Source organism: Trachemys scripta, chromosome 4, assembly GCF_013100865.1.
Source record: "Trachemys scripta elegans isolate TJP31775 chromosome 4, CAS_Tse_1.0, whole genome shotgun sequence".
NCBI lineage: Eukaryota > Metazoa > Chordata > Testudines > Emydidae > Trachemys > Trachemys scripta.
The window spans coordinates 124,469,278-124,540,372 of record NC_048301.1 but is presented as its reverse complement, the minus strand read 5'-3'; the positions used below and the strand labels follow the sequence as shown (position 1 = coordinate 124,540,372).

General features: G+C 46.0%; 2 protein-coding genes and 2 non-coding genes across 10 annotated transcripts in view; 2 read left to right on the top strand and 2 right to left on the bottom strand.

Moving 5' to 3' along the window:
- Positions 1-21,153, bottom strand: part of PIK3C2B (phosphatidylinositol-4-phosphate 3-kinase catalytic subunit type 2 beta) — a 95,328-nt gene extending 74,175 nt beyond the window's left edge. Inside the window, exon 1 of one of the 2 annotated variants that reach the window (XM_034767241.1) lies at positions 20,761-21,153. The gene's annotated coding sequence lies outside the window, so the exon portion shown is untranslated. Of the gene's footprint in view, positions 1-20,459; positions 20,554-20,760 lie in introns of those variants that run through there. The other variant, XM_034767242.1, reaches the window with a different exon arrangement.
- Positions 21,154-27,021: 5,868 nt separating this feature from the next.
- Positions 27,022-27,094, top strand: TRNAK-UUU. The gene has a single exon. It is a non-coding gene; the product is annotated as a tRNA-Lys (tRNA).
- A 290-nt stretch (positions 27,095-27,384) lies between these two features.
- TRNAK-UUU lies at positions 27,385-27,457 on the bottom strand. Its single transcript has one exon. It is a non-coding gene; the product is annotated as a tRNA-Lys (tRNA).
- A 1,025-nt stretch (positions 27,458-28,482) lies between these two features.
- MDM4 (MDM4 regulator of p53) lies at positions 28,483-63,209 on the top strand. Of its 6 annotated transcripts, XM_034767236.1 has the most exons (12): positions 28,486-28,648; positions 35,584-35,690; positions 40,103-40,177; positions 45,009-45,142; positions 47,386-47,435; positions 50,427-50,494; positions 51,243-51,342; positions 53,117-53,277; positions 53,920-54,057; positions 54,932-55,012; positions 56,830-57,419; positions 60,607-63,209. In XM_034767236.1, exons 2-11 carry the CDS (start codon positions 35,616-35,618, stop codon positions 57,382-57,384), a joined length of 1,437 nt encoding a protein of 478 aa, XP_034623127.1. In that variant the 5' UTR covers positions 28,486-28,648; positions 35,584-35,615; the 3' UTR covers positions 57,385-57,419; positions 60,607-63,209. The 6 variants fall into 6 exon arrangements, 5 of the variants coding, with proteins under 5 accessions (XP_034623131.1, XP_034623130.1, XP_034623127.1 ...); XM_034767235.1 differs by lacking the exon at positions 60,607-63,209 and having other exon boundaries at positions 56,830-57,749; XM_034767237.1 differs by lacking the exon at positions 60,607-63,209 and having other exon boundaries at positions 28,487-28,648; positions 51,246-51,342; positions 56,830-57,749.
- The last annotated feature ends 7,886 nt before the right edge of the window (positions 63,210-71,095 follow it).

Genomic DNA, 71,095 nt, shown 5'->3' with positions numbered 1-71,095 from the left:
CAGCAATGGGAAGGGGGGGCCAAACATCAGCAGGAGACAAAACCAATGAAAAATATAAGGCAGAGACTGAAATGATCTCACACCCCGCGTCAGACGGGGAGGACGAGGTTAGGAGAAGTCTCCCTCTGGACGCCCCAGTGCAGCAGTGAAGTCACATCTTGGAAATATTCCCCTTAGAGCTCCTGAAAAGCAACCAGAGGTGGAGGAGGGGAAATCTGGCAATGCCTGCGACCATATGCCAAAGGTATCAAGGACACTTGGGAGCAGTCCGGGGATATAGTCTGAATTTCAGGCGCTGCAAACTCTGGTCAGGGGGAAGCTTGGAATGAAGAGAGCTGCAGCAAAGAAAGTGGAATGGGCGTGGGGGGTGCGGGGAGAACCTGTCGTGGTGGCAGTTCAGTGTAGTCTGTGCTGTCCTAGGAGGCAGGCAGGTGCACCAAGATGAGAGAAGAGAAAGAGAGAAGAGCTATAAAGAGAGGGAGAAAGAAAAGAAAGAGCGTGTGTACACTCATAGGTAAAATACACACACACACCCCCTCATTCCCCTTCCTGGACCCGGCTTCTCAGTGCCCTGTGACTGACACGGACAGAGCAAAGCAGCTTCCTGGGCATGTGGTTAAGCCTTCCCTGGGAGGCAGACAAGCCTGCCCTGTCCCCACAAGATTCCTTGCTGTGGTTAGTGACGCTCTGGCAGGATTTCCACCGAGTTACTGGTGGCCGGCCGGCATCGCGCTGAGCTGACCCCGGTTGGCCAGGCTTCCCTGTGGCCTAAACAAAGAAACCCACAGACGCACGACTACAGAACGAGAGGCTTCAGCGACGCTGTGAAGCCCTGCCTGGGCTGCCGTTCGCAGGTCACTCCTACTGTGGAGACAGCTAAGGGGTGCCGAGGGGCAGTCAGCCACCGCTGGTGTCATTTATCCAGAGTGTAGGTACTGCAAGCCTCCCCGACATGTGGGGCCTGTCGTGTGCGGCTCAGCCCTGAACCGGAATAGGGTGACCAGACAGCAAGTGTGAAAAATCGGGATGGGGGTAGGGGGTAATAGGAGCCCATATTTAAAAAAGCCCCAAATATCGGGACTGTCCCTATAAAATCGGGACATCTGGTCACCCTAAACCGGCAGGACCCCCTCAGGGTGTCAGAGAGGAGTTCAGTCTCCATAGCCTGCCCAGGCTTTGGTCCTCTGCTGAGACGATGGGATTGGCTTTTCTGAGGTGGGCACCTGGCCTCTAAGAACTGGACCAAGACCTGCCATTCTCATTCCATACAACCATCAGAGGGAAATGACTTTTGGACACCACCAACCTGAGCTTGATTCAGACCAGTGACAGAGGGCTGAAGGGCTCCATAGCTCCTTCCCACCCAGCCCCCACAAGTCAGCCAGAATGAATTAGTCTGCAGGCAGCCACAGCCTATACTTCCAGCCTGCGGTAATGCCATGGCACTGAAGAGGTGTATCAAAGTCAGCTGGGTAATGAGAACTGATGACAACAGTGATATTGAAACCCCAACACCTTTGCCAGCGTGGGAATGGGCGGCCCAGGCGAAGCAAGCTAGTCAGTGACATGGAGCATGGCACCGCCTGGTCCTGACTGAGGGCTTGTTTCCTGACACACAGGCGCTAGATTATCCCATCGCTGCATGTGTTTCAGAGAGTCTGTTTGTTCCCTCTGCCGCCCACGTGCCAGGGTCCTTTCTTTCCATAACGTGCCGCTGAGTGCAGAGCTGCTCAGACATTTTCTGTCATATTGTTTTTAAATGGAAAATGGCTTTTCCACAAAACAAATGTTCACTATGAAAATTTTCCATTTCTGTCCCCAATTTGGGGGTGGAGGGGGTTGTCGAAAAACCGAAATCCCAGATTCCTAAATGCCAAGGCCAGCAGGGACCATTGTGATCATCTAGTCTGACCTCCTGTAGGACCCAGGCCAGAGAACTGCCCCCACAATAATTCCTAGAGCAGAACTTTTAGAAAAACCTCCAATCTTGATTTAAAAATTGCCAGCAAGGGAGAATCCACCACAACTCTTTGTAAATTGTTTCAATGGTTAATTACTCTCCCCGTTTAAAATGTATGCCTTAGTTCCAGTCTGTACTTGTCTAGCTTCCATTTCCTGCCACCGGCTCAGGTTATACTTTCTTCTGCTAGATCGAAGAGCCCATTAAAAAATATTTGTTCCCCAGGCAGGTATTTATAGACTAATCAAGTCACTCCTTAAACCTTCTTTTTGTTAAGCTAAACTTGTTTGTGCGCTCAGAGTCTATCACTGTAAGGCAGGTTTTCTAATCATGTGATCATTCTCATGGCTCTTCTCTGACCCCTCTCTCATTTATCAACCCCCTTCTTCAATTGTGGGCTCCAGAACTGGACACAGGAGTCCAGCCACCGTTGTACTACTGCCAGCTCCTGAGTCCGGAATATTCTGGGGCTTTGGCAACTGAAACGTTTTCAATTTTATAGCAAAGAACAATTCGGTTTTTGGGTGAAAACCTGAAAAAAATGCCAAGAAAACTATTGACCAAAAAAAGTCTGTTTTGTCCCTGTTTTTCACAGGAAAAAATATCGTCCCTACCAACTATAGTTGAACATTTCTGAAACAATAAGTGGGCCAGGCTCAGCAGTGTCAAATGAGCAGCCAGGAATCTGGATGCTGAATAATAAATAGCAATTGTACCCATGGTGAGTGGGGAGGTAAAGGAACCATCATAATTGGCGTGCAGCGGCGAAGGAGATGTTATACTATCAAGAATGCCTCATTTGTGCCAGGGGCTGATCCCCAACACCTCTAGGCTTGGCAGTTCAGAGCCCCGGCACCTCTGGGCTTGGCAGTTCAGAGCCCCTGCACCTCTGGGCTTGGCAGGTCAGAGCCCCGGCACCTCTGGGCTTGGCAGGTCAGAGCCCCGGCACCTCTGGGCTTGGCAGTTCAGAGCCCCGGCACCTCTGGGCTTGCAGCATCAGTTATGAATGTAAAAAAATGACTTGAGTCCCAGCACCTAATTGCTTGAGCCCTGGTACCCCTTTCGTTACAAATTAAGCAGACTACAGGTAGTCTCTTCATGCAAATTAGTTGGAGAGCTGTCAGGTAAGAGCTCCTGGAGGACAAGCATGATCTCATTACACATGCTGCCTGCCCTCCTTCCAGGCTGTGGGGTGGCACCAATCAGGCACATACGCTTCAGACGAAGCACAGTGTGAATGAATATGTAGGGGAGAGTGGGATACGGTGGTCAGAAAGACGGGGCTAAAACCTGCCTGGAGCAGACCTCTGAGTCACAGCCAGGTGCAGCGATGAACTGCCTGCACTCAGACTTGGTGTTGAAGCAGGGGAGAGAACAGCAACCGCTCGAGAAATCCACTTGAAATCACAGAGCTAGGCCATGCCACATGCATGAGGACTGGAGAATCAACTCCCTCCTGCAGCCAGTTACCTGGCCATGAAGAGGATGATTTAGTTGGGAATTGGTCCTGCTTTGAGCAGGGGGTTGGACTAGATGACCTCCTGAGGTCCCTTCCAACCCTGATATTCTATGATTCTATGATCGTGTGAGCAAGGCCGGCTCCAGGGTTTTGGCCACCCCAAGCAGCCAAAACCAAAAAAAAAAAAAAAAAAAACACCCCAAAAAACAGCCACGATCGCGATCTAAAAAAAGCTGCGATCGCGATCTGCGGCGGCAATTCCCAGGCGGAGTGACGGACCCTCCGCTGAATTGCCGCCGAATACCTGGAACTGCCGCCCCAAGCACCTGCTTGAGAAGCTGGTGCCTGGAGCCGGCCCTGCATGTGAGATGCAAGTGACATAACCAAGAGAGTGGGGCAGACCGTACCCCCCAGCTCCCCAGACTCCAGTGGCTTTCTACACATGCCTTCTTAAAATAGTTTATGTAGCAATTTCCCTCTGCTGCCGAGTCATAAGCAAATGCAGAGCCGGGTTAGTAAGATCAGAGTAAGAGTGACGGCCTTTCGGTGGGAGGCAGGAGCCCTTTACATGCACATGTGTGTGGGCAACAGCAGAGGATAAAGGGAACTGAAAAGCCACATAAAAAACTGTTCTAACGCCATCTGTGTTCTGGGTGCCCCAGCATCTCTCCTGGTTACCTTCCAGACCGCAGCTAAAGCAGCGCTTAGTATTTATCTGACAACGCCCTGTACAGGCCCAGCAGCATGGGACAAAACTGGGGGGACTGATCCAAAGCCCACTGCGCACAGTGGAAAAAACTCCCAGTGGCTTCAGTGGCCTTCAGATCAGGCCCAGTGAGATCTCACAAAACCAATCAAGAGAGGAGATGCTCTTGAAAGAAGCAAGGGGGGATCAACCCAGTCACACCTGCCTTCACAGAAGAAATGTATGGCCCCATCTCCTGTTTCACTACATTGCTCTGGGGTAGAGCTAGTTGGGAATTTTTTGACAAAACGTTTTTCATCCGAAAATGCCAATTCATCAAAACTGAAACTTTTCACAGGAAAGGGTCAGTTCTGGTGAATTTTTTGACTGGAAAATGTTTTTGCAAAACATTTTTAAATTGTCCAAGTGTTTCAATACGGAATTATTTAGCTCAAAAGGGATTGTTTTGAGCAAGTCCCCTGGCCTGTGTTCTACAGGGAATCAGACAAGATTGTCACACCAGTCCCCTCCGGGCCCTGGAATCTAGGAACAGAATGAAAAAGTCCAGGCTTCTGGTTCCAAACAACTTTTTGTTTTGAAATTTAAGGTCATTATAACATCCAAAAGAACTAAATAAAAAGTTATCAAATGAAATGAAACATTTCAAAATTACGGAAACATTTCTACGGACCCAAACTGAAGGATTTGGGTTTTTTTTCAGATTTTCAGTTCATGAACATTTTCAAGATTTTGACTTGTAGTCCTGATTTAAGAAAGGACAATTTTTCCATGTCTCAGAAATTTTCACAGGATGAGAAAACCATTTCCTGTCGCCTGGACTCTGGTGGCATTTCCAAAGCACAGGCAGCAGACTGAGGTATTTGAGGGCTGCTTTCAAAAGCTAACCATGCACAGGTGAAATTCACCCCTGCACGGAGGGCCAGAGCGAGGCCTAACTACCAATAAAGTGTTCAGCATAGTGGTGCTTCAGCCCTGTGCAGGCAAAGCCCTCTGCCTAGGGATAGAGCTCATCTTTTAAAAGAAGGGGGCTCTAGACAGGTAACCATTAGACATGGGAACTAGCTCCTCCTCCACTAACTCCCCTGCTTGCCCCCCATGGAAAGCCAATGCCTAAGAGATTCAAGCAAGTTTTGCACTGCCGCAGGGATGGACTAGAAAATCCAATGGGTCTTTTTCCACCTCCCATTTCTTCTCTCCAAGTCTCAGCTCTGCTGAAAACGCCTGTCATTTGCCGTGCTCATTCTTTGCCAGTTAGGTAAGCATCCATCTGCATTTCCATTAGAAACTCCCTCTCCTCTCAAAAATCTATTACAAAAATTACATAGGTCCGAAATTTGGCTGGTGAGGTCTCAGTCTAGGAGTGAAAGGAGCTGGAACCAAATTGTAAAGGAACAGAGAAGAACAATTTTTTCCTCCATAAAAAATAACACTAAAGGAATAGATTTCTGACTTTGAATTTCCTGGCATTTGTCAGGGTCACGTCAGATCTAGGAGAGCCTTTAAATCAACACTTTCTGTGCCCCCCTCTCAAAGAATTACTTCCCAGTGCCTGCATATTACCATGCAGGCCTGTGGCGTGGCTGAGAAGGGATAGATACTTAGGGTGAAATTCACTCCTGTGCACTGAAATCCCTTGCAAGCCCTCTGGTTAAAGTTTAACCCCATTTCCTATTTGGCATCCCGGCAGCTCAGAGCGCAAAAGAGACCAAGCCCAACAACGTACATTTGAATCTCATGTCAGTAGCACAAGCACAGCGTTATTGAGATGCCCCATGAGGGTCTATTCCTAAACTTTCACTGACCGACAACTATTGGGAAATAAAGACAAAATGGCCCATGCTACTAACCAGCTCTTTACATGATCAAAGCATGTTGCAAATATTCATTAAGATGGTGTGGGACAAACCAAACCTGTTAACGGGAGCAAGGCCCTGAGCCCACAAAGCATAGCAATGAGGAGTCAGATTGGGCTTCAGTAGAATTACTCGCATGCTTAAAGTTAAGCACACGCCCAAGTGTTTTGGAAATTCAGCATTTTAGGACCCCAGTCTAAGGTCTCCAAATTTAGTGTGGCCAACTCTCACAATTTTCTCATGACTCCTGCAATAGTTGGTGTTTCTCATAAATCCCCAGTGCCCGGAGTCATGTGATTTAGATGAGACTCTCAGCTATCATTTAGGGGAAGAAGTAGCTCCTAGCCCTCCTGGGTGTGAGGAAGATCTTGAAAACATGAACCCTGAAGGCTCAAAGCCCAGAAGGCCAATAATAAGAGCTTAAAATGTATAATTTAAAACAAAGCAACACAACACCTCATGATTTTTAAGCCAATGTAATGATTTTGGACCATCGTGAGTTGGCAATAATGCAAGTCCTTGCTATTTAAAACACCAGCCAGGGCTAGGCGGGTAATGGCAAATATACCCTTTGTTTCCAGGAACTGGAGAAACTTTTTCATCTCACAGCTGTAGTTTTCTTTTGACAAAGTTTGGGCTTTAAGTCCCATTTTCGTCTGGTGTGTATATACACAATTAGCATAATTACACGTAATTGCACAATCCCTGCTAGCACTTCCCTGTGTAACCATGTCAGAGTGGCCAATGGCATTTTTAAAGAGACCCACAGGTAAATTTAACCCCTGGAAAGATACATGGTTAAACAGACAGGCTCAGGAAAAGGGAGAGGAATGGGAGACTTTAGTGTGGGGTTTCTAAATCCCATCTTTCAAGGCCTGGATTTTGGTGATTTTCACCAAATTTATTTTTCAAATACCAGAGCAGCCGTATCCACCCATAACCTTCCATGGCTGAAAACAATCAACAGCAGCATTTAGTCTGAAAACAAACATATGGGATTTTAATTGAACAACAATAACAATAAAACCCTTCTGAAAAATTGTAAAACATGATTACGTTGATTTGGATTTTAAACATTTTGGATCAAATCCAATCCTGATGTGAACTGGTGCAACTCCAGGGACATCAATGGAGTTCTGTTCTTTTGTAGCTAGGATGAATTTGGCCCTTCATGTTTAGTATTCGTATTGCAATTCAAATGCAATTCTCTGGGCCACCGGGGAGGGGAGGGGGGATTATCATTGGAGCTTTAAACTAAGTCTATCTAAGCTTGTCGGCACGCAAAAGTTGTACAGCTTTAACTACACTGGTATAGTTAAAGCAATACAACTCCTTGAGTGTGGACGCAATTTTACTGGCATAAAAATGCGTATACCAGTATAACTTATTCTTGTACAGGAAGGAAAATGAGCTATGCGGGTATGAGGCATCTTTATAATAGTATAGCTGCATCCTCCCTACGGGTTGAACTGATAACTATTCAAGTTAAAAAACTAACTACATAAATAAAAATCAACCTTGCCAATAGTTCTACCAGTACAAAATCTGTATAGAGAGCAGGTGGAATGCTCTTATTTATGTTATAAGAGGCAGTTGTTTACTAAGTACCAGCTGATCATGAAGAAAAACATGTTTACTGAGGTTTCAAAGCTACTGAACATGTATATTTATGAGCGGGTTGTTAAACTGGAATGAATTGGTGTCATTTACAATTCCCTGATTGACTGCAATACTAAATAACACGTAACAAACACTCCACTCAGCACTGGGGCACCATCACGCTAGGACCAGTCAGTGTCCGGAAGCGCTTACAGCTAATTTCCCCAGTTATACAATGGGGATATTGATACTAACATGCTTTGAGATCTGTGGATGAAAAATGTTCAGTAAGCAGTAGGTATTATTATTATTTCATATACAATAACTGAAACACACTAAGCGCTGGGCTGATAACTGTACCTGGTACCCTTCGGATGAAACGCACCTGCTGCCAGGCTAGAAAAACGGGGGCTTGATCCTCATCTCATTTGAGTCAATGGGAAAAAACAACCAACCCTCTCACTGGTTTTAATAGAGAAGGATCAAGTCCTAAGTGTTTTAAGGTTTTTTGCCCAAGGGAAGGGAAATTTCATTTCCAGCACCAGCCTCTGTTGAACACAACAGGTTGAGAGGCAAAAACCAAGGGCATTGAAAGGAAAATGGATGCTGCTGCTGAAGTGCAGTTAATGGGGACTTTTCCTTTCCAGCCCAGGGGATCCCCTAAAAATGAGAGAATACAAACTCAACCCTCCCATCTGGCCCATTACAGGCCTGCCACAGAATGCACAGGGCAGGGATGGGTTTATTATTATTGGCCTTTCTATTACAAGTGAACTTCCCCCAACAGGGCTGCTACATAAATAGGACCCGATTAAATGCTCCAATGCTTCCATTAACATCAACAAGCTTTGGATCCGGCCCATAACGTTGCCATGCTGGATCAGGCCCATGGTTCATGCAGTCCAGTATCTGCCTCTGACAGTGCCCAGCATCAGCTGTTCATGAAACCTCTTCATGGAGCATTAGGGAGAAGACTACCCCAATGGGAAGTTTCTTCCTGACCCCCCTCAGTGACTGGTCAGTTTAGCCCTGAAGCATGAGGGTATATATACTTTTTATCCTATCCAGTGCAACTGGGGAGGTTGCTATTATTGGTAGAAATGTCTAATCCAGGGAGCAGAGACTATACCATGTGATTTAGGCAGCGAAGAGCGACTCAGAGACTGAAACCCATCGGCATGAACCATTCGTGGCATCAAAATCAAGTGGCTAGATTTTCCAAAGAGCTCAGTCCCCAGCAGCCTGCATTGTTCCCACTGTGCATGGGTCAGGGGGTGGGCAGATTCTCCATTATTCTCAGCAGGAGCTGCTGGGGGGTGAGCCCTTTTGAAAATCTGGCCCTAAGTCTGTTTGTAGATAATTAGCGAATGGAGCAAGGGGCTGCTGAATTGTCTAATGAACTGTTCACTGCTCATAGTTCACCCAGATCTACAACTATGTTTGGCCACACAGCTCCCCGTCACAGAGGACCATCCAGACACCACCCCCATCCCCTTGCGTGCAGATGGATTCCTCCTAACACACATGATACTGTAAATTAACAGACAGATACCCTCAAGGGTTGACCAAGGTCATAGGCAGAGGGGCTTGGTGGGGAGGCAGTGAGGCAGACAGAACCATGCTGAAAATCTAAGCGGGGAGGGGGGAGAGAGGCCCAGCCCTCTTTTCTCTTTGCTACGCATGGCTGAACTGATTGCTTTGCACAGCTGGTGTGATGCACAAGGGGGCAGCCCTATGGCTTGGAGCAGTGGGCCTTTCAGACACACAGAGGGGAAAGTTCACCACCACACACCCCACTCCTCTCTCTCTCTGACACACACACACACACTCGAACAGAAGCATTTCCTTTCTACATCTTGGGTGTCTCAAAAGAGTCGGTCCTCTCCCACACGTCCTGCAAGGAGATTTACAGAGAGATCATTTCATGCTGATTAAAGGTCCCAGATCTGCAGCCCTGGGTACCAACATCCTCTAGATCAGTGGCTCTCAACCTTTCCAGATGACTGTACCCCTTTCTGGAGTCTGATTTATCTTGCGTGCCTCCAAGTTTCACCTCACATAAAAACTACTTGCTTACAAAATCAGACATAAAAATACAAAAGTGTCACAGCCACTAGTACTGAAAAATTGCTGACTTGCTCATTTTTACCATATAATTACAAAATAAATCCACTGGAATATAAATATTGTACTTACATTGCAGTGTTTAGTATACAGAGCAGTATAAACAAGTCAGTATGAAATGTTTGTTTGTACTGACTTCTCTAGTGCTTTTTACATAGCCTGTCGTAAAACTAGGCCAATATCTAGATGAGGAGTTGATGTACCCCCGGAAGACCTCTGCGTACCCCAGGGGTACACGTACCACTGGTTGAGAACCACTGCTTAGCTATCCTCAGATACAGCACAGATGGCTGCAAGGCAAACTACCCTCACACCACCTTCTGCCAATACCCCTGCGCCTTGCACTGCAGGGGAAAATGACCAAGAGGGACGTGTCCCCTCCGTGGCCAGCAGTCATGGCAGTGGCTTTGTTTGCACAATGTACTTATTAGAAATTTGGGGAGGGGGGAGGGAGGGTTGTGAAGTTGGGAATTGGACCGACACCTGCCCAGCTCATTCCAGGCGGCTCACCCCCCAGTTATTCGATGGAAATAATTTTGCTTGCCACCCACATGAGCCTCGAGTCACACCAGCGACCTACCAGTAAATGGCTCTAAATCCCCATCACCAAAGTCCAGAATCACCCCTTTCCTTTGGACCTATGGCCTGTTCAACATTCACTTTGATTTTCCTCTCATACCCCCTTTCGCTAGCAAGCAGCCCAGCCAGGAGCCACTTTTCCCCCTCAGAGTTGCTGTCTGTGGTCAGAATGTGGTTGGATCGTAACAAAGCATTAGGAGCTGTTATCCCACCAAAGATATTGTGTTCACTCTCTGTATTTTAGGACTTTCTATTCCCCCCCCCTACCTATAGTATCCAAGCGCATGGGGCCAGGTCAATGGCAGGTAGAATTTTAAAAGGACTGGAGAGACACTTTTGTTCTCTTTCAGGCCTTTATTTACACCCTGCTAGTTGCACCTGCTGCATTAGTGATCCCATTGTATGCCATGGCATGTCTGCCTTCCAGCGGGGATTACGGCCATGCCGCGCGGAGGGCGGGGGGCGGGGGCACATAGCTGCATCCCTGGAATGGCAGCAAAGCCAGAAGGGCAGAGGTGGGGTCGCAACCGGAGTGACATTATCCGGTTTACCAAGCAACCCAGCTCCTGGTCAGACAGTATAGAACTGGGGAGGATGAGTTTAACCCTGTCTAAAGAGATGAGCAACAGAGAGGGTGGGGGATGAGGATGGGTGTGACCCATCTGGTATAGAGCCATGCATCTGCCCACATTAAGGGTTAAACCAGCCCAAATGTGAACAGCCTGCTGTGTGCACGCTCCGCTCCCAGCAGCTGAGCACCACCTGCTCCACTCTGGGGAGGGACAAGGGAAGCCAAGCAGAAAATTGTGCGAAAGTCTGTGGGAATTCACAGCAGAGTGAACCCTCTAGCAAGTCCCTACCCCCCTGGCTCAGCCCTGGAGCAGATGCAGCACACACAGCGGATGCAGGGACAGGCTCTGGTGCAGGGACTGGGAGATGATCCTAAAGTCGGCTTAGCTAGGAAGGGGGAGTCAATGCAGGCACATCTGCCTGGAGAGGGCCCCTGGATGCTGGCAGAGAGCTGTGCAACGTGGGCTTTCCCCTCCCCCCAGCTGCTTTTCAGAGGCAGATAGAAACGTTTGAAGCATCTGAGAAGGCATCAGACATCCAAGGTCAAGGAGACAGAGCAGGCCCCGGAGGAAGGCCTGTGGGAGCCAGGGAGATGGAGGCCATGCCTATAAAGGGGGGACAATTCACACCCGTTTATAATCAGACAGAGGGAGGAGCAAGCCTGAAAAAGGTGAAGGCCGGTGCCTTTTCCGTCAGGCTCCAGCTTCCATCCATCCTAAAACACCCGCCTGAACTGCATCCGCGCAGCCTCGTTCCCAGCCAGCAGCTTGGAGCTGGCTGCGTTCTGCTTTGACTACTGCATCTATAAGGGTCGTTCCCAGGGCAGGCCTCTCGCAGGCAGTATGGCCCAGTGGATAGAGCACCAAGCTGGGAGGCAGGAGAGCTACGTTCTAGTCCCCGCTCTGCCACTTGCTCACTGTGTGACCTTGGGCAAGTCACTTCACCTCTCAGTATCTAACCTGTTCCATCGTGTGTGTGCGCAGAGGGAATGCTTCCTTGGTCTGGCTCGTTTATTTAGATTGTAAGCTGTTCAGAGCAGGGACTGCCTCTTACTGTATGCATATACAGCATCTTGCACAATGGGGCTCCAGTCTCTAGGGTCTCCTGTAATATGAATAACTGGAGAATGGTGTAGGAGCAGAGCAAGCTGCCTCTCCACCAGCCAGAGAACCCTGACGTGGGATGGAGACCCAGATTTAGTGACGGGGCTCTAAGCCAAAGAGCAGCTCCAAACTCCCTCTAAGGAGGAGGGTATTTGGATTCATGGCCATCTGTACTCGAAGTGAAGGACACAGCTAAACCTACTGGGATTCGCTCCTTTAGCATAGGCAGCATTTCCCATGCCCTCCTGCTCCTGATCTGATTCAGCATTTCTGGGGACCGGAAATGTGAGATAACCTTAGGTTCACGTGGGACAGACACCAGTGCTAGGCGCTGCACAAACACATAGTAAGAAGCAGTCCCTGTCCCACAGCTTAAAATTAAACTAGACAAAGGCTGGGAGAAAAGGAGGATAATTCTTTCCATTCTGCAAATGGGGAACTGAAGCACAGAAAGACTAACTGGCCAACGTCACACAGACAGAGCCAGGAACTGACCACAGATTTCCTGAGTCCTAGCCTGGTGAATTAAGTGTGGATCAAAGATGAAGCCCAGTGGGAAAAGCCACAGGACAGGGACAGCACCTTGAGAGGGGGGATCTGACTTGTACAGAGCAGCCTGCAACAGCCGGAGCAGCTGGAACGTCCCCTCAAGCAAGGAAATAAATAAATAAATAGCAGGCGCTTCCGAGAAAGAGCTGTATCCAGGCCCGCTGTTTCACAGGAGTGTGGTTTAGCAGGGCAAGCACTCAGTGCCCAGGAGGCCTTTGCTTACGTACTCCCTGCATTTCGTCAACGACCGGGAGTGGGATACATGTATTGGTAACACCTGGAAAAGTTGTACCACTGGCTCAACAAGAGGCGTACCGTGAGGGTGGGATGGGAGGGAGAGAGACAGAGGGAGTCGGGTGGGGGGCGGGAGAGAGAGAGGAAACGGGGGCCTGATTCAAAACCCATGGAAGGCAAAAGAAAAATTCCCATTGATGGGCTTTGGGTCAGGCCCTGAATGGGGAGAGCAAAGAGAGGGAGTCTAAGGAATGTCCAGGGTAAGGACTGATTGGCAATGCCTGGAGAATAACAACAGCATCTGGAGGACTTGGGGGTGGAGCTGGTCAAAAATTCTCCATCTGAATACTGGACAGAAAACGGCTTTTGCAACAAAAGGGAGAATTTCACCCTAAAAATTGTCCATTCTTGGGTTTTCACTGACATTTTTCAAGTTTGGGGCTTTGTTTTAAAAAACGAAAACCCAAATACAGAAACATTTCAGCTTCTGGCAAGCAAAATTTTAAACAAAGAATACACATCAGTTTTCGATGAAAAGAGAAAAATGTCAGTGGAGAGGAGAGAGTTTTCCTTTCTGTCCAGATTTTTGGCAGCAAAAAGAAATTCCGAGCAGCATTCCTCCCAGCAAACTGTACACTCCTGACCACCCTCCGGGGCCAGCTACACCCCAGAACATCTCAGTGGTAAGCCCCTGTTCAAAACTGGGTCAGAGACGGGCCTGCCTACAGCTGGGGTTAAGTAGGATTGTTGCTAACGGGCTTTGCTGCACAAAGCTATTTTTCTGAGATGAGCGCCGTTACACTGAAAATGCATTGGATGGCTGTTGGTACATACAATAGAACTTAGATTTTACTAACCCCAATGACCAGCTGTACAAACCATTTTTCTCCAATTGGTGTGTGGGGCCCATGGTACTGGACAGTGCTTTGACGCCAATTATTCTGACTGTGTCCACTGGTCAGTGCATGGTTGTAGATTTCTCATGGCCCTGCCCAGCACAATCCCTCCCCAACCGTGAAACTAACAGAATCTGCAACAGGGCCACCTGCCTCATGTCAGTTTCTATCAGAGCTATTTAAACAGCACTGATCACTGCAGCTATCTAGGTGCTAATTGCCAGTGTGACAACATCTCTCTGCGGACTACAGGAAATGTTCTGAATCGATGAACGACGATGACATTTCAGAGGCTCACATGAGTGCAGAATGGATCCAGCCTTAGCAGCCGTCCCCAGACCCACCTGTGTCCCTGACACCTTTTCCCTCTGCCCTACATACTCTGGCCTACTTTTCAAAAGTGACCAGGGATTTTCAGGGCCCCATTTGTGACACCTTTCAACAGACCTGATTTGCAGAGGGCAGGTTCTCAGCACCTTGAAAATCAGGCTCCTTTAAATGGTCTCAGGTGGAGCACCCAACATCACTAGCTGTCCTTTGGTAATCTTGGCGCATGGCATTAGTTTCCCCTGCCATGAGCCAGAAGCCTTTGTGTGCTATCCGGCAAGGTGTAGAGCTCCCTCTGAAGCCAAGAGGCATTGTGGGTGCTGACATCGAGCAGAATCAGACCTTTCTGTTGGGAACAGCGCTATGCTAAAGCCATCCGGATATTCTCCTGCATTGCACTATATATGCACACTGACAGGAAGGGCCCTCAAAACAGAGAGCAGTTTGCCTCCAACCTGTAAGATTATGTGTTTCTTCCTCTTTAAGGCACTATGTTTCCTATTAATAGCGGTGCTGAGTCCAGTTCAGTCCGAGGCCCTCTGGAGCAGGCAGGCAGGATGTGGAGCTGCTGATGACACAGGCTCTTCAATCATTTCTCTACGCATTTCCACCCTCAGGAGGAAATCCTGCTGCGGGAAGGTGGGTGGCTGATGAAGAGAGGTCGGGAAACCCCTGAGCGATGGATAGACAGACATGGGAGGCTTCCAGCGCATCTGGATTGGATTCTGCATCGCCCAGTGACCTTGCAACTGAGCAGCTCCCTGTGATCAAAGCCAAACAAGCCTGAAGGCAGAGTGAGGGGGAATTGTAACTGGGCAGGTGGAGCAGGGTTTATATTTAAATATAACCCCACGTTCGGCCACTTTTTAGATGGGCCCCAAGTCTCCCACCTCCTGCTGTGGTGAGGTTCCATCACATGGTTTAGGTCAGTCTACTCAGGAGAGACCCTACTAAGTTTTAACTATGCGGTCTCTCAATTTTGTAGCACAGATGGGGGCTTATGCCACCTACCACTGTAACTAATAGAAGATACAACTTCAGGGCCCCATCGCTTGAAGGCTTTCAGTCAAGACAAGATGCCTTTCTCAAAAAACATGCTCTTGCTCAATCACAAGGTATGGGCTGGATGTGGGAGTCACTGCGGGAGGTTCTCTGGCCCGGGTTATGCAGGAAGTCAGATTAGATGATCAGAAAGGTCCCTTCTGGCCTTCAAACCTAGGCATCTAAACAGAGGGCCATCTCACCTCCTGTTCGGTGGCGGAAGGGCTTCCTGGGAATGTTCGATGTTCTGCCCACCCACTCAGCCCCGGTAAGGGCTCAGTTCTGTGCTGCACAGGTGCCGAATGCTGCAGAGAGAGGTGCAAGGTACAATGTGCTGAGCAGGACGGGAAGCACGGGGGAACCTAATCTTGCATTAGGGAGATGCTGCTGCATAGCTATCAGGTTACTGCAGCCTAGGAGAGAGGCCTAGGAGGGGACCATTCGCCAAGTGCCTCATTAGTACGATGGGGATCAGGCTAAGCCCCTTTGCCCTCTGCACCTCCCTTCCCCCCAGTTGGACCCTGCACTCTTGCAAGGAAGGGAGCAAGTGCAATAGAGGAGCCATGACTTGCTAGGTCTAGAGCTTCACCTTAACTTATGTAGCCTCCACTTACACTGGGGTGCATCAGTCTCAGGAGCCTGGCGGCACATTGTGCAAACTCGGCAGGGCAAAGACCTCAGAGGCGCCCGATCCAGCACGGGGCAGGCCTGGCTAGACTCAGCAGAAACGGGGCAGTTTCTATACATCGGCGATCTCTCATCTCTGTCCTCAAGTGCGCTGGTGCTGCAATGCCACTTGGTGTCTGAAGGCCCACGATACGCAGGAACCTTCTGCAACGCACCCACTTCCATTTCCTGTGCAAGGGTTTCAGTTTGGTTTGTAGCTCCACCGTATGTGTCAATTCATACAGCTGGGGAAGGCCCCTTCCCTCGACCGGGGCCTCAGGCAAAGGGCACATACAGGGGGCAGTGGCTCAAAAGAGCTCCGGGCCAGATTCACAAGTGATATGCACTCCAAATGAGGTCGGGATTTTCACAACAGCTCAGCTGTGATTGTGATGTGTATGGACAGATTGTCAGAGGAGCTCAGCACGTTGGTTCTGATCCATCAAGAGTCACCCTTACCCCTAACTACTCTTAATACATCCAATCTGCGTGTGGCTATCTGCACAGATACACAAACACCAACGGTATTTCCGTCCTCAGTAGTCTTGTACCCCTTCTCAGAGCCCCTCTGGATTTTGATAGAGCCGAGTCCTTGAACGTTCAGGAGGTGCTTACGACAGAAAGGCTATTAGCCGTTGAACTGTAAGCAGCTCCCAAGCAGTTGCATTAGCTATCTGGGCTACACCCCTCTCCAGAAGCATGTTTACAAAGCTGATCCAGCACCAGGCTGTACCAGATGCCAGTTAAGAACAGGCCTCAAGGAAGAACCAGACCAGCTCACCTGACGCAAGCAGCAGCTGCAAACGGGGTGCACCTTGCAGGCCGGTTCCCTCCCCTACAAGGGGTTTGAAATCTTGGCAGCTCTGAGCAAGACGGGACTGACTCATGCCTGGACTCTGCTGCACTTGCAGCTATTGACCCTCCCAGTACCAGGCCCGGGGGACAGCGTTTACTGTCTGCTGCTGGGAATGAGGCTACTCAGACTCGGTGCGGTAGGATGGACGGAACCTGCAGCCTACCAGGTGAAGGCTGGTGCTTTATGCTTCTCAGGCCTGCTCATCCCTTGCCCCGAGTACAAATGGGAGTGAATTCTCTCTACTTTATAAACATAACCTCTATCTCCCTGGCTCCCCTCTGGAGCTCGCGGTGCCTCCATGCCTTTGGATGTCTGATCCTTTCCTACACACTTCTAGCAAGGACGATGTATCCTGCAAAGGGAGCTTGCATTGGAAGTCACTATCTGGTGAATCCTCCTGGATCACCTCCATAAGGTGAATCTACAGCTGCAGACCTTGTGCAGGTGGAGGTCTTTCTCCCCACCTAGAGCATCCCTCATCCCTTGAAGAAAGAGATAGCTGCAAAATCTCACCCGCCCCCCCAGTAACACAAGCCCATTGCCAATGCAATTATTGTTTTATTCTCTCTGCCTGGGTTATAGAGTCACCTCACAGAGCAGTCTGCGACATCACACGGAGGAACTACCGCTGGGCAGCACTGAAAGTGATGTAGGAGTTGGCCAGTACTCCTTCCTCCCCGCCTCTCTCCAAGTGTCTGCAAATACCATCGCCCCTCTGCAGCCCTGGGGAAAGGTTAGCACGGTGCCAGGGAAAGGGCCTGGGAAAGGGAATTACGAAGCTGGGTGGCACAGTCAGACCCAGACAGAACTAGTCACGGCAAGAGTGTGAGAAAAATCAGCGGAAGCCAAGTTTAAACCACAGTTACAGAGACAGTCCCTTCAGCTGGTCTCTGATCTCCATCTTCAGGCACATTTCCTGCTTGTACAGCGCTAGTCAACCTCTCCCTGGCACATTCATTCCTGCAGCTGAAATCAGCTGGAGAACTCTCAACAATTAAATCATTCATGTTTCTCTTGGGTTTGGCGGTGGCTGCGGGGGCAAGGACCCTGAACAATCCCCACATGCCCAGAAGCGCCGCCAGCTTTTCTGCCGCCCTAGGCAGCGGAAGGTTCCGCCCCGAAATGCCGCCCCCCCCCAGAGGCAGCGGAAAGTCCCGCTGCCGAAATACTGTCACGGTCGCCGCCCCCCAAGTTGTAGCGCCCTAGGCAACTGCCTAGGTCGCCTAATGGGTTGCGCCGGCCCTGCACGTGCCTTCACACATCCCAGGCCTAAGTCAGAGCGAGCAACCTGGTCAAGGGCTGGACACACGTTGTTACGCATCAGCAATGCTGGCCAAAGGGAGCTCCTAGAAACCAATAGGGGCGTCATTCTCCTTTCATTTACAACAGTGACTCCATGGCTTTGATGCAGTTACACCCAATTGACATCGACGGTAAATGAGAGGAAAATCAGCCTGACAGTCTGTAAGTGGGACCATCTCCTAACATTTTCAGGCCCACTCGGTGTATAATAGTGTGGATTTTCATCTCAGTTTCAAACTGGTTAGGCTGATCAAGACAGGTGTAAGTGACAGGAGAGCAGGCCTAGAGGGACTCTGTATTATGTGTGCACACACAGGGCCAGATGCACTGATGCTGACATAGGTAAATTACAGGGGGCTTCATCCCAAAGGAGGGCAGGACCCTACTACCCCCAGCCTCTGGGCTTCTGCCAGGGAAATCCTTAGCTCACAACTAGTGCCCATAGAACTCTGCCTATCCCCCCAGGGGAGGCTGTTGATCTGGTACATTGCATTAGCATACTCCATGATCCCCGTAAAGAGGGTGAGGCTGCATGGCTATCTACAGTTACAGCCCCCCACCCTCCCTGCTGCCCCCGGAACTCTGCACAACACCCTGGGAGTATCTGGCCCACTACATGCATGGAGCTGATGGGAGCACACTTTACAGTGACATACACACACACACAAATGTATCCTTACAGGTATTGCCTGGCCACAGAAGCCCAAGGCCAAAAGGCAGATACTTTTAGGACCCAGAAGCACTGCTGATGCTCTGCCTGATCCCACTTTGCCTTTTGTTTAACATTATCCATTCACGGTAAGGTGGCTAATGAATGTTCATCTGCCCAGTTATACTGGTGGGGCTAGACAGCCTGGTTTACCAATCACATGTTTTCTCTCTCAAATCGCTACACTGCGGTTGACATTCAAAAGCAAGGATGTATTTATCGGATCACACTGATGTCAGCTTGCTGTAGCATAGATCCTGCAAACAGTTAAGCACATGCTTACCTTTCTGCACGTGAATAGCCCCATTAAACCCCTGTGCTTACCATTAAGCATATGCGTAAGAATTTGCAAGAGCAGGGCCGAGGATATTCCATTCCAAAAGCAGGAAAACATCACAGTTTATTGTGACATGATCAATACCATGACAAGTGCCTTCTTTTTTAAAATGCTATATCTAACACACACATGCATGCATGCTAAGAACAGGAGCCCTGTCGAACGGCATAAGGAATCTGCATATATATGCATCCGAAGAAGTGGGTTGTAGCCCACGAAAGCTTATGCTCTAATAAATTTGTTAGTCTCTAAGGTGCCACAAGTACTCCTGTTCTTTTTGAGGATACAGACTAACACGGCTGCTACCCTGAAACCTGTCATAAGGAATCTGATCTCTGCCCCTTGTGGGTTACAAGAAACACATATCTACACCCTGCTCCAGCCCAGCAGAAATTTGGAGCAGCAGGGGGAGTTTGACATCATGGAATAGAACAGAAAATCTAGAGCTGGCTCTCTCTACCGCTAAGACTTTGCTGACAGGCAACTTTATAATTTGATGCGGACTGTTGTATTGTCTGGCTAATAAAAACAATGCAACTTTTTCAGGCTTACTGTACACTTAGAGGTCAAGGTTCCAACATTTTGTTTTCATTCAATTTGATTATTTAGTGCACTATCCAGCTTTCTCAAAATCCTGTTTTATTTTGCTATTATTTTTAGGGTTTACAATTCTGGGGGAAAAAAGGCTGGGCTTGATTTTTTGGACTGTGCCCAGGAAATGAATCACAATAACCCTGTATATGATCCAATTTAGCACCAAAACTTTTTCTTAGTAGGTCAGGTATGATTTTTTTACGAGGAAAAAAGCAGAAGTGCCTCTTTCATTAGGGATTTTGCTATGCTGATCATCATTTTAACCAGGCTCACAGTAGGCTCCATATACGTTACAGCTAAACCAGTCTACACATAAAATGCATAAATCAGATCCTTATGTCTCTCTTAAATGTAATATACAAACATTCTTGTCATGCAACAAGGGACCAGAATGAAAATAAACACAGAAAAGAGTGTAGTTAACCAATGGGAGACTCCCATAAGGAGTCGAACTGTACAAGTTTCCTACTGGGGGCCGAATTCCCCTGGTGTTTGCACATCACCTTTTTTTTAAAAAAAATCACACACAGGAACAGAGCCCAAATCCTAAAACTCTTTCAAGGCCACGATGCACTTTCCCACTCCGTGGAGGCTTGTTTTATTCCTTGCAAATAGGAAAAAGAAAAATCTTAACAAAGGGGGGAAATTTTTCTCAATCCTGCCAACTGGAAAAGTCACAGCAGAGGGGAAGATGCTGCTGTTTGTGTAAGAGGTGCAGGATCTGCTCTGCTTTGTGGTGAAATGTATTTATTTTTTGTGGCCCGGTCTCTCTTCTTTCTGCTGGGAGCAAAAAGAGCCTTGGAAGAAGGCTGGAATGCAAAACAAATGTCTCCAAGGAGATCCTGGCCATTTACTCACATGTTAAATCCACAGAAAGACTCCGCTCCTCCAAAGGGAGAAGGGGAAAATTGAAATAAAAACCGGTTTCACTTATTTGAACTAATCATCTCAGAACGCCCGGCAGCTAGGAAAGGAGGTTAAAATAAACCAGGTACCTTCCACCCCCACAAACATTCCCCTTCAGTTGGGGTCCGTCAACACACACCCCTCCTCCAGCAACCTGCTACCGACTTCTGGCTTTTGCTGCTACATGTATCCAGAGCTGGGACTGGAGTGGAAGAACCTTTTCCTCCTCCCTGCATCTTCAATGTTTCCGTCTTTTTTAAACGGGAAATTCCTTCCCCTGGTTAATCTCAGGCTCTGCCTAATCAATGTCAAACAGCTCCTAGTCAATTTCACGTCCCCCCGCGCCTGCCCAATTCCACTCATGAGAGCAGCCGCTGGTCAGTTTCTTACCTGATGTTTGCACTGCGATTTCCTGGGCTGTGAAGATATTGCAAGTGTATTATTTTGTGTGCCTCCCTCTTACTCTTCCTCCCTCTGGGTCTTTCACACACACACCCCTTTTCCTCCTGTGGATGGTTCTTCCAAAAATCCTCAGTGTGATCTTGTCCAGAATAAATGCTTGTGCATCTGTGGGCCAGATAAAATCAAAGGAGTAAATGCAGAAAAGCGTCCCTCCTCGGATGGTAGATGGCAGGAAGGGGTGAAGCCATCAGACTGCAAAATCCCCACAGAGCAAAGCGAACTAGGCACACACAGAGAGAGAGAAAGCGATGCAGCCCGGGGAAGACAATAGAGAAGAGGAGAAGAAAAGGGATGTGCCATCTCCTGGAGACCTCAGGCATTGCACCGCTGAAAGCTTGCTTTGAAAGAGCCAGCCACAAGCACACTGATTGCTCTCTGAAGCAACCAAAGGGAAATCAGTTCCCTAAGCCCAAGGCCTCCCTTCCTCTCTTTCCCACCCCTTTCTCCATGGTAATGGGGTCTTAGATTCACCACTGTCGGAGCAGAGCACTGGGATTACCCAAACTGCTCTGCCACTTTGTTTCCTAAATTAAAGAGGTGAAAAATAAATCTGTCTCGCCAGAGACTTTACACCCATGCTTCCTAAAAACAAGTTATCCCCTTTGCTCCTCTAGGAAATGCCTGTAAACACCTGCCCTCTTACTGTTCTTGACCACCTCTGTAGACCATGCACAGGGAAGACACTTTACTGAACAGACAGAAGGAGTACTGCTGCCCCAAAGACCCTGCAGTGAGCTCCACACAGACATACCCCTAACACCTATGTATTGGAGTCAATGGGACTTTGCCTGGGTGCACAAGTCCTACCTATGCAAGCCCATTGGGTTTGTGTCGGCAGATGCTTCAATAGGACTCTGCATAGGGTCAGAGCTCTACTTGTGGGGCTCTGGTTGCAGGGCCTAAGCAGGGTCGGCTCCAGGGTTTTGGCCGCCCCAAGCAGCCAAAAAAAAAAAAAAAAAAAAAAAAGCCACAATCGGGATCTGCGGCGGCAATTCGGCGGGAGGTCCTTTGCTTCCAGCGGGAGTGAGGGACCGTCCGCCGAATTGCTGCCGAATACCTGGACGTGCCGCCCCTCTCCCGAGTGGCCGCCCCAAGCACCTGCTTGCCAGGCTGGTGCCTGGAGCCAGCCCTGGGCCTAAGTTACATCAAGAAGAACAGAATGAGATGACAACAGTAGGAGGGTTGGGAGAAGTGGCTGGAAAAGGGAGAGTGCAGAATAATTAGGAAGTTCATTGGAAGCATTCACTTTGATGGTTGCAATTTATTCTTTCCCTTATTTAGTGACTAATTATTATTTATTATTTGTACTGCAGCAGCACCTAGGAACCCCAGAACTTGGACCGGGACTGCATTGTACTTGGCACTGTACAAACAGGGAACAAAAGAACGGGGCTTGCTCCAAAGAGCTAAAGTCCCGATCCCTAAATCAAGTCAATATAGGATCTGTATTGCCAACCCCAGAGTTCAAAAACCATGAATCTGGTCTCAAAAAATTATGAGATTATCTTACAAATTTTTTTTTTTTAAAGTTTTGGGTTCATTTTATTTGTTTTCTTGTTTCTGAGCCCTTAGGGTGCACTTGGGTCATATCCATTAAACTTTTTTTTTTTTTATAAAAGCTGAGATTCTCACATATTCACATGAATCCAGGAACTAGGGCTTTAAGAAAAACACCAAATATTGCGAGACTCATGACAAAATAGTGAGAGTTGGCAACCTTGTGGAGTGTTCTTTCTATTGCATTCTGTACAGGTTCTTTATATTGCCCACATCACGGTAGTATCTGAACTCCTTCCATTATGTGACATGACTAAGAGCTCTCAGTTTGTTCTGTATTTCAGCAGTAACAATTCACAGGATCTTGACTTGTGACACAAATCTGTGCTTTTAATGGGGTGCCTGATTTTGCAGCATGAATAACACATTGTGGGCTGCTGTCTCTCAGGAACAAACTATGTCCCTATATTTAACATGCACTTTGTTTCACTGACACACAGGTGACCATCCCAGAGATAGGATGGAAGTTCTGTCCTTTCCCCTGAGGCTTGGAGAATCACAACATTTTTAGATTCCAAACTACCATGCTAATTTTCAAAGTGCTGCCCATTGATGAGGTGTTAAAGAAGATAATAAATATCTGTAATTTCATATAATAAAAGTATTGTCCAGTTCTAGGTGAATGGTAGCCCTGGGGCAAAACTGCCAACCCCAGTCTCAGCAGCAAGGCCAAGAACAGAATGGGCCATGGAGGCCCAATTTGCCATTCAGAGCTAAAGAGGGTCCCCGGGTTTGGGGAGCTAAAAACAGAGCCGGCTCCAAGCACCAGCTGAGTAAGCTGGTGCTGGGGGCGGCAGATTGTTGGAGGCGGCATTCTGCCCAATCCTAGGGTGGCACGGCCCCTTTTTTTTGTTTTGTTTTGTTCCGCTCCGGCCGCCCTGTAGGGGGCGGCGGCGCGGAGAACCAGAGCGCCCTGCAGGGCAGTCCTCTTCCTTCCCTCCCCACCGACCGGAGAGGAGCCCTCGTGGCAGGCGGCAGCGCAGCGGGAGGGGCCGCGTGGCAGCGCCCCTGCTGTAGCCTTGGCCGCCCCCTTCTCTCTCTCTCACGCCCGCTCCCTCTCCCACCCCCAGCAGGTCCCCCTGCACCCGCGCTCCAGCCGCGCCGCAGTTTTTTTTTTTTTTTTTGCCGTTCTGGCCGCCCCGTTTTTGTTTTGTTTTTTGCTTGGGGCGGCCAAAAAGCCAGAGCCGGCCCTGGCTAAAAAGCACATGACAGAGAAGTGTGAGGTTACCTGCCTTGCAGCTGCCTGTGCCGGATATGCTGTGTGTATTACTAAGAGATGGGCCTTACTCCAGGGCTGTCAATCTGGGACCTTTCACCAGAAATTAATTTTAAAAATATATATTTCAAACCTCAGGAATTAAACTCACCCTATGAGCTCATAACAAATTGGACATTTATTCCACTGAGCTCACCACCAGGCCAGCTGAGGTTACTGTCACAAGCCCCTTTGATTTATGGTCTGGTTGGGGTCAGCACATCACCATCTGGTTATTCCAAATGCCTTGCTCCTCTTCCTCCAGTCTCCCAAGACACCTTCCCACACTCAGCTCATCATCTGTGATGCCTCTGTACCTCCTTGTGTTTGATTTCTCTCCCCCCCGCCACCCCAGAATTGCAATGGCCTGATTTTCAAAGGCACCGGCAGCTCCCCTTGACTGCAGTGGAGTTTGTGGTGGCTCAGTACTTTTAAAACGTGGGCCACTCTCCTAGTTAGGCTATAAAATTGTTGGAACCTTGGCTCAGTTTTTCAAAAATGCTCAGCACCCAAAAGTGGGACCAGATTCTCCAAAGACTACAGCTCCCAGTTGGGCATCGAAATGGGAAGATTCTGAAAAGGGCACAGTACCCTGTTGTTCTCAGTGGGAGCTGAGCCCTTTTGGAAATCTGTCCCCTTGTCTTTTTAAACACTTGGTCAAACACCATGTTAAACCTACAGCACTCTGGGGATTAACAATAATTACGGATTCTTAACATAACAAAGAATCTTTCATGAACTAACCAGCCATGCAGCAGAGTTTTTCCTCACAAAGGCAATTTACAGACAGTTCTAAAAGGTGTGGGAGAAAACGAAATCGTAGAAGCCCACAGTGAACGTCATAATTTTATACCCAGGACCTTGCACCCAACATTAAGGTTTGCACATCAAGTCTTTGCCTTAGTGACTTTTTAAATAAAAGGTGTTTACTTCCATTGCAGCTAATAATCCAAAAAATGTGCTGGTAAAATCTGCCCCCCAATGGAGAAAGATAACCGTTGCACTGGAGGAAAGAAATGCAAATGTTGGAAGAGTAGCACTTACTCTGTGCCTGACTTTAGCCCTCCCACTACACCGCACTGAAGCTGATTAATTATAGCATGGTACTGTTAAAGCTCCCTAGGTCAGTATTCTCACTGCTGAGGCCAGAGATGCTGGAGACACCAGAACCATTAGAAATGGTCTAGTTACCCATCCCTTCCCCAGGGTGGGATGGTTTCCTGTAGCTTATTTCCTAGCACTTTATCCAGAATAGTTTGAAATATCCCAAATGATGTGGCTTCCACTCCTACCCTTGGGGAAATGATGCCTCCGGGTAACAGATCTCCTCTTTCACATATTCAGTCTAATTTTTCCTTTGCTTGATTCCATTCCTTCTGCCAGGCTTCCCGTGATAGCCCTATTTGGCCTGGAGGAGGCCAGCCAAAAACAAAGGAGAATTATTCTAGCTAATATTCCTGTCATCCACATACCATGTCCCCTTTTGTTAATTTCCTGATGCACAGCTCACCTCCCACCCCAGTCCTGGATTCCTGATCCTGGGAGCTTTGGAGAGGAAAGGTGTTGTATAAATACAAAGCATCAGTGTGACGGTACCTCCCATAAGGCTTTAGGGGAATATGACATAACTGGAATATGTTTTGTGCTGCCTGGGCCATGTAACATATCTCTGTAAAGGTTATGGTCTACTATATCTATTTGTACACATATATCATTTTCTACTTGAGGTTAAGAATATGGGCTGTATACTTGCTTGGTTTCTAAGTAAGCTTTGGGAGGCATTTGGTCAGCTTCTTTAGGAAGGAATTTGCCAGGTTAAGTACTTGATCAGGAAGCACTTGGGGAACAATGCATCTTGGAATGCTCCAATTCACATAAGAAGTCTTCCTGGAGACATACAAGATGCATAAGCTTTATACAGGGTAAAACGGATTCATTTGGGTTTAGACCCCATTGGGAGTTGGGCATCTGAGTGCTAAAGACAAGCACACTTCTGTGAGCTGTTTTCAGGTAAACCTGCAGCTTTGGGGCAAGTAATTCAGACCCTGGGTCTTTGTTGGAGCAGACGGGAGTGTCTGGCTCAGCAAAACAGGGTACTGGAGTCCTGAGCTGGCAGGGAAAACAGGAATAGGGGTAGTCTTGGTACATCATTTGGCAGCTCCCAAGGGGGTTTCTGTGATCCAACCCGTCACAATCAGTATAACCCCGATGATACTAAATGTCCATGACTCACTTGATTGGATTCCAAGCAAAGGCACCTCATAATAGCCTTGTCTCCTAATCTGAGACACTCCAAACCCAATGGCATTCAAACTGGCCAGCTCTCCCTGCATTTACTGATGCTTCATGATTTAATCACATGAAAAATAAACTCCCCTTGCTTAGCTGCTAGGCCCCATCCCTTCTCTTTAAATAGAACCTCTTGCTGGATTAGGAGGCGGATCTCCCATTTCATCCCAGGGAACCTCTCCCAGTCTGGGGTAAAGCTAGAAGAAACTTGGCTTGCCTCTGCCCATGTTGTGCTTGTGCTGTGCCTAGTTTAAAAACATTATTCAGCATTGTTCAATATTGATTTATTCGTATGTAAAGATGTGACTTAAATGTTGTGAGTCAAAGGATTCATCAGCATCTGTTCAGCGCACTGAAGATGGAAATCCGTACGTGTTATATTTTCATTGTTTTAAACATGGGAAGATTTTAGGGGGCCAGGGGCTATAAGAGCAATTAGCAAGGCTTTGTTACAAAGATATGTATCATCATCAGCGGTATATTGATGCCTTACAATTATATAGCACTTCTCATCCCCAAGGCTCCCAGGGTCAGGCACCAAGGACTGGGGTGGGTGGGGAGCGGTGCCTCAGGAAATTAACAAAAGGGGACAGGTTATACAGATGACAAGAATGGCCGGCTATAAAAGTTAAAGTAGACAAAGACTTCTGATAGAGATTAAAAACCTCATGTTTCAGAGTTTAAGCTGATCTTCATAAAGGATTAGGGAGATCTTTTCCTGGGATTATCCTACATCTGCCACTGCAAGATTTTTTACCCCGTCTTCTAGGGCAGTTGGTGCTGGCCACTGTTGAAGATGGAAAACTGAGCTAGACAGCCCCTGAACTGAGATGGTCATTCCTATGTGCCTAGTCCCACTTATTTTCAATGTGCATGAACATGCAGAAGAGGCTAGAATTGCCATAATAATTAATAGTAAGCACCAATTTTCATAGTCCCAGCACGGTGCAAATTTAGATCCCCATCATGTCATCAATTCCAGACAGGGTGGAATGCCTGGAAGGTCTGGTGCAAATCAGAACTAGAAAGCCAGAGCAGAGTTTGCAAAGCACCATGTATAGTGCAGGAAAAGCCTTTCTCTCAAGAGCGCCCGGATAGCTCAGTCGGTAGAGCATCAGACTTTTAATCTGAGGGTCCAGGGTTCAAGTCCCTGTTCGGGCGCAAAAGCTTTTGCATTACGGGGCCATTCAATACAGTGGAAGCAGCGTTACAAACTAGAAACCCAACGTTTTTAAAAGCCCGATGTCTTTTTAAAGAGCAGGCACCTATGTCAAAGCCGTGCACGAGCCCGGGGCTCCCCGTGCGGAGAGCGTCGGCCAAAGTGGGAATCTAACAGGGTCTTGGGCTTTGCAGCGGCTGTTGCAGGAGAAACAAAACAGGCGAAGGCAGAGAGAAAAAAGAGATTGAAAAATAAACGAAAGGGGAATTAAAAAAACCAAAAACGCAGGATTCGCCCGAACAGGGACTTGAACCCTGGACCCTCAGATTAAAAGTCTGATGCTCTGCCGACTGAGCTATCCGGGCTCCGTAGTGTAGTGAGCCACGGGAAGAGGTAAAAGAGATAAGCTGGAGGCGGGGCTGAGCAGGAAAGTAACCACTGGTAATGACTGGTCATGCATAATGCAAAGCGAGGGAGAGCTGCGCTACAAGAACGGGGGTTGAGCATCAACTGTGCAGGGGATGACGGGCAGAACTCCCCCTAACAAAGCTTGTGGGGGAAGCTGAGCCCTGTTCCAGGAGGGTCCTCACTGCATCAAAGGAAATGTCTTTGCAACCCTCTAGAGCCTGCAGCCCCTTTGCTCGTGAGCTGGTTGCGTGTTGACTGTTAGCACATAGTGATCTCTGTATGTCAAGTGCATGGTCAGGAAAGATTTGTCATATTCGTAACAGATTTTAAGGCGAGGGTTTTGTGCGGAGAGAACAAGCTTGGTGTCCACAGAGGGTGGTGGCACATTTTGGGGCATTACTTTGCACGGGGTGATTGTAGAGGGCACAGATCCCGGCACACGCTGCGGGTGCATTGCACAGTGACTGTGGGGGGCAGAGATCCCTGCACACACTGCGGTACATTGCATTGCACAGTGACTGTGGGGGACACAGATCCCTGCACACACTGCGGTACATTGCATTGCACAGTGACTGGGGGGGGTGCATTGCATTGCACAGTGACGGGGGGGGGGGGCAGAGATCCCTGCACACGCTGGGGGTGCATTGCATTGCACAGTGGCTGTGGTGAGCACTGCTCTCTGCGCACACTGATGGTGCACTGCATTGCACAGTGACTGTGAGGACACAGATATCTGCACATACTGCAGGGCCGGGTGCACCGCTTAAATTGGGCCCAGTTTGGGTTGTTACTTTCCTTCCTCCAGTTCGGTCTCTGCCCCAGTGCCCTTGCCCCCTCACGGTCCTCCAGCAGCGAGGTGGCGCTGGGACACTCCCTCTCTTCCCCTGGCATCTCTATGGTAAGCGCCTCGCTGGCCGAGCTCCCCCGACGCCTCCTTTCTAGGCCTGGCTTCCGGTGTTCTCTATGGTCGCAGTCCATCCAGCAGGACTCTCCCCACGCAGTCCCTGCGGAAGTGGCCGCGCCGCCATGTTGGCTGGGAGGGGAAGTGGAGGCCTGGCCCCCCACTAAGATGGAGGAGAGGAGCCAACTGGGGGCCTAGGGCCCCCTCAGGCCGAAGGGCGAGCTGGGGCCCATGGAGCAGCGCTAGGGTGAGCCCGGGGACCTGCCTGGAGGGGCGGGGAGGCCCTGAGGCCTGGGTCCTGCTCCCAGCCTGCTGGCTTGGGTGTCAGAGGGCATAGCCTGGGGCGGGGGGGCAGCAGGGGTCATGGCATAAGGGCAGCAGGGGGGTGGCGGATGTGGAGGCAGCGGGGCAGGGGGCAGCAGGCAGTGGGGAGGCGGGAAATATCCGCCTGGGAGACAGGCCCTGCTGCGGGGATAGGTGCATGCAGGGGATGCAGCTTGTGGCAAGGCCGGGGAGTGGGAGGCGGTGTAGGGGCTGGATTACCTGTCTGGCTGTCGAGACACCTTGCAGAGGGCACTGGCGGGACCAGAGCCTCGCACCGCTGCTGTTGCTATTTAAAAGTTTAAGTGGTGGGCTTTCGCTTTGATGTATTTCTGCTCAACATTGTGTGTGTGTGTGTGGTGTTGGGGTGTGTGTGTTGAGGTGTGTGTCTACACCCATTAATGTAAAAGAAAATCTCCCTTCTGGCTGGAATCATCCTTGTTCCGATAGTGAGCACATTCACGTTTGGGCAGCTGTGGAGGGCACCGTGCTGCTGTTTGACGTTTGTTTTGCAGTGATGATAAACGCAGTGCGACTTTGTAAAAATAGAGCCCTGGCAAGGACAGATGCAGTTGTGCCATTCAGAAATGAATGTGTGTTTCTGAACATTTTAATATTTATATGGTTAGTTTTTCAGTGATCAGTTTTAGGGAGTGCTGACAGTTGTCTGACGATGTATGGTTTGCTGTTAGATGATGTTTGCTATACCTGGTCCATCAATAAAAGGAGCACTTGGCAAGAGTTTCTGTGTTTACCGTTTTCTGTTTTTTTCCCTTTAAACTGTCACATGTCTAACAGCTACCTAAAGCATGACTTGGTACCTTTGACAGCCTTTGGAGGAACTGCTGATAGGAGCATGTTACTGCCTGATTAGGAGGGAAAATTAAGGCGGGGGCGCGCGCAGATCTGTACGTCATCGGATGCGCCGTAATTTTGACGTTGGATGCTGGCACGCCTGCTCAGAAATGAACGCTGGCAAAAGCCCATCTGTAGTTTAGGAACTAGGCATTCTGCTAAGTGCAACTTAAAAACAAGGAAGCATTTTAGGAAAGGATTAGTAAGGATTTAAAAAAAGAGGGACTGAAAAGCATACAGTTTCGTAACTGTCTTGTTGTAAAGTGTGTGTGTCTGTTTTTAAAGTGTGCTTTTTTGCTTCCTGGAGTTTTGTCTATATCTTCCAAAATGATCAACAGAAACAATTACTGCCCACTTGGTGCCGAGTTTTTGAAAAGATGTTATGTTCAGCTGGCTTATTTAAAAGCTACATTGAAATGAGCTGTATTGCAAATGTCTGGTTAATTGTGACTTGGGTTGATGAAGCAGCTTCTAAATACATCCGATTGAGTTTAACGGAAGAAAAATGTGAAGTCCAGATCTTTCTCGGAAAGGGGGTGGAGGCAGATAGATGAGGGAAGTAGGGAGTGTGATGTTAAATGAGGATGAGATCTAGACAGATTTGAGGTCCTTTTTGTATCTGTAAGGGTGGAGTGTTGTTACTATATTGTGTAGATTTTAGGCTAATTTTGTTTGTGCTAGCATTCATTAGTGTTCCACTGTTGTATTACTGGCTGTGCAGCCCTAAGGTCACTGGGTGGCAGATCAGGACCACTTATCTCTTGAGAAGCCTGTGGATTAGGGTTTAAGACCTTTGGTCCCTGATACCCACCTTGTGTCTCTAATATGCTGCCTATAGTGAGTCAAGTTCACTTGTGTATAAATAAGCATTTAAACTGCCTCCTGGGGGTAGCAGTTGTAGAAATGCTAATGCAGAAATGGTTCCGCTGGCATTTTAGCCTGTCTAGTCTAGACCTGGTTGGAGCAGGGTTAGACAGTGACCGTCCTGCAATAGAGCTGCCACCGCTGAAGCTGCATGGGTGGAAGTTGAACTGCGGGAATTCTTAGCAAAAAATGTTGGTCTAGACAGTGTGAGTGAGCATATTTTGGAAGTGTGTGTGTGTGTGTGGAGTTAGATTGGCAGACAGATATACAGCAGAGCCTGGTCATAGTGAAAGCTGGTATTAAAACACTGTTCTAGAAGTGGAACAAAGGTACCTATTTGCTTCAGTGTATTGTAGTATGTAAACTTCTGTTCTAATACGCCTGTACCTGCTTACAGTCAAGTTCTCCTGTGAAAGACATGACTTCAGTATAAGGGGATTCCCTTTACTGTGTCACTGCTGCTGGGACATATGTGGTTCTCAGCCTCAGTTCCTTTTTCAGTGTCTATTAAATGACTAGTAGAATGCATCTGGCACAGCATTGGTTACATCAGTTACAAAGCTATAACTGATAAGATATGTGACACACGTGATCCCTTTAATATGCACACCTGATAAAGGAAGAATCTATTTTTAAAATCTAGATTTTCTACTCCTTATTTTAAATTTCTGTTTGGAAATCTCAGTGATTGAAACATTTTGTATAAGAGATACTATACAAAACTGATCTCCAAATGTGTTAGAGTTATACCATTATGGACACAATTTCTCTCCTTTTGCTATAATTTAAGAGCCATAGGGCAAGGAAGAAGTGATTTTGGGGACCTGTACCTTTGAGCATCTTTTGAAAGATACTAGAAAAATAACCCCAGAGCAAATAGAAATGTTAATGCCAGCCATAGAAAACCACTGCTATTTTGTAGCTGCAAAAACCCTCAGCTAAAACGTGACTTGTAAAAGTGAAAGAAATGGGAATAATCTTAGCATGTCTTGTTTTCCATCCCCAAAAATAGAGGCTGCATGATGTAGTGTTTAAAGCACAGGACTGTAAGTCAGAGAGACCACTAGTCTGTTCCTCCTTGCTCTGCCACTGACTAGCTATGTGACCTCTGTCAAATCAAGTCAGTGGGTCAACATCAATTTAAAAAATCACTCTTCACTTAAATGAGTGTGTGTGGGGAAACTATCTACTGTTGTTGCAAGTATGGCGGTTGTGTGGTCTAGTGCAGTGTTTCTCAACTTTTTGATACCAGGGACTGGCTTGCTGCCTTCCTGAACTGTGTCCAGGAGATCTCAGGGGCTGGCGTTGGCCCACAGACCGGTTGTTGAGAAATACTGTCTAGTGGACAGGGCACTGAGTAGGAAGTCAGGACACCTGGGTTCGTTCTACTCCCAGCTTGGCCACTTACCTGCCGTGTGCTGACAGTGGGCAAGTCACTTCCCCTCTGTGTCTCTTTCCTCCCAACCTTGTCTCTTTGTCTATTTAGACTGAAAATAATTCAGAGCAGGGATTGTCTGGTTTTTTTTTGTCTGTACAGCACCTGGCACAATGGGGTTCTCATCTCAGTTGGGGCTTTTAGAAGCTACTATAAATACAAATAATAACTTCAAAACCATGATCTTGCAACTACTTCCTGCAAGTGACCCCCTTGCCTATGCAAAAATTCCACTGATTTCCTATATATGTACTTTGTATATATGAAGTTGGGTGTCAAAGGTTATTTTACAGATTGTATGTTAATCAGGGTGTTCTAGGGACGATAGGGACAAGCAAAAATAAAACCTAGATGAGAAACTCATCACCAATTCCTATTAAGCTACAGTAATAAATATGAACAGATCAATTTCTTCAGCATATAGAAGCCTTTGGTTTAGGACAGAGGAAAAAAGCAGCTCTTTGCTGATACTACTTGCATAAATTAAGTTCCTACAGGTCCCTGCTTGTCTTGTAGAAGGAGGTGTTACCAGAATAAAATGGTGGCTGGGTTATACAATCAAAGATTATGGTACCATGTATTCTTTTTCCCTTTGACTGTCTGAATCCTAGGATTTCTGTTGTTCATCAAGTAGTGTAGAGACTCAAAGGACTTATAGAAAGTAATCACTCACAGCCCTGTCCTTTCAAAGGGAAAAAAAGCCCATTAGGATAGGATTACTGCAAACATGTTTGTCTACAGTAGGTTTTTAGATGTATCATTGGTGACAAATACTGTGTCATTGGTCGTTGATTTAGGAAGATTTGCAGAGCCATTTGCCAGTGCTTCAGGGGTTGTTTTTTTGTTTTGTTTTGTTGAACAATCAACTTGAAAATAAATCTAGATTTCCCTCCCCCTCCCCCAAATGGTTTTGCAATAAAAGAACGTTGCATCATTTTTTGCAAATCTTAATTATTAATTATCGGCGGCGTAGCCGTGTTAGTCTATATCTACAAAAACGACGAGGAGTCCGGTGGCACCTTAAAGACGAACAGATTTATTTATGCCCAAATAAATCTGTTAGTCTTTAAAGTGCCACCGGACTCCTCGTTGTTTTAATTATTGTTATCTATCAAAGATTAGCTTTGTTTGGTTTTTATTGGCAGCCCTTCACGTGTCTTGATAAACTCAAAATTCCTACCGTGTGGCAGATATATCATGACTTTAAAAAAGACTTCTGCAAACAAAGCCCTGACCCCTTAAAGTATTTTTTTTTAATGGCAGATCTGAATTTACCTTACAGTACTTTAAAAAAAATTAAATCAAATAAGTCTTAAATGCAGCGTCACTGTCTGTGTTACAGTAGGTAATATATTACAAAACTCTTGTGCAATAAAATCTGTCTTTTCACGGTTCCTGAAGGAATATCATAAATCTTTGTCAAAGCAAAGAATAAAAAGCACGCAACTCTAAGTGAGAGTAGGACAGCAAAAATTAACTAATTTAAAGTCTCATAGGTTATACAAAGTGAAAGATCACTTTATATTGTTGCATAACTTTATATCAATGCTGTATCACTTGAAGCCCTTGAGAATACATTGTGGCACCTTAGAGACTAACAAATTTATTAGAGCATAAGCTTTCGTGGACTACAGCCCACTTCTTCGGATGCATGTAGTTGCTGTAGTCCACGAAAGTTAGTCTCTAAGGTGCCACAAGTACTCCTGTTCTTCTTTTTGCGGATACAGACTAACACGGCTGTTACTCTGAAACTTGAGAATACATTGAGGCTGGGTAGAGTAGAAAAGCGTACCCTCTCCCCTCCTAATGCCTGTAACCTGATACCATTTTCTGCAGTCATCTCACAAAGATGTGTGTACCAGAGCAGCTAAAGCAGGGTTGTTAGTTTGTAATAGTACCTTGCAGCAAGAGTCCCATCTGAACTACTAAAATCTATTATTAGAGCCCTGCTTTGTATCCGCATCTGATCCTCAATTTGCAAAAATGATCTCCTGATGTCGGCAGAATTGCAGGGCTTTAGATATAAAATTTGAATCCGCATCCATCCGTGATCCGCAAAAATGGTCTGCTGCAGGGCACTATCTATTATGTTGGTAGGATGGAGTGACAACTGTTTGGTTTTGTGGACTGCACAGTTTTTAAATGGTGTTCCTGAGTCGTCGTCATCAAAATTATTATGAATCATAGAATATCAGAGTTGGAAGGGACCTCAGGTCATCTAGTCCAGCCCCCTGCTCAAAGCAGGACCAATAATCCCCAGACAGATTTTTGCTCCAATCCCTAAATGGCCCCCCTCAAGGATTGAACTCACAACTCTGGGTTTAGCAGGCCAATGCTCAAACCACTGAGCTATGAGATGACAGGACATTAAATTTTGAGAGTTTAGTCGTATTTGGACTTGCAGATAGATGCCTTTCAGCCATGGTACTCAGAAGCTAGATATAAACATTTAAGCACTGCGACTCTCCTTTCAGTGACCTCACATTATCTACATCAGGGTTTAGGTCAGCTTAACTACACTTGCTCAGGGTTGTGGATTTTTGAGTTGGGTCAAGTTAACTTTTTGGCATAGACCAGGCCAAAGGGTATGTGTCTCCACTGCAGAGTTAGGCCGTGTCTATACGTGCAGTCTTGTGAAGATGCTCTATGCCCGTTGACGTAAAAAACCCACCTCTGCAAGCAGCATAAGCTGTGTCAGCGGGAGAAGCGTTGAGTATGGACTGAGACTCAGGAGACCAGCTGTGTCAGTGACCTTGGACAATTGCTCCTTGCTTGTGTCTCCTTGTGTAAAGGATAATAATCCTAACTATGACTAAACAGATGGGCTGTCAGAGTCTAACTTCATAGCACCATGCATGTCTGAAGGCACCAAAAAGGGAACTGTTGCTTTGGTCAAAGTCTTCCCATCCCAGGTTGCTTTAGCATCTGCATATAGAATTTGTTTAGAACTTGTTTGTCCTTTGGTGTGAAGGGGATGGGGGCTCCAATGATATTTGGGGCTCTTTGTTATGTTGATCCCATCAATTTGGAGGGTGGGAGTTTAATCACTAGCATTTAGTTCTTCCACCCACTTTGTACCTCCCCTTGCTGAGTCATGAAGCTGCTATTGTCTGTAAGGCTTTCCAGTGGGGTAAAACTGTGACTTAGCTGTTACTGTCCACTCTGACTCATTAAGAACTTGCCTCAACATGTCACAGAAGACTTTGTGTCTTTGAACAGGCAGGTCACAACAGAAAGAACTGTCTGGGATTTGCAGATGAGCGTGGGAATACTTTATCCTAGTATTCATCTCCCAGTGAGCAAGATTTTTCTAGAGCATAGTGAAGGTGGGTGGAGGGGGGTGGGAGTGTCACCAGTGCAAATCAGCCTGAGATGGTTAGTGAACAGAAATTGTAAATTTCATAAAAGCAAATAGAAGACATGCTTCTTGGGTGCTGAAGGATTTCTGCCCCAGCTGCTCTTACAAGGCTTCCTGTCCAGGTAGCTGAGCAGCTAGGTTTAACTTACCTAGGAGAGAATTGGTTTTGGATTGCTCAGGTTATTGGCAAACTATAAAACAGTTGCATGGGCTGATACAGTCATTTTAGATTTTAGGATGTACGTGCATGGAAGGTTGATTTCCTAAAGCTTCTAAGAAACGGAAGTGGTTAAACTCAGGACCTGCTGGTTCTGGCTTGCTACTAAACAAAACCTTGTTGTTGTTTCAGTTTATGCTGTAGACAGCTACTTCACTGCCAAAATGACATCTTCGACCTCTGAACAGTATCCAGCATCTGAGAATGCCTGCAGAATCGCACTTGGACAAGCTAACCAGGTAATCTCCCCTTCCCACTCTACCCCCCCAGACACACACTCTCTTGGCTTTCCTCTCTCCTTATTAAAAATAAGGCCAGTGAAGCCCTACTAGAGCAGCTTTGACTTCATGGCACGTGGCCTCTTGTACAGGGTGGAATGAATAGTCTTCCATCAAGTGAGTGGTTTGTGAACATTAACTACCAGTGCCACTGGTCTGGATGATAGATTGGTAATATTGGACTGACATTTAAAATAGCGGGGGGAAAAGTGAGGTGGGTTAAACTGGCCACACAGGAAAGTGCATAATGTGTGTATTTCCAAGCTTCATATCTTATTTAGGCTATGCCTACATTAGCAAGCTTACAGCAGCACAACTGTACCGATACAGCTACGCTGCTATAAGATCTCTTGTGTGGCCGCTCAATGTCCACGGGAGAGAGCTCTTCCAGCAACATAATTAATCCACCATCAACGAGTGGCAGTAGCTATGTCTGCAGGAGAAGCTCTCCTGCTGACATAGCACTGTGTGCACTAGCGTTTATGCCAGCATAATGTCCCTAGCCTCTGTTTGCCAGAAGCTGGGAATGGGCGACAGGGGATGGATCACTTGATGATTCCCTGTTCTGTTCATTCCCTCTGGGGCACCTAGCACTGGCCACTGTCGGAAGACTGGATACTGGGCTAGATGGATCTTTGGTCTGACCCAGTAGGGCCGTTCTTATGTTCTTATAATTTACGTTGCTCAGGGGAGTGGGCTATTCATACCCCTGAGTGACATACGTTTTGCTGACATAAGTGGTATTGTAGACATAGCCTTACATGGGATCACACAGAGTTCCTTTTTAAAAACTCTGGACTACATGGAACTGTTAAATTATGCAGTTCCTCAGAATATGAAAAGACACTCATCTGTGTGACCTAGTTTATAAAGCCAATAACATCTCTCTCTCTTGGAGCTACCTTGAACACTGAACACGTGCTGTTCCCCATACCAATCTATTCCCAGGGGATTGGTGGAATGAGTGCCAATATGTCATAGCCTGACTGCTTTAGGAAAGCTATCCAAAGCCAGCGCGGCAATTCTTTAGCGTAGAGTGTGGGAATCTGGAAAACTGGCACTGCGTCAACATGTTGGCTGCCAGTCAAAGAGAAAAATCTGCAGTGTGAGCTATGGCTAGAAAAATGCAGTCTACGAACTCTGATGAGTGGGTTCTCCAAGACAAGAATGGGGCTGTATCTTTGAAGACGGTTTCATTGGTAAGAGCGTGTGTCTGGCTGGGGGCGGGGGGTGTAAATTAGCCTCTGAAGGGACTCGAACTCCCCTATATACTTAATTTATAAAATCCATCTGAGTCCCATGCAGAATTGATTAACATGCTTCTTTATTCAGCGCATTCTACTGAAAATGTATAAATAAATAAGCAGACTTTGATGTTAGTACAGAAATATTGGCTGCTTACACCCATTATCTTGGGGAATATGTAATGAACTAACATTCTCGTCTCCAATTTGGCTTCATTGTGGTAGCTAAGGTGCTATTTTAAATATTCAAATTAATTTAGGCAATTTTTTTTTAAACACAGAAAAGGGAAGGTGAGGAGATAGTTATTTAAAATGAAGAAAAATCCATGACAGTGGTCCTTAGCTTGGAGAAATAAAACTGTCTTGTACTTGCATTAATTGCGCTCATAAGAACATTGTATTAGTACTGGCACAAGCTTTTACTTTCATTGAGCTTAATTCTTTATGTCCTAACAAAATGGCTGGTGCTGAAAAGAGGAATTGTGGCATGAGTTTGGACATTCCTTGCTCTGTTTGATTTGATCTTAAAAGGTGAAAGGTTCTTTTTAAGAATGAATCTAGCAGTGTTAATGATGTGGGAGTAGATAACTCAGAGTACTTTAAGGCGAAGATAAACATATTCTTAGAATTTGAAAAGTGTGTGCACAGTGGGATGAATTCCTGCCTGAGTATTGTCTGGCAGCTGAGTTCTTGACCAATTAGTTGGTGACAAATAGTAACAAAACTCCTTATGCCTCAGGCAGGAGCTTGGTGGTTCCAACTCTACCTGGAGGCTAGGATGTAGTGGGCTTGGGAATTCTGAGTTGCCCTCCTTTCAGGAAGTGAGGGCTTTTTGCAAGTGCATTTATATAGGGAGAGATTGTAGAATATCCGGGTTGGAAGGTACCTCAGGAGGTTATCTAGTCCAACCCCCTGCTCAAAGCAGGGCCAATCCCCAGACAGATTTTTACGCTCAAACCACTGAGCTATCCCCCCTCCCCCTGAGCTAGCTAGACATAGCTGAGCCCACCTTTGCTAGAGAAAAGATATAATGGGCCATTTACAGCAGGAAAGAGGTTCAGAGGCCTGCTTCAATAGAACAAGCCTTTGATAAGTGTTTGGAGACCAATAGAGTATTGTGTACAAAAACCCTTCCCACCACATCTTGCTGCTTGTATTCTAACCAGCGTATGATCTCTTACCCATGTGGAATAGAGCATGTGTGTGCAACAAGAGCTCATACCTACCCCACTACTTCAAGATGCCACTAGCCTAATGAAAGGACTGGACTGGATCATTGATTCTCTTAATCAATAAATCCTGTTTTCTTTCAAAAATAACATTAGTCTGACAGAATCATTGCTTCCAGCTGACTTATTTGAGCAGAAATAATTAGGCCAAGCTAGAAAGAGCTGTTCCCTGCCACTGGTTTTCAGAACTCTTGTTTTTCCAGCCTTATGAAGCCATTTCAGAAGTGACAGGTGAAATTGGCCACAGTCTTCTAAAAGACTTCACTCGTAGTTGATGTAGCATTATTATAGCCCTAATTGGGTTTTGTTAACGCTGAAATGAGAAGGGGACAGGGAGAAAGCTCTGACAGACAGAGCAAAAATTGTGAAAGCTGCAGTTTACATGCTGAGGGCCAGGTTCTGAGTGCAAATACGTCGCCACTGTCTCCCCGAACACACACAACTTTTTCTTTTGAGATGCAACAATATGTAGTGTTTATCCAACATCAGGATTTGGTCCTAAAGTTAATCAATGTATGTTCAGAAAAATGCCACTGCTTTTGCATATAACCGTCCCAAAACACGCCACATTTTAAATCCATCCCCTCTGGCCTGCTGGTATTAAGTACTGAAGGAGGCAAGAGGCGAATGGGAGAAAGGTTTAATGTCGCAATATTGGTTGTATTTATAAAACCCCATAACATTCAGCTACTAATGTGAGCAATCAGGTTGGGGCACCTTGACGGTTTTGTGGAGAACGATACTGGTTTATGCCGTGGCATATCTCCCTAGGATGTTACTCTTTCAGGATGTGTGTGGATGGAGGACTCGAGTAGGGCAGTTGGGGACTGATAACTATTTAAAACTTGCCACTGCTTTTTTTTGTAACATTCATACTACAACTTTAGCTTCTCATCTGCTATTGAGATTTGCTCAGGTGTGTAGTGTGGAAGTAACCAAAGGAAAACTACCATGAAGTTGCTTCATGTTCACACTTGTGTGAGTGTGTGCCCACAACAAGGGAGCCCAACTACCCGACCTATTAATACAAAATTCATAACTCTGGTGAGAGATTGGGTGGAAGTTTGGGGTCCATGGAGAGTGCGGGATCAGTTCTTTAATGCTACTTAAAATAAACTTTTATACGCTGCACCCTTTTCTTGTAATTTTTTGTCTCTATTCACAAGTTTTTAATAGCCAAACATCACCTATGGGCTGTGCAGAAGTGACCTATTCTATTCTTCCCATCCAGTGAGCCAGATTTAAACCTGGTCTAATTGAAGTTAATGGTGTGGCCATTGCATTATCCCTCACATGTCTAGCTAGTCAGCCTCTAGGATTCCCCTCACCTAGGGACTAATTCTCCAGTCCTTGCTCACATGACCAATCCCATGCAAGTTAATGGCACAGTGCAGATGACTAAGGTCTGCCTGATTGGGCCTCCTACTTTGCTGGCTGCGCTCATCTTGTATTAGGATCAATATGGTAGAGAAGTTGCAGTGACTGACTTTTAATTCTGACTAGTGAAGCATACCGTTACAGATCCTGATCCTGCAATAAGCTCTGCTTGGGTAGGCCCATATTTATTTCAGCAGGGCTCTGAACAGACACAAGGGTCCATCTGCACGAAGCTCATTGCCCCAGACAGGATTGTCTTCTCTTCAAGCATACCTCAGATGCAGGTCATTAACTCTAGAAGAACATGAATGAGGGTACCTCAAAGACTAGCGATGTCCCCCTTGGCTAACAACTCACTGTAGAACCATTTGTCTGGACTTGCTATAATGATTGTATGACAGTCTTGCCATGAGGTGTGCCCCCAGCATTTATTAGTTACATAATTGATGCCCATGTACACAGTTCTTCTCAGTAGTTCACCACGTTATGTAGCCAATCCAAAACTATGTATTCTGTATTTTAGGTACAACCGAAACTGCCACTCCTGAAGATTCTGCAAGCAGCAGGTGCACAAGGTGAAACCTTCACATTGAAAGAGGTGAGCCCAGGACTCTACTTTGATGGTTAAACCAAGAAAGTAGTTGTAATAATGGTCAGTTAACGGACGATTAATGTGCCACCTTGTGAAGTTTACATCCAGGACCTTGAAAATGGAAAATTATTTTATTATGAATTCCTAAAATGCACTGGATTAGGAATTGGGAGAGCTGGGTTTTCTTAGTAGTTCTGCCACAGATTTGTGTTGTGGTCAGGATCTCCTCACTGAGTCCTCGATCCTGCAAGCTGATTGGTGGGAGTGTAGCCTCACTGAAGTCAGTGTGGCTCCACTGGGACCCGTTCAGGTAAATCATCTTGCAGGATTGAGAACATAGGGCCTGGAAATCAGTGGGTGCAGAATGGGTCCTTGAACTCCTGTGCCTTAGTGCCTCTATCTGTAAAATAGGGCTGCTTTATACATGGGGATATGAAGACTTTTTTGAGCATAATGGCTCAGAACCTCAAAGGTATTTAGAATCCTAAATCCTATTGAAATCAATGGGAGTTAGATGCCTTAATATCTTTGTGGATCTGGGTCAAAGTGCTTTGAGATCCTCTGATGGAATCCCTATAAGAGTGCAAAATATGAATGAAAATTATTATATATCTTGAGAATCCAGAAACAGCTTTAGGAGAGATGTAATGGATAGCTGCACTCTTGAGAGATTGTCAGAGACGCGTTGCAATTGTTTTACTATCATTCATTGCTTGAAAGTTCTTAAATTGTACTTCAGTTGATATTTTCTCTTAAGTTTCTTTTGAAACGTCTTGTCAGCTAAACCTAAGACACGCTGTGAATTCATTTAAGATTAAAATGCAAAATGTATACAAGATTAAAAAAATGACACTGTGATTTACAGGGGTATCCTGTCAGCAAAGAATTAAATGTGGCTGTTTTTCATTATGAATGTGTCAGATATTCCCGCAGAGCTGTGTGACTTATTTTAAACTCTTATACATTTAAACAACATATTTAGAGTCTAAATTTTTTTGCAAAAACAAGTTGAATGCTTCGAATGGGGCGGGGGGAGGGGGTGTTTAATTTTAAATGCAGGCTGCTACAGTACACCGTAGGCATTCCTCTTGAGTGAATAGAAGTACTGTTAGCAACTTCTTTGGTTGCATTTATCTTTGTTCAAGTGAGACCTCTTTTGCTTCTAATCAGGTGTCTAGTTTACCTAAATATCCTCTTTGTAGCCAGTTCTGTAGCCTTAGTCCTCAAGGGACATTTTCTATAGCAAAGGAATCATTTTCTCCCCGCACTTCTGTGTGGTTCTAATGCAAAGCATCTTGCATCTATGATCTTTGCTCTGTACCTGTGCCAAGCAAGTGGTCTCCTCCCACTTAACTTCGGCCTTCCTTCATGTTGAGTCACCATATTTTCTTGCCCTCCCACTTTCGAGAGAGAAGACAGTTGAAGACACACTTTGGTGGTTACAGAGAAGTACCAACTGTGTAGCAGGGGCCTGGCTGCATTGCCACTAGAGAACAATCTTTGGGTCATTCTGAATAGCTGTTGTTACTATGTAGGATGTCAGCTGAGCCTTTGACCCAGCCGGCTGGGTTCTAGTTGGCTGAGAAGGAGCCTGTGCATAGATTATAAATAACTTAAACCTTGTCCTGTTCTCTGTTGTAATCTGAGACAGCAAAGAGGGTTCTGGTTTGTTTGCTGACATTTTAAGTGGCTGGGATTAATGAAGGAGCGTCAGTGGGTAAAATCTTTCCATTTAATTCAATACTGAAGTTGGAGTTATTGTAAATTGGCCAAGACTACACTTCCCTTTTTTGATGGATCACATGGAAACTAGTGCTTTGATTAAATGCCAGAGCCAAATCAACTGCACTTGAAGTTACCGGAATATCGGTTCTTATATAGTGCAAAAAACAGCATCTCATTTTGGGAAACTCTGGCACCGTCTCGCTAAACATTTTGATGGTGCAGAGGGTGTGACAGTTTACCCCATAAGGGGGGGGTGCTTATAAATGTATGTGTGATACAACTGGAATAGGGTTTTACGACATATGCCATGTAACATATCTATGTAAAGGTTATGATCTACTGGTTATGTTCATCCTAGTTGTATGCAGGCACCATTTATGTGTTCAAAGTTATGTATACTGGCTTGATTTCTAAGTAAGCTTTGTGAGGCATTTAGTCAGCTTCTTTAGGAAGGAATTTGCAAGGTTAAGTACCTGATCAGGAAGCATTTGGGGAACAATGCGTCTTGGAATGCTCCAATCCCCATAAGAAGTCTTCCTGAGACGTACAAGATACCACATGGACAATAGATTCATAGATTTTCTGGGACTGGAAGCAACCTCGAGAGGTCATCGAGTCCAGTCCCCTGCCTTCATGGCAGGACCAAATACTGTCTAGACCATCCCTGATAGACATTTATCTAACCTACTCTTAAATATCTCCAGAGATGGAGATTCCACAACCTCCCTAGGCAATTTATTCCAGTGTTTAACCACCCTGACAGGAACTTTTTCCTAATGTCCAACCTAAACCTCCCTTGCTGCAGTTTAAGCCCATTGCTTCTTGTTCTATCCTTAGAGGCTAAGGTGAACAAGTTTTCTCCCTCCTCCTTATGACACCCTTTTAGATACCTAAAAACTGCTATCATGTCCCCTCTCAGTCTTCTCTTTTCCAGACTAAACAAACCCAATTCTTTCAGCCTTCCTTCATAAGTCATGTTCTCAAGACCTTTAAGCATTCTTGTTGCTCTTCTCTGGACCCTCTCCAATTTCTCCACATCTTTCTTGAAATGCGATGCCCAGAACTGGACACAATACTCCAGCTGAGGCCTAACCAGCGCAGAGTAGAGCGGAAGAATGACTTCTCGTGTCTTGCTCACAACACACCTGTTAATACATCCCAGAATCATGTTTGCTTTTTTTTGCAACAGCATCACACTGTTGACTCATATTTAGCTTGTGGTCCACTATAACCCCTAGATTCCTTTCTGCTGTACTCCTTCCTAGACAGTCTCTTCTCATTCTGTATGTGTGAAACTGATTTTTCCTTCCTAAGTGGAGCACTTTGCATTTGTCTTTGTTAAACTTCATCTTGTTTAACTCAGACCATTTCTCCAATTTGTCCAGATCATTTTGAATTATGACCCTGTCCTCCAAAGCAGTAGCAATCCCTCCCAGTTTGATATCATCTGCAAACTTAATAAGCATACTTTCTATGCCAATATCTAAGTCGTTAATGAAGATATTGAATAGAGCCAGTCCCAAAACAGACCCCTGCTGAACCCCACTCGTTATACCTCTCCAGCAGAATTGGGAACCATTAACAACAACTCTCTGAGTATGGTTATCCAGCCAGTTATGCACCCACCTTATAGTAGCCCCATCTAAATTGTATTTGGACAATGGCTTCTGCCTGTAAAGACAGAGTCATGCATGGACATATGACTTGCCCAGGTGACTCCAGAACTCCATCTTGGAGCTGGACTTTGCATAGGAGTGAGGAGAGGGGTCTCCACCACAAGAGAAAGTCTATTTAAACCTGTGGGAGACCCCTCCATTTGGTCTTCAGCTGGCTAAAGAGAGAGCCACCCCACCCCCCAGAATACTTGGAAGAAACTGGAACAAAGGGGTGTGAGTGATTGCTGGACCCAGGCTAAAAGGAGATTAGCCTGTAAAAGGGAGTGCTCTGGAACTGGTGAGGATCTTATCTGTATTCAGTGTTTGATTAGACATAGATTTGCGCATTTTATTTTATTTTGTTTGGTGACTTACTTTGTTCTGTCTGTTACTACTTGGAACCACTTAAATCCTACTTTCTGTATTTAATAAAATCACTTCTTACTTATTAATTAACTCAGAGTATGTATTAATACCTGGGGGAGCAAACAACTGTGCATATCTCTCTATCAGTGTTATAGAGGGTGAACAATTTATGAGTTTACTCTGCATAAGCTTTATACAGGGTAAAACGGATTCATTTGGGTTTAGATCCCATCGGGAGTTGGGCATCTGAGTGCTAAAGACAAGCACACTTCTGTGAGCTGTTTTCAGGTAAACCTGCAGCTTTGGGGCAAGTAATTCAGACCATCGGTCTGTGTTGGAGCAGACGGGAGTGTCTGGCTCATCAAGACAGGGTGCTGGAGTCCTGAGCTGGCAGGGAAAATAGGAATAGAAGTAGTCTTGACACATCAGTTGGCAGCTCCCAAGAGGGTTTCGTTGATCCAACCCATGACAGAGGGAAAATGGGGACTAGAATGTGATCTTTACTTGTATTTTGTAGATTGTATTTCTCGAAACATTCAAAAGGGGGGACCTCTCCTCAGAAGAACTTCCCAAGAGACTATGCCAAACTTTTTTTTTTTTTTTTTTTTAAAAACCTGCTTGGATCATGAATCTGGCTCAGATAATAACCAAAGTATACCCTGATATAGAGAACAAGGATAGCCTACAGCTTTACTGGGATTTGGGAAATCTGGAGTCAAGTCCTGGCTTTACCACTGATTCATTGTCAGTGTCACATAGTCACAGCACCTCTCTGGGCCTCAGTTTCCCCATTTGTAGAAGTGTCAATATCCCCAATGCTTGAGATGTATGGATGGAAGGCTCTGTAGAAGGGTGACGTCTGTCCTAGAATGAGGTGGTTCTTCACTGGCACCGTGTCATGTCAGCTAAAGGAAGTGTAAGGTGGAAGAAAGAAATGGAGCACAAAGCCCGGGAGACCTTGCTGCTTTATACTATACCCAGATGTACAGACACTGTTTTCCCAACCTATGTATTATATAATTTTTTTTAACATTAGCTTTAATAAAATTTTCAACTGCAGATGTAACTAATACTATCTTACGTACCCACAGGTCATGCATTACCTGGGACAGTATATAATGGTGAGGCAGCTATATGATAAGCGGCAACAGCACATGGTGTATTGTGGAGGGGATCAGCTGGGAGAATTGCTGGGACTCGAGAGCTTCTCTGTGAAAGATCCAAGGTAGGAAGAGATGCAGCTTTGCAGTGTGCTCACGAGGGCTGGTGGTCCACTGTGATTAGATATTGCTGAGGCAGGGGACCCAGCTACAACATTGTTCCTTTCTGTGATGTAGATGAGACCTCAGTGGTCCACTAGCTTATTGTTAGTGCTTTCGAGTGTCATTTGGCATGCCTGAATTTGATTGTATCTGCTTGTAAGGAACAATTCTGCACTGTCTGGGTGGTGGACTAGTTGGTGTAACAGGTCTTTCTGGCTCTAACTTCTGTAATTCCCAGTCCCTTGTTTCTCAGTTCAGCAGGGGCTTGGATTGCTATGGAGGCGGTATCTTCTGCTTCTCTGGATGTAGGGGAGAGGGCTCAAGTTTTGTAATCCCAATCTCTGAGGCTTTTATTAAAGGGAAACTTTACCTTGCCATGCTTGTTCATTTCCAGAGACATTTGTGTGTTTTATCAAAGGCTTTACCTGCTCTTTGCCAGCCCAGCATTCTGACCTTTTGAAGGCCTGATGCTAAACTTGTGCCATGAATTAATTTCTGTGACGGGACCCCTGGGGTGTAGCCTGGGACTGTGGGACTGCTGTGCCCCCTTTAATTCTCCAGTCTGGGCTGTCTCTCTCACTGCCTTGCTAGTGACAAGCAGCAAACCCCTCCAGGCGCTGTCATCACTCAGCACAACTGCATGTGGAGCCCCACACCCAGCTAGATTGCATGAATGCTCCCTGAGCCTCTCAGGAATTAAACAGAGAAAGTCACGAGCCAAATCCCCCCAGCTCCCAGCCTGGTACCTCAGGAATATATCGTCTTGCACGGCTCAAGACGAGCCGTGCAAGTTTATTAATTGGTTCACCACTTCATCGATGGAAAGTGGATATACACTAGCCTTTGTAAACCTGAGCAGATTTACCAAATACTTACTGGTAAAGATAAACAGTAAAACAAGTTTATTGACTACAAAAGAGAGATTATAAGTGATGGGCAAAAAGTCAGAGTTAGTTACCAAAAGAAAAGAAAATATAAGCACACAGTCTAAACTCTCAACCCTATTAGACTGGGCAACATCTAGATTAAGCAGTTTTTCTCACCCCACTGGATATTGCAGTTCATAGTACACAGGTTTCACCCTGGAAACCTGGGCCAGTCTCCTCAGTGTCCTTGTTGCTAGTTGCAGCATAGGTACGGGGGAGGAGAAAAGCCGAAGCATGGGACCCCTATGTTCTGTTTGACACCTTAGTCCATGTGCTTGGAGAACACAAGTCCAGGCATGTCTGGGATCATTGCTGAGTCACTAGGCAAGGTTGAGCAATTGCCCTGGTGTGGCCTTGTGCAAATGAGTCATTGCATTGTAGCTCCCTTGCTCGACAATGGCTGTTGATAGTTGTTCAAAACCCGCCCGGGCATTGGTTACTTTTCCTTTCTGTTGTCTCTGGGGAGCTGCTGATTCCCCAACTTACAGCATGTTTTAGTGACAACCATACAACACAATCTCATTACTTCATATGCACTAATGATGTACATATTTAGATAGAACAATGGCTTTCAGCAGATCATAACCTTTCCCCTGATACCTCACATGGCATGCTTTATATGCAGTATCACAATTTATATATAAATGAGAAATATGGGGGTTACGGGGTGCTCCCCCGAGGTATAGAGTGTCACAATTTCCATGCTAGCAAAATGACTGATGTAAGACAGCAGACTGCAACTGGGGTTGACAGATTACAACTGCTTAAGCGAGAGCTCTTGAATTCAAAAAGACCAATATCCTGATATGAAAACAAATGACCAAGAAGAGGTTATATTTCAGATAACTCCTACAGTCTCCAAAAGGGGAGAAGTGGCTAGGGGAGGGGAAAAGTCAGTGCGTTTTTTACGGTGATTATATCAGATGATATTTCAGATGAAGGCCTGCTGCACACCATGGGCGATTCTGGGCCAATAATGTTTGCCCCACCTTGGGAGCTCTGCTGAAGAGGAGCACCTTTAAATTACAGTTCATAAGAGTTACATTAGGAGAAGCTGTCTCAGTACTTTCCTTACAAGGCCTTCTCCTGGCCAGTATTGCCCATTTAGAGAGCTGCACTGGCCGCCAACAAGGAGGTTGTTGCTGCTTTCTTCTGCTGCATAGCGGCTGGAATGGAGGATATTAGGAGGCCTGGGGCAACTGGGAGAACAAAGTCACCATGAGGAGAGGCTATCTTATTTTTTGCTGTGGTTGCACTCACTAGTCCTCTTTTCCTTGCAGCCCAGTTTATGACATGCTGAAAAGGAACCTGACTTCTGTTACTATTACAGGTAGGTTTGTCTAGTACAGCCAAGTGAATTCAGTACAATGTTAATTTAATTGGGGTAAGTAATGATATGTAGGAAAGAAAAATGTTCCTTGAGTGAAAAACTGCTCGTGGAGGCTTTGTAGGGGCACACTCTGAGAATACATTAAAGTCATGTGTGTGTCTGCAAAACAGTTCACGTGGTTGGAAATCAATTAGCCCTTTGCCTGACATGCCAGTGTATGGCTGGAGCTACACCTCAAAAAGCAGAAGACAGTTTATATCCAGAGACACATCCTGGAAACTGACAGGGTTAAATGCTAGGTGTGAGTGAACTGGCTTGGCTAAAAATACCCCACTGAAACCTTTGCTCATCTCTCAACCTTTGCTAAGCTACAAAATGTTGAGTGATCTCCACCTGGCTCCCTACTGTCGCTTGCATCTATACTTTGTGATCTTAGTTAGGACTACTCATAGAGGTGTTGGAAATCTGACATGATGACCTATTCCCTTAAATAATCCATTCCAATGTCAGAGGTCTGAATACCTGACTTACCCGCTCAACATCACTGTTACTCTTCCAGCTCATGGGGAAAGCTGTCAAATCCATCCACATAAAGAAATTCAGTCACAAGTTGAAACAAATGTTGTTGTTGCTAACCTAGTCCCTTGTGGTTGTTTTCTCCCGATCTACCATTCAATTAGTACAGCTGTTAGTGTCTACTCAGTAGAGAATTCATACTGAAATAGCAAGGTGCATGAGGTCACATGCCATACTTCCTAGGGCTCTAAGCAGTTTCATACCAAGGACACAGTTTTCAGAAGGGCCTAGTCTATTTTTTGCACTAACAAGTAGTGGTGCATGCAAATTTAGAAGCCATTTCAGAAACTGTGGCCAAATACCGTGTAGTTTTCCGCTTTTCAGCCATGGTTAGTGTGCATCAGTGCTTCCGGAGATCACCCATTCCCATCTGTAATGGAGAACCTGCCTGAGCACTCTCTTGTCTAACCACCTACCTGTATCTGCAGAATAACTGTGTGAGTGCTAATTTCTATGGTGGTGATTCCCTGGCTTACCCACGAGCAGCATAAGTGGAAAGCAAAGAACCCTAGGGAAACATTTTCTCCTGCTAGCAACCTCCCCTCTGCTGGAGGTGTGTGTGTGCACATTTGTGTGGGTGAGCTTGTATTTGTTCATTCTGGTCATGGTGTAACTATTTTTAAACTTGCTAAAGGAAATAATGTTCCTTTAGAGAGTCGGTCACCGAGTTATACCGATGTGTGTGTGTGTGTATGTGTGTGAGAGAGAGAGAGAGGGAACAAAACGAAACAAGCTTGGCAGACTGATCCCTGATTTTGTACACCCAACTGTGAATTCACAAGTGTCTAGGAAAGATGCTTGTGGATTTATTAAATTTTTTCTTAGCACAGGGCAACTGGAAATAGGATTCCATAGCCTGTCATACTTCACAGCCTGTCCTACTTCATGTTCCATGAGAGCAATAAATATTCACTGGCCAGATTTCTGCTTCTCAGTGCCTCATTCTGCAGATTATCAAGGCTACTTCTGTAAAGTGCACTTATAGAAGGAAAAGTGACTGTGTGATAAGAACAGATCTCCTTAATACCTAGCTCTCATGTAGTGCTTTTCATCAGTAGATCTCTGTATTCAGCCTAACTGTTCCCTGTATGCCTGAGTCATACAGCTTCTACTTTAGGCTATCTACTTTCTTGAAATTTTATGTTCAGTGTTTTTATTTATGTTGTCAGAGACATTTTCCACCTTGAAAGGTGTTTTTCCAACCATTGTAAGAATAGTGTATTCTATATATAATATGTTCAGACAGAGCTAGACTTCATCATAAAGCCATTCTTCCTCTTCTGACACTGCGGAGCCAAAGCAATTATGGATGAGTGAGTTGAAGTCTCTTTTGCTTCAGGCAACATCAGCTAATCTCTGATTGCAGAATCTTTACTGCTGATGATGATGGAAGAGGCAGAAGAAAATGGCTGGATTTTCAGATTTGCTTTATTGGGCATTAGAAAAATCAACCATGGGCTTGTAAATAGAGTATATTTGATATGGACATGGAGTGGGAAAGAATATGGGATCCAGCAGTGTTGTTTTACAGTCACTTTTCTATCTATAACTGCACTTCACTGTGTCTTCATGTTTGTGTTGTGAAGTACAACAGGCATAGAAACCCAGTCCTGCTCTCCTAGAAGTCAGCGTTGCCATGGAATTAAAAGGGAGCGGGAGCAGTCCCTATATTTGCTTCTCCTCTGAGCCATTCCGCTCATTTAGCCTTTTCTAAAATACAGGTCTTCAGTTGAGTTACAGTCATTTTTGTTTACCTAATTGCGTTGGCTTTTAGCTTAGGCATAACTCCCCCCCCCCCAAAAATCTTACAGTCTGTGTATTTGTCTGCATTAAGTTGTATTGAGGACATGTACACTGATTGTGAATGCCCAGGGAGGAGCCTGCCAGGACTTGGACCTTCCCCTATTTGGTCTGGTTTCTTCTTTCTCTCTTCAAAATGACATCTCCCCACAGGCAGTCTCTGTGGCCAGTGAAAGAGTGTGTATCCACCAGGCATTTCCCTGCTGGCCTTGTTTTTCAGCATGGAGCTACTCTAGACTCCATGCTGGAGTCGCCACCTCTGCTGCTGCATTGAGCTTCCCTGCCCACAACCTAGCAGCTTGCAGAGGGAGGGCAGGCCATGTGGGGGGTGTCAGGATTCTTACCTGCAATGAGGTACGGTCTCCCAATGGCCACAGACACTTCCTACTCCCTAGTCCAGTGCCCTCTACATCCATAATAAAAATAAACAGTCCCCCTGTAATAGCCATCTGGGAATCGGCCAGCTGCCTAAACAACTGGAATCCTTTCTTCTGTAAAGTTCCACACGCCTGTCTGCCAAGCCTGGCTCGTTGGTTGCTTGCTGAGGGCCCTCTGTGTTGTGAGAATGGTTATTACCAGGGAAGGTTTTTTTCTTTTGTTTTACTTGCCATATAGATGCTGCACAGACTCTTGCTCTCGCAAAGGATCAGAGCGTCGATAATCCAAGCCAAGACCAGCTGAAGGTAAACCCACTGCCTGGTGGTTTCTTTTGTTGTACAGAGCGGCCCCTTCTCTGTACCTGTGCATGGTGGACTGCCAGAACTTTTTACTGCTTGACTGGTAGGTCTTCGCCTTCCTTAAAAGTTCTTGGGAGTCCACAGACCAGGGACAGAGTGACCCTTCTCTGTTCTCTTCATAACAGAGTTCCATTCTCTGGGCGCGTTTCTCTGGGATGTATCACTTCCTGTCCTCAGTCCCTCCAGCTTGCACTGTGTTTGGATTTTGTGTGTGTGTGTGTTGTTTTGTTTCTCCCATTCTTCAAACAACAGATTGAACTTCCTAAAAGTGTAAACTGGTTTTGCTCAGTGGGATCATTTTTGAAAGCTTCTAGGCAGAATCTGGAAACCTGGGAAAAATCTTTGTCTAGTCCTTACTTGTTTTGGGCATATACATGGGGATTAATACAGTCTGGAGTGTGGGGGCGGTGGGGGATGAATATCGCAATATTACTGCATTAAAGATGGCAACTTTTGGTCTCTTGCCAATCTTGAGATTTTTCCTGGGTTGAAAGTACTCCATGTGTGCTGATAATAGATCCATAGCAGCCTTCTGGAAAGGTTAATTCCTTGTGTTGTGCTCAAAAAACCTTTATTCTTCTATGGAACTCCTTGGTGTTGTACTGCAGCTGGTGACTCAGAGTGGAAGTGCTACATCCCCTTGTCCCTATAAGCTCTGATGGGCTAATGGGTGTCTTTTCTGCCTTCCTTCAAGCAGACTAGCACAGAGGGAAGCTCTGACACTGAGGGAATGGAGGACAAAAGTGATGCTCCTGCTTTGTCTACCTCACAGCTCAGCTATGGAAACTGCGAAGGTGAGTGCAAGTTGTTTCCACATTGAGGGGCAAGGACAAGCCCACCTACACATTTGTGAATACTGCACGTGGTGCTCTGCATGGCAGGAGCCGATCAGAGTAGGATGCTGGGAAACTAATAAAAATCCTATTGTGGAAAGTAATCTTCCAATGTCATGATTTTATGTGCAGAGATTTAGAGAACCATAAATATCTGCCGTAGGTATTGTATGTTGTACACGCTTTTTAGCCCGGATACTTGGCTCATAAATAAACAAACACTTGGAGGAAATGGCAGGTTAACGCCAAACAGCACATCAATCACTAAGCAACACCATCAAAAATCTTAGGTTATTTTAAATGCTGAAATTATACTTGTATCAATTTATCTTCCATGGGGACTTTGTCTTCTAATTAATTGGAATCAGACTGAGCTGTCTGCAGTCAATACCCGCAACCCGATCAGAGAACTGAATAACAATAGTGTTAAGTTTTGCTGTATTTTTCATCCATCCTCATAACTAGAAAATTCCTCTCTTGAAATTTGTTTTAATGTCTCTTGAGGCTTTCTTGCTAGTTCATTGGGATGCATATTCTGTGATACGGAGAGTTTGTTTCCTTTTCCCTCATTACTCCCAACTCCACCCTGACAGGGTCTGATGTTTTAAAACTGGCTTCTCTATTCGCAGGCTCTATTACTGGTTGGCCCAAATGAGGATGGGTAGATATTTACCTGATTGCAGGTAGAGGTGGTCCTTGTCTGTGCCTGCAAAACTGCAGGCCTGAATAAAGAGCTGGAGTGAAAGCTCTTTGGAAATGAGGCCTCCATGAGATTGGGGAAAAAAGGTTGAATTCCGTGGGCTAAAGTGAGGCAAGGACTGAGAAGACGGAAGATTCCCTTTTCTCTGTTTCCCATTTTGAAGAGTTTCTGGCTGGGAGCCTTCTCATGGAATCAAGGAGCACTCATTGCTGGAAATTGGGGCCAAATCCAAACCTGGTGTGACCAGATCTAACTCATCAGTTGAAGTGTCACTGTGCCCAGTTTATCCAAAGCTGAATTTGGCCCCAGTGTATTGTACGAGTTTTATTTGTGCACCAGGTTTCACAAGCATCTCCCTGTAGAGAGTGTCACTTAGAGCAGCGGTTCTCAAAGCCGGTCCGCCGCTTGTTCAGGGAAAGCCCCTGGCGGGCCGGGCCGGTTTGTTAACCTCCCATGTCCGCAGGTTCGGCCGATCGCGGCTCCCACTGGCCGTGGTTTGCCGCTCCAGGCCAATGGGGGCTGCAGGAAGGGCAGCCAGTATGTCCCTTGGCTTGCGCCACTTCCTGTAGCCCCCATTGGCCTGGAGCGGCGAACGGCGGCCAGTGGGAGCCGCAATCGGCCGAACCTGCGGACGTGGAAGGTTAACAAACCGGCCCGCCAGGGGCTTTCCCTGAACAAGCGGCGGCCCTAGTTTGAGAACCACTGACTTAGAGTCTGCAGTGTAGTGGTGGTGGCCAAGGGATGGTCAAGGGAATCAACGGGGCTGTACTCTGTGTGCGTGTGCACACATGCGCAACCTGTAAATAATGCACATGACTGCTCTGCTAAGCAACGGGAGCATCCAAAAGTATGGGAGGTGCAACATGCCAGTGTGATGCTGTAATAAATACAGCCAAGGGCTTGTTAACCTAGCTCAGGCAGAAAAGTCTGGAGTTAAAGATTCTGTAATACACAGTGTATTGGACTGGGATGGGTTTGCTGGTGCCACAAGCCGCATGTGCCTGTCATGACCTAGATTCTACTTGGCTTCTGCAGACAAAGACTTAATAGAAAACCTCTCAAAAAGCAAGAAGCCCAAACTGGATCTAGTATTTGAGGAGTGGGATGTAGCTGGCCTTCCATGGTGGTTTTTAGGCAATCTGAGAAACAACTACAAGTCTAGAAGTAACGGGTCAACAGACATACAGACCAACCAGGTAAATGGATACTTTCAACAGCTAAAGCTGCAGTGTATTCTCTCCCTCTCCACTCTTGTGTGGGTCAAGTAAATATTCCTGTAGTCATTTTTTTTCCCCACAGTTCAGAGTCTGTCCAAGACTTTCAACTTCTCCCTTCTATCTACCCCGTTAAGTCTTTTCATGAATGTAAGGTGTGCTTTGGTGTGTCTGGATAAAATGTCCCTGCTCCCCAGTGTTTTCTTCTCCATGCCAAAGTGTTGACTGTATTTCAGTGGTGCTATGTGCATATAGCCTGTGGGGTCATTGGGATCCTTTGGGATAAAAGTCACTAATATATAATGAAGATGTACGTAGCATGGTGGCTAGCCTGTGTGAACTGTTAACAAGGGGACTGAATTGTAGAGCGGGTCAGAAAATGGACACTTGTGAAAATTTGTCTCCATTTTTCAGCGTGCTCTACTGCATTGCTTGTCACCCCAAGAGTCACTGAGTGAGTTTGAGTGGGGAGAAGTCTGGTGTAAAAGAAGAGGAGAGCATGCATTAGGGCTGCAGTTATGCCCCCTCGCTCTTGTTGAGAGCACTGGAGTTCTGCATACCCAGACCTGTTGAATCACTAATATCCTAATGCGTGCATATTTTCCCCCATCTCCGTTTTACTAGGACATAGACACTGCCATTGTTTCAGATACTACTGATGACTTGTGGTTCCTCAATGAATCTGCGTCGGATCAATTCAATGTTGCCGTCAAAGTGGAGACAGTGGACTGTGAAGAAGTGGGGAAAGAGAGTGACAAAAAGGTATCTCCTAGTGATACACAGTACGGCTGTGTTAGCCGATCTAATTTATGTTGCAACCCTTTGCCATTCATTTGTCTTCTCCTTCTGCTTCTGTATTGGGAACAGGCAGTCCAATGACCAGCCAACTTTGTAAGCCTTCCTTAGTAAAGGAGTCCCCCTCAGTAGTCTCTGATGGGATGTCCATTAGAACCACTTTTCTCAGGTCTGGTCTATACTACCCGCCTGAATCGGCGGGTAGAAATCGACCTCTCGGGGATCGATTTATCGCATCCCGTCGGGACGCGACAATCGATCCCCGAATCGGCGCTCTAACTCCACCAGCGGAGGTGGTAGTAAGCGCCGCCGACAAAAAGCGGCAGAAGTCGATTTTGCCGCCGTCCTCACAACGGGGTAAGTAGGCTGCGATACGTCGAATTCAGCTACGCTATTCACGTAGCTGAATTTGCGTATCTTAAATCGACTCCCCGCTGTAGTGTAGATGTACCCTCAGAAGCTATAAGCTGTGGGGAGTCCTCTGTCTCTGCTCGTTTTGACCAATGGAAGTCATTTTTCAAGGCACACAATCGGCTTAAAATCACACTTCTGAATTTTTTCTCTACCACTAACTACAGCCATTACTTTAAGATTCTGCACTGAAAAAGATTAGAGGAAAAATATTTTTCTTATACTTTTTTGCGAGCACTTTGTGCACAGTCAGTTTAACAGTTTAGGCCTGATCCTGCAAACTTAGTCGATGGTCAACAAGACCAGTCACATGAGTAAAGTTACCCACATGCATGTTTGAAAGATGTGAAGAAAAATCCATGAACACATTTTTAGAAAAGTCATTAGTGAGATTTGCATACAATTCTAATAACTTATTTAATCTTCCCAGGTGATTGAGGTTACGTGTACTGATGACCTCGAGGAGTCTCAGTGCCTAAGTGACGACACAGATGTAGAAGCTGCCTCTGAGGTATTCATCCTTTAGCTCAATATCCCATGCTCTGAGTGTGCTGCGCCAGCTTGTCTGGCTAAAATGTACACTATTTGCTGTGCTAGGAGAATGTTCACTGTATCCCTTTCAAAAGCCATGATAAGTGCTCTGTAGCAAAAAAGTACATTCCCTTTGCTTGGTCACCTATATGAAGTTTAGGGGGTGTCTTTCAGTCCAGTTTGTTTTGAAAAGGTGTCGATTTAAATATGGACACCAGGATTGGCACGAAATGGCCCCCTTGTTGGCAGGCTGAAGAGTAGTCAAGCATTGAATGGGCCATGGAGACGGAACACCACTCACAGCAGAGTAGTCCCTTTAGGTGCAGGTTTAGGCAGTTTTGCTGGGCAGTGTGGGAGAGTTTGCACCTGCCTGTGCTGTAGCTGTTCCCTGGTTAGCCGATTCAGGGCTTTATTCTGTGTTACGCTAAGGCCCCTTTACATTGCCAGAATTGTGTAAATGGGAATCAGGCCCTCAGTGTCCGGCGCTGTCAAGCCAAGCTCTAAATTAATTAGAATGGGAAAAACAAACAAACCTGGTTTTGTTATGAGAGGTGAAAAATGGATGTGTTTGCCAACTCTGTATTGCAGTCTGAAAGGGAATCTGGGATATTATCCTTGGTGAAGATTCAGAAGTATAAATTAAGCCCCCAGTAGCCAATGAAATAACCAGATCAGAGTTAGTCATATCAAAAAAACATGCTGCTGCAGTATTCTGTATTCCAATCAGAGTTCCACTGTATCCTGAGAGCGCCAAGCCAGCTTCTAAACTGCTGGTTGCTTCAGGGTGGTCCCCAGGAGGGAGAGAGAATCCAGTTGTCACTCTAAACTGTTTTAGTTGCTCCTGTCACGGTAGCATCTGGGTGCTTCACCATCTTCAATGTATTTATCCTCAACACCCCTCGATGGAAGGGCAGTGCTGTTATCACCACATTACAGATGGGGACCTGAGGCAGAGAGAGATGAAGTGACTTGTGCAGGGTGACAAAAGGTGTTTGTGGTGGAGCAGGAATTGAACTTGGGTCACCCACAGCCTAGTTAGCCCTTGAACTACAGATCCATCCTTCTTCCCCATTTCCCCCTTCAGTTTCTGAACCATGTGGAAAAGAATTGTCCCTTTTGACTCTTCTCCAAGAGACATCCTGCTATGTTCTATCATCTGTGCTCTTTTTCCCCCAATCTTTGCAGGCTTTCTTTGGAGGGTTTTGCTGTATGTCAGAAAACATATATCACACTGTTCCTTGCAGCTGGCAGAGCCAAAAAAATTTTGAGCACACTTTTCTAGACTGTGCTGGCTTGACAAATTGGATTGTCCCTGGCATAGGATAGCTGAATTATAGCTCTAAACTTGAGCAGCCATTGCCCTTGGTCTATAGGGTAATCAAGTACGCCACTATCAATTGTATAGATCCAATAGATGGTAAATAATTAATGATTCTGAGAAATACACTTCTAACCAATTCAAGGAGCTATCTACCCTTGAATTTAGAGTGGGGCACTTAAATTTCAATAAACTGCACAGAATGAGAACTTTACTTTCCTCCAAAGATATGAAGGTTGAGAGGTGAGAAAAGACTAAGTAAACTCCTAAGCAGAGGGCATGAGTCTGTAGGTGTTATGGGCAAGGTGAAATGTTTCTGAGGCTCTCCAAGTTGCCGCTGTGTATCTTGCATCTGCTAGTCTTGACACGCTGCCATTCTTGATTACTCTTCTTTGCTGCTTCCTGCACATAAAGGAAAGCAGCCTTTGCAAGAATGCACTGACTTGCTCTTGTTTTTGTCTACTCCATTCATTCTTCAGGACTGCTGGCAATGCACCAAATGCAAGAGGTTTAACTCTCCAGTCAAACGGTACTGTTACCGCTGCTGGGCCTTACGGAAGGACTGGTACTCGGATTGCCCCAAACTAGCTCATTCTCTCTCTCTGTCCACCATTGATACTATTCAAGGCAAAAAGGATGATGAGGGAATTGATGTCCCAGACTGCAGAAGGACCGTGTCTGCTCCAGTTTGCCGACCCAAAGATCTGTACACAGGTGAATGCGAGTCCCATGTAGACCCTGGCAGCTCTATGGAGTCCCTGGGTTTGTCACAAGAATGCAAGGACCAGGAGCCACAGATGCATTTTGGTGAACACAAAAAGGAAGAAGAAGTAGAATGCCAAGAGAATATCAAAAATTTGTTGAATCCCTGCCTTCTATGCCAGAAGAGGCCGCGGGATGGGAATATTGTCCATGGAAGGTCTGCTCACCTAGTGGCTTGCTTCAAATGTGCGAAAATGCTGAAGAAAGGGAGATTGCCATGTCCAGTGTGCAAGAAACCGATCCAGATGGTGATCAGAATCTTCACGGGGTAGCTGTGCTGCTGCAAGGTGCTTCAGGGACTTAAATGGTAACTAGTCAGGGGACAGCTGCCACAAGGTTTAGTGTCTATGGTGCTACAAGGGAGGTTAACCATATAACTCAGCTAAAGAACAGGGGTCCCAAACTCACAAAGGAAGTTGAGGAATCCCCTTAATGAAATGAAACAATGTTCGGTTTTTAGTGTCAGTTTACGTTCCTGGGGACTGACTGATCTGTCTGTAGCATCTGCCCCAGGTTTTAGAATTTCTAAATCCTTTACTTTCCAAGGTTTAGAGATGATGATTTCCCCCGGATGGTCTTGTTTTCATAACTGATCCTTGCAGAAGCCCGATGGTTAATAAATAAATATGTAATTCTGGTTGGTTGTATGCTCTGGAGTAAGCTAAACTCTGTGCAATACCTGAAAATAGAAAGCACAGGGGTGGGAGGAGAGTGTGTCTGTGTGTACACATATGTACGCTGGATTCTCCAAGGATCAGCTCTCAGAAGAGTAATGGAGAATGGGGGTTACAAGACTTCTAACTCTCTGCAGTATTTTGTAAGATCGGATTGAGAGACTTGCCAAAATCCTTAATGAAAAACAAACCTCCCCAACTTTTAATCAATATGTAAACCACCCTGTATGATTTAGCAATCATGCAAGAGCAAGGTGAGGTCCCTTTTAATTAAGATACAGTGTTGGGGGCCAGTTCCTCAGCTGCTGCCAATCGGCACAGCTCAGTCAACTCAATGCTAATTGACACCAGCTGAGGATCTGGCCCTTCGGTTAGGTGTGCACTTACAGCAGTTGTGCGTGTATATACGAGCATTCTAATGCTCATAATTAGCCCCTCATGCCTACAGCTGTTTTAACTGCATCCCTACCTTTTTTAAGCTGTCTTATCATTTGAGAAAAGTCTCTATTTAAAGTGCTGGCGAGATTCACTAATGACGAATGTGCAATTTTGAAAAATAAGGCATTTATCTTAGTGCACCACCTGACAGCTGTTTTATCTAAGGAACTGTTGCGTGGTGTTAGTCACATTTGGACACTCTTCAGTTTGATTTAGTTTCTTATAGGTTTTAACGCGTCTCAGAATCCTTCTGTGGTATTCTTATCTGCACAGTGCAATAGAGGGTCCATTGGCCGCTAGAATTTGTAGTTTTAAACTGTTGGTAAAATTCTTTCTTAAAGAGCACATCCTAGGTATCTGCCCAGATCTTTCTCAACCCCCATCTGCAGGAAGGAGCTCCAGGGGTTGAAGGCTGCCTCAAGGAGAGCATCCTCTCTTGTCCCTTGTGGAGGTTGATCAGGGTTTCCCCATGTGGAGAAGGCTGTGGAGTGCCTGTCCTCAAACCTGGGGGATCTGTAGGGGATCAGGGTCATTCACATTCCAGTGGACCCACACTACCAGAGATTCCCGCCTACAGCCACAGCTACCCTGGGGACCCCCGAGGGTTTGAGTAACTTCCACTGGGCTGGTGGAGAATCACTGTGCAGCCCTGTTCTGCTCTCCTCTGGCCTCCCCTGTCTTGATCCTGTTCCCCAGCATGGACCTCGGACCATGTGCAGAGGCATCTGCAGGGTCCAAGGGGAGGAGACAGTGCTATGAAAGCACACGATCTTGCCAAAGGCAGGGTCTCCTCCAGGCTAGATCAAGCCCCTATAGATCTATGCATATCAGTTGGCTGTAAAGCCGGTATAAAGCCCTTCTCCTGCTGCACTTTCCCTTCTCTCCTGCAGCGCTATAGCCATAACTACAGCTCACTATGTGGAGTGAATTTACTTACCCACATCCCTCCTCAAAGCACACACCCCTTTGAGCACCTTTGCTTTATTTCCCTATTATTTAAAATAAATAAAAACCTAGAAAAATAAAGATGGCCAACACCTGTTAGATCCCATTTAGCCCAGCACTCCCTGGCCACCACAGGGTTGCTCTCAACAATGTGTTATCCAAGGCTTTGTCCAGGCCTGTTTAAAATAGTTCTAGGGTGGACTCTTTGTCACTTCTCTGTTTTGAATACCAAGAAATGTGCATTCGGTGTAGCGGCTCAATACACTGGGAAGCCGTAGTTCTCTGTCAATAGAATACACATTGTGGGGTTGCATCTTCTGCTGTGAAGATTGTGGTCTCCTCCAAAGAGGTGGATTATTTGATCTACCAGGTGTTTACCCTCTAACTATTAAGATCCACATACCTACCTTCTGTCTATCCAGTGCAAGTTGGATGGGGATTCCTATTACTTGGGCCACCTAGACTGCCCTGTCTCTAGCATGTGATTTGGGGAAGATTTTGCCTCCCCCTTCTGAACCATCACTGCCAGTCATTGCAACTTGTGCTGTACATCATAGCCTTATTGCCCAGAGTTCCTGAGGGTATACAGTTCAGCTGGGCCTGAAAAGCTGCAGGAGGCTTTACGTATTCACAAAGAACTGTAGTTTCTTCTCTAGCTACATTCCTTTTTGATCTAGTATTTTTATCGTAGTCTTTCTAACTCCCTTCATCTCCCTGGTAGACACACAAAGCAAGTACAGGCACCCCCCAAGGTTCCTCAGAGCAGCGCTTAGCGCGCTGCTACTGAAGCAGCTCTTTCTCCAAAGTTTCAAATGGGAAGGGAGGAGAGAATATATAGCATGGACTGATCAGTACCCTCTTAGGGCTGGTCCACACTGGGGCGGGGGATCAATCTAGGAAATGCATCTTCAGCGACGAGAATAGCGTAGCTGAAGTCGACATTTCCTAGATCGAACCAAGTTTACTTACTGCGGGTCCACGCGGCGCAGGCAAGCTCCCCCGTTGACAGCGCTTCCTTCTCTCGGCGAGCAGGAGTTCCGCAGTCGACAGGGGAGCGCTTCTGGGATCGATTTATCGCATCCAGATGAGACGTGATAAATCGATCCTAGAAAATCGATCTCTACCCGCCGAATCGGGCGGGTAGTGTGGACCTAGCCTTAGCTATGTTCTTTGCAGTGGCTCTCTTCTGGTTTAATCTTGAGCTTGGGAGGAGGAGAGGGGAATGGATCTCTTTTCTGTGGCTATAATCCAAGCTTTTCCTCTCTCCCTATTGATTTGTGGCTTTTAGTTAGAAAGCGCTACTACTGGGTATAGACTGACCACAGTGCCAGTACTGGATGTGCTAGCTGACTAGCAGTACATTGGTTGCTAAAAGTGAGCAAGTCTAAGCAGAACTGGGAACCATTCCATGCCACTAAATACTTGATACTCTTTCAGGTGGTTCTCAAAGCAACTTCTTCCTTCTCAAGTCAAAAACCAGTCTTTACCATATGTGCTCAAGCCAGCTGTGAGTCTACATCTGCCGGGGAAGGTCACAAAACCCAGCAGCACCAAAACCACATTGAGCGTATTCTTCCTCTGTAGGGACATTGGAGGAGATGGGATGTGTGGGATCAGAGCTATCACTGCCAAAAGCACACCAAACCTGTTGGTGATTCTGCAGCTATGTTGACTTGACGTTGTTTTACTGTGTGATGATTACTGTGTCTGATTTTATTTGCTGTACATGTACAAATGGGATGAGTTTTGTTTTTAAACCACAAGTTAAGCTGCAGTGCACCAAGTTGCAGTTTCACAATATTGTTTTGCAAACAGGCCAGATCACCGATGGGTGTAAATCAGCATAGCTCTATTGAAGTCAGTGGCGTTATGCTGACTTGCACCGTTGGGGATTCTGGCCCCATATCTGAAGCGCACTTGTTGCTTCCTTGCTGAAGGGTCACTGAAATGAAGCTGACGCACCTTAGCCTTCCTTTGGGCCATAGTAGATTTAGCAGGGTTTCCTTATAATAGTACAGAAGTGGGAACTGTTAGTTACCAGCTAGCTGCCTTCCCTTTCTTTGGATGTTTGTGCGCTCGGCAAGGTGGATGGTTGGACGTAGACCTGAAAGCACATCTTCTGGATACTGTGAATTTTGTTTTCCCTGTTGCCTCAAAAAGTGCATTTTGTTAAGGGTTCTGTTTGAATAGTTTTCAGACCGAATGTGTTACAAAGTGTGTAGTCTATGTTGACCAAAAAACCTGAATTACAATTTATTGGGGATATAATATCCTTACTGAAACCCTATTAAGATGTGTAATATATACAAAGCTTGAGATACTTACCTTTATTCAGTGGCTAAGAGTTATAGGGTGGCTAAGTGGAAATCCCCTTGTGTCAAAGGAAAGCCACAATGAACGTTATACAGTTCGGAGATTTATTTTTATTCTGTAGCAAATATAAGAGTAGTATTTCAGAAGCATCCGCTTCTTTTTTGTACTTTTGCTTAAGGGTATGATTTTTGTCCCATGAAATCGTTATACTGGTGCAATGCCTAGTGTCGATGCAGGTATACCAGTATAAAGGTACCTTAGACTGGTGTATCTTATTCCTCTTCCCATAGATGCTTACACTAGTGTAACTGTGCCTACACTAGAGGTGTGTGTTCACTACGAACGTCAAAGCGTTGCCGCAGCAGTGCTTTAATGTGGCTGTGTAGTCGCGGCCCCAGCACTGGGAGAGAGAAAAAACCACTCCCATGAGGGGAGTAGCTACCGCGGCTCCCAGCACTGGTGCACTGTCTACGTTACCACTTTACAGCGCTGAAACTTGTTTTTTTCACACCTCTGAGCGAGAAAGTTTCAGCGCTGTAAAGTGTCCGTGTAGACAAGGCCTCGGAGAGTTGTATAGCTATATATCAGTATAGTTAGAGTGGTACAGACAAGCCCTAATTCAATCAGAGCTGCCGTTTTATTGACATTTCCTAACAGGAAGTCTGTTCTCATGCCTTAGTTGCCAAGACAGGACCCAAAGTATTTCAATAAAACACCTAGCTCTTGTATAGCTCTTTTGATCTATAGATCTCAATGCGCTTTAAAAGGAAGTCACCATTTTACAAATGGGAAGCTAATAAAGGCACCAGAAAGTTAGCCGCCTAAATCCAGAATTAGGCACCTTAAATCAGTGCCCTGATTTTTCGGAGCTGCTGAACACCTGGATCTCCTGTTGACTAGCGTGTCAGTTGTGAGATACTCAACATCTCTGAAACTCTGGCTCTTTAGAGCGGGGCCCCCTTTTGGAGCCCAGGCTGGAAAGTATTGGCCAGGGAGGATAGCTGAACATATGAAAAGCAGTCCAGTTGCCTGACGTCCCGTTACTAAAAAATAATTGCTTAATGTTATGCATGTTAAACTACTATTAATACATTTTAAAATAATACAACTGCTTTGAAAATGACTCCTGCTCCCATACATTCCCTGTGTCCCAAACTGTCATTCAACTTTCAAGGTGGCAGCTTCCTCATTCATTCTTAACTGTTTGTATTCAGACTGTTTACAGATTATTGGTGATGACCTTTCTCTCTAATAATAATAAAGTGCTGTAAGAGCTAAGGTGCTGTGCAAGCAGGAATCCTTCCAATACCCCCGTGTACCTATCTGAGAAGGTGCTTGAAGGTGGCTGAAATATTGTGTGGGTAGCAGGATCATTTTATGCTCTTGAATAACAATAGAAAGACCGATTCCCTTCCAGAAAAGGTAATTTCTTACTAAATCCCCCAAGCACTCTTCCCCCGTTTTGCACCTAAATGTATTTTCATCCAGGAAAAGTGAAATATCTATGGAATACATGCTCCCTACTTATAGCCTAAAGCTCACCAAAATATTCTATTTATATTTGCACTATTTTACAATGCTTTGGTCGAACTAAATTAATGACTTGTTTGTTTCCCATGCAAAATAAACTTGACACTTGAAATCTTGTGATAGGGTAACTTAGAAGGTTTAGTTTTTAATTTGTACTGTGTTTCGGCAAAGCTTAAATAAAACCTTTGTTACCAGTATAGCAACCTCATTTATTTCACTTTGTGTGTGTACATGTGCAGCTTAACAGATCAATAAGAAATCTTCAGCAGCTCAAGACCTCCTTGTTTTCTATGAGTAACTTATTTGCTTGTGACTGTGGGAGACGGAATGAGAAGATCTTGGAAACAATTGGACTGGACTAGAGCAAAGTGTAGAAAAAGCACCCTGAGACTTTCTATGGTACAGAGTACCATTTAGATAACTGAGGTGATTATGGCTGGTTAGGGCAGGGATTCACATCTCAAATTGGTAACTTTGTTGAATACTGTGGAGTTAGACCAGATTTATATCAGTGTAATTCAGATCAGAGTCTGGTCCTGAGCCTTCTGAGACAGAATGGAGTGGGGAGAGAGTTTTGCCTAACCTGAGATGTTAGGAGCGCTGTTCATTTGTAAGTGAGTGGACATGGAGGAAGCTTAGATATCTGAAAAGAAACATACTCCTCTATAGAACATGGCAATGTAAATTTCACCTAACTAGGTATTGGGAAACCTATTCAGCTTCCAACTCTACAGTAAAACTGGCTTCACTGAGTGACATGAGTAGAGTTTAACTGTTTGTGGGACATGCAGTCCACTGGATTAGGGTTATCTCCTATTCCTGTGAGTGTAACTTGGTAAAACTATAAAGACACTAGTAGACATCATGTGGGTTTAGTAGAGAGCCAAGGGGGAGGTGAGGTAACATTTTATTGGACCACCTTCTGTTGGGGGGAGAGAGACAAGTTTTCAGAAAGAGCTTGTGTAGCTCGAAAGCTTGTCTCTCTCACCAACAGAAGTTGGTCCAATAAAAGATGTTACGTCCCCCCCTTGCCTTTCTAATATCCTGGGACAGACCTGGCTATAACAGCACCACTGTGCTTTTATTGTGACATGATTATAATTTGTGGTAGCATCCCTGCTGTACTTTCCAGACATTCAGGAAAAGACAGTCCAGTCTAAGGACAGACAGACAGGTGTCAGGGAACGGGAAAAGCAAGTGGGACTCGTGTTACACAAATTAACCAGATGCGCACACATATATATACACACTCAACTACGTGTGTTGTGTCAAAAACTCCTGGGGGTGATTTATCACTAGTCACTGGCCCAGAAGGAGATGCAGCTTCATCATAAACCACAGATGGAATGCTCCCTACGAAAAATAAATGCAACTGGTGTTGGTGAAAGGTGGCGGAATAAAAGAACTGGAGACAGTTCTTTAGCTGTGGGATGATGGAAGCTTGCCTAAATCATACCGTGCTCTGTCCTCTGCCAAAAGGACCACTTCCTGGGGGTAAAAATATAGTTCAGATGCCTTATTGCCATTTAGTCATTGACCATTGCCAGGAAGGGAGCTTTGCAGTGTTGGTTTCCTAATGAACACTTGTTGGTTAACAGGCTATGACCACCACCAATTTCAGGCACCAAACAGCTGTCAGAGAGCAGTAATTGTGCTCACAAACCAGCGATTGACAAGGGAGAGCCTCTGGATCTCCATACTCAATCCACTTGCACAGTCTTCTACCTAATGCAGCCTTTTCTGCACTCTGCCAAGAATTTTATAAGACTCTGCTTGCAGCCTAAAGCAGGACCTTCAGTGGGAAGATAAAAACCCAAGCTCTGTAAGGGGCCTTCCTGCCTATCTCCGGAGGACTCCTCACAGCCCCGTGTGCACTTCTGGTCAAGAGAAATTGTCATTTTACATGATGGCAAAAACTTCTCTGCTCTTTCTTGGCCCCCTCCCCCCACAGAGGGTGGGACACTGCCCTTAACCTGTATGCAGAGCTGCCGTTGACTTTTCTGGCAGTGTGTGGTAAGAGAGAATGGAACCATTCTTAAGTAGAAATGCCCTTCCCATCTGCTATTGCGTCTGCACCTCTCTTCGCCAGGCAAATCACACTGGACTATGCCTGCGTCATGTTCTTTTGCCCGTTCACTCTGCCCTTGCTGTGGACCCTACACACCTGCCACCAGTGACCTCTGTTACTTGTAAACAATACCCTGAATAGTCCTTAGCATTCCTGTTTCCCCTAGCTCCATCAGCTTTCCCCGATGAGGAATTATGCAGCAGCACACTCCTCGTGTCTACAGCTGTCCAGATGTTTAGACCAGGCTGGCCAGAGGCAGGGAGAATCGATTTCAGAGAACATGCGTCAGTTCTGTTCCCCATAAGCTATGTTCTGCTGGTGAGATTTCTCCTCCCCGTCTCTACCTGCCCCTGGTTGAATAGCAGCTATCTGTCACCGGAGAGCCCCGCGGACAAAACAGATCCTCTCTGTTTAAAATGAAGCGAGAAAATTTATTAGAGCGAAATGGAATTGTTCACCTCTCCATTTGACTTCTGTAGGGGAGGACTTGTCAAATAGATGCATCCAGTTCCTTTCCGTGTGCTCACATCATGTTAAGAGCAGCCAAACAACTGGCATCTGATCCTCTTTACAGACAGGGCCATGATACTTTTCTTTTGGGAGAGGTGCTATTCGGCATTTTAGCAAACGAGAAGGGGAGCTTTTCTTGCATAGTGTGAGGTGTAGCGCATCAAGCACTGGACTGGGACACGGGAGACCTCAGTCCAATTCCTGAATCTGCTACTGCTCTGTGCCTCTCGCTTACCCTCCCATCCTTTGTTGGTCTTGTCGGTTTATATTGCAAGCTCTTTGGGGAAAGAAACCGTGTTGTACTATCCATGTGTACAGTACCTGGCACAAAGTCTTGGAGCCTCTAATTTAATACAAATAACGATTCACAACAACAGTGGCATGCAGGAAAGCTCACTTAAAACTGGTGGAAACCTACTTGTAGGTACATTGGGGAAAAGCCAGTCGCTCCATTGCAGTCAGTGGATTTGCTCCTGATCTTCACTGGTGTAACCGAGGGCAGAGCCTGGCCCTCTGAAAAGCAACCATTGTCTCTGACAGAATATTGTTGAAAAGGAACATGCTGACCCAATGCATGCACTGCCACCCTCTCAGCAATTCATAATGCCATTGAAATCTGACCTCATGCCTCTCTCTGCACTGACACCCAAGTGTTTCCAACACCAAAGAAGCCCTTGTAAGCTAACACCAGCTTGTGCTTCTTACAGCCTGATCGCCGCGCAGCGAAACGGGTGGCAAAACTCCCATTGCTTTCCATGGGCGCCTTTGGCTGCTTTCTGCTCTTTAATACAGGTATATAGATAGCCAATGCAGTGCAGAGTCTAGGTTCTCCCTAGGAGGGAACAGTCTTTGGGCTGGCTACTGCCGCAGGAAAGCTGGCTGGCTGACCTGCCAGGTTGAAGCGAATTGGGGAGGGGACCGTGCTACAGCCCTATCACAATCTCCACCATCAAAGTCTCCAGAGGAAAACAGGCGTGAATGGGAAGGAAGAGACTGTGTGGGACTCTCCTTTCCCCGGTTTCATGATTCACCCTCCAAAGCAGGGACAAGATGTGGGTGACAAAGGCCATCGCTCCCTGTGTCTCACCTGCCCTTGGGGGTGGAAAGGTGACCAATGCTTTAAGAGAACTGAAAGCCCCCCAAATTGTGATTTTGTTTCCAAAACAACAAGACCTAAGTTCAGTAGGAATGTTTCGTTTAATTTTAATTAATTCAGTTATAGGGTGGGATTTAAATCTTTCCCAGCAGAATTTGCAACCCCAACATTAAAAGTAAGTAAACAAAAGCAGCTATTATTTGTATTGTGGTAGCACGCAGAGAACTCAGCTGAGCGCAGGCCCTTTTGTGCCGGGCGCCGCGCGGCACAGACACATAGTAAGAGACCATCCCTGCCCTGAAGAGCTTGCACACTAATCAGCCAAGACAGGCAGAGTAGTAGAATTCTAATCTTACAGCTGGGAGCCTGAGGCACAGAGAGATTAAGTGACTTGTCTAAAGTCACACCAGCCGCCTGTGGCAGTGCCAGGAATCAAATACCTAGATGATGGTGCACTGGACTGTGGCTCAGATCTGTTCCTGGCCCTGCCAAGGGCATGCTCTGTTACCTTGGGCAAGTCATTTACCCTCTGTGCCTCAGTTTCCCCTGTAAAATGGGGATGATGATACTCCTTTGGAAAGCATTTAAGATCTGTGGAAAGCGTGATGTAAAAGCTAGCCGTTACTATTTGCTAAATCCTACTCCACAACCTTAATCACAAAACCATCCTGCCTCTCTAACCTAGAAGAAAAACCGACTCCTCTGTTTTCAGTGCCCAGCTGGAGCGAAATGTGAACACCCTGCTGTAATAATGCAGTCTACACTAGATTTTTAGAACAATTGCCATAAGGTGAGGTGAGGCTGACTTGAGGATGGTTTCAGAATCCAGCTTTTGATGCAATGAGCTGAAAATTCCCCTTCAGATGTTAATATTTGACAATGGGAAGATTTCCTTAAGCTGCTAAAGAGAAGCCTACATTAACCTTTCGAGTGGTTTTGGAGCATAACTGTATCCCAGCAGCATTTTCATAAAGATCTGGGATGCCCAACATGTGGCTAACTGGTGACCTCCTTCTGTAACAGAAGCAAGTGCTGAAAGCTCATCAGTTGTGGGTTTTTCTTTTTTTTAATATTGCTGGCCAGCTTCCAACAAGTAATGTCTATTTATCTGACAAGGTAGATTCAAGGATGAGCAAGGGTGGCTGTGTGCATTTAGTTTTGATGTTAACAATTAAACCAATGTAGTGTGGCCTTCAGGCTCCTGGCAGGTTACTAACATGTCACTCAATTTTGCAAGGTTTGAGGCCAAATTCCAAGTCAGAGTACGGTCTTGGTGTTAAGGCTCTGAACTGGGATTTGGGTATAATTCCCGGCTCTGCTACCGACTTCCTGTTTGAGCTTGGGCATGCTGCTTTGGCCAGAATTTTCAGGATGGCCGAAGACCCACCGCTGGAGCCACATTTTCAAAAGAAAACATCATTGAGAGTTCTGGGCAGGTTTGACAAGCTGGCTTTTATTTAGGTGCCTGAATGGGAACTGAGCTCTTTTTGAAAATTGGGCCACAATTGCAGGTGGTGAGCCCTTGAAAATCTGGCCTTTACCATCTCTGTGCCAGGCCCTCAGTTCACTCCTCCGGAAAATAGGGATAATTTTTTCTTTCTCCTGCCGATAATAAGCTCTATGTTCGTTTACAATTCCGATAACCAGGTCCTGCTCTCAATTGGAGCAACTCAGTACTGCAATAGAAATAAATAACTCCAGTGTGCTTGCTTAATGCCTGAAGGTTCTTTTGAGTGTCCCAGATAGAGGGCATTCATTGCAACCGATCAGGTCCAGTTGCAAGGCCATGCAGCTCTCCAGTGGTTTAAGTAAACAGTGGGTGTGGCACAGAGGGCAAGGGATGTGTTCAGTGACAAAATGCTTCAGGTTAGCAAAATGCACTTCTGAAAACTTCTGCCTCCTGTTGTATTTCATGCTCCCAGCTGGTAGCTGCATTGATAGCTGTGTGATTGATGTTGGCACCACCCCTCTCTGCATTTCTCTGGTTTCTGGTGTCAGCAAACACCCCGTTTTAGAGCTAAAGCGATTTACTAACTGCACTGTAGTCTGTGGGTGATATCTGCATTTGCGTTAACGGACAGCAAGTCTTGCCCTATAGATGCTAAAACAAGAGAGGAGGGTCGTGTTATGTTTGTCTAATCTTAGCCTGCAACACAAACCCAGATCCTAAACAATGGCAGAGCCAGGCACCCTTAGGAATAGAAGTTGAAGCAGCACAACTGCTTAGGGTATTAGCAAAGGGCTGGAAGGTGCAGCCGGCAAAAAATGAGGTACAACAGTTGGCTTTACTAGTGACATGCTAATTGGAGATCGGTAGTTTATAGCACTCTCCTTTCTATCACAAGCCTATCCCCAGTGCACTGACCTTTTCTAATCCACCAGGGAGGGGGTTTAATTGTAGCCAAAGCCAGAGGCAAAAAATACAGTTGGTGGGAAGCTGCAAACTAATGTTGTTGTTTGCATTCCAGTGACCCCAAGTGAGATCAGGTCCCATTGTGCTAGGCACGGTCAGACACACAGCAAGAACCAGTCCCCACCCCAGAGAGTTTAAAAGAGGAACAGAAAAGACAGCCAGAAGAAGGATTATTATTTCCATTTTACAGATAGGGAACTACTTCTGACAGATACTTGAGTGACTCTCTGTCTCTCCCCCCCCTAACCCCCCTACACGCACACACTTTGGTAGCACTTTCATAGCTTGGCATGCCAGTAAAGCCTCATTGAATGAAAGTGATGTGTCTGCGTGCACGTGAGTGAAAGATTGAGATCAGTGTGTATGAGTGCTGGGGGATGAGGGCAGGTGAACTGCAGCCCGACAGCCGGTCTAGAGCAACTTAATCCAATTTGTGAAAGGGTCTCAAAGCCTGAAATGTTCAAACTCCTTGAAACGAAAAAGCCATTCAGTCTGATCAAACACTCCTTCAGTACCAAGGGAGAGATTGCAAGTGCTGGAGTATATTCCCCTCCAGCAAGGTTAATAATATTACAGGAATGCTCTTGCTAGAGGTGAGGCTAAAGTTTTTGGCCTACTTTAAAATCATTACAGTCTAAATTATAGTCCCCCCCTGTGGCTCCCTCAGCAGAAAAATAAACCTTTTGCGGGCCCTCCTGCTGAGTTAGTACTTGCGGTTTTTGGCTCTTCATTACAAGCCAAATTCTGTAGTCCTTAGCCAAAGTGCCACTGAATTCAATTATTACTACTGCTATTACTAGCTGAGATCAGGGCCCTGTGGTGCTAGGTGCTGTACAGATGCACAGACAGCCCCTGCACTGAAGAGCTTATAGTCTAAATGGACAAATCTGGGACTCAGGAGATTTGCGGTCAATTCCTGGCTCTGCCACCAACTCTCATTGTGACCTTGGGCAAGTCACTTAATCTCCCTGGGCCTCAATTTCCCACCTGTAAAATGGGGATCATAATCTTTTCTCTGTCTTGTCTATTTTGACTGTGAACTATTTGAAGCAAGGACTGTCTCTTAGGCCTGCTCTACACTTAAAAAATTAGCATGACTTAGCTGCGTCGCTTAGGGCTGTGAAAAATTTAGCACCCTCAGTGCCGTGGTTAGGTCAACCTAACCCCTGGTGTAGACACAACTAGGTCGACAGGAGATGCTTCTGTCACCCTAGCTACCATTTCGCATAGAAGTGGATTAACTGCATCAATGGAAAAAGCCCTTCTGTCAATGTTGGAAGTGTCTATGCGACAACACTGCAGCGCCATAGCTGTGCTGCTGTCGTAGACAGACCCTTGCTCTGTGCATGTCCTGCACCTAGCACAATCGGGCCCCGATCTCAGCCTGTAGAAGCTACTCTAATAATAATACTAATTTGCAGATGCAGTTTGGGCACCAGGGGACTGTCGCTGGCAAAGCAGGTGTCAGCTGATGCCAAGGTCCCCCTGTCTCACTTGAATACTAACAAATACACAGCTGGAATCACTCTGGCTCACCTGTGTGTTAGGATTGTTGCAATAGGTATTAGAGTTATAAAAATGTGCTCACGCTTTGAGTACTTGTTGCCTGCATTCATCTCACTTATAACAGCTATATCCTATATTGTAAGGCCTTGTCTACAGTATGCATGAAAGTCAATCTAAGCGACCCAATTTGAGTTATGTTAATAGTGTAACTCAAGTCGATGTAGCTTAGATCTACTTACCGCGGGGTCCACACTACGCGATGTCGACAGGAGACGCTCTCCCGTCAACTCCCCCTACTCTTCTTGATCCAGTGGAGTACAGGAGTCGAGAGCGATCTGCGGTCAATTCAGCGGGTCTTCACTAAACCTGCTAAATAGACTGCCGATGCATTGATCGCCGCACATCGATCCCGGTAAGTGTAGACAAGCCCTAAGATAATATTTGAGCATTTGCATTGCAATTCTCTGTAACTCTAAATCACTAGACAGAA

Excerpts from the sequence above, each read along its gene's own strand:
- MDM4 (XM_034767236.1), top strand. The coding sequence starts at position 35,616 with ATGACATCTTCGACCTCTGAACAGTATCCAGCATCTGAGAATGCCTGC. Across the intron at positions 35,691-40,102 it reads CACTTGGACAAGCTAACCAG|GTACAACCGAAACTGCCACT; the intron begins GTAATCTCCCCT and ends TCTGTATTTTAG. Across the intron at positions 40,178-45,008 it reads AAACCTTCACATTGAAAGAG|GTCATGCATTACCTGGGACA; the intron begins GTGAGCCCAGGA and ends ACGTACCCACAG.